At 36.2% G+C, this 72,089-nt stretch overlaps 1 long non-coding RNA gene across 3 annotated transcripts; it reads left to right on the top strand.

Moving 5' to 3' along the window:
* Positions 1-14,742: 14,742 nt before the first annotated feature.
* Positions 14,743-50,857, top strand: LOC120323334. Of its 3 annotated transcripts, none has more exons than XR_005563673.1 (3): positions 14,743-14,946; positions 31,808-35,069; positions 39,715-50,857. It is a non-coding gene; the product is annotated as an uncharacterized LOC120323334 (long non-coding RNA). The 3 variants fall into 3 exon arrangements; XR_005563674.1 differs by lacking the exon at positions 14,743-14,946 and having other exon boundaries at positions 28,807-31,960; positions 34,934-35,069; XR_005563672.1 differs by lacking the exon at positions 14,743-14,946 and having other exon boundaries at positions 28,807-35,069.
* The last annotated feature ends 21,232 nt before the right edge of the window (positions 50,858-72,089 follow it).

Consider the following 72,089-nt stretch of genomic DNA (forward strand, 5'->3'; position numbering starts at 1 on the left):
AAAAAAGGATATAAACTATGCAAGATGACTGTATAATCATATTCAAGGATATTGGTAATATTGTAAATACTTCAGCATGAAAGTCTTAATTAGCTTTCAAACAGGCACACAAGGAGAGGATGATGTTGAAGGCAGCTGTGATCAATTCTCAAAAGAGAGAAAAAGGAAAAAAAAAGAAACAATAGAAAATGGCCCTCTTATTTAGTCTAAAAAGAGAACAGTATTTTCTATTTGTACTATTGTGTCCATAGAGGGCTATTCCACAGCATAGTTACAAAATCACATCCACTCAGACTTATTGCCTGTGTTCCTTCACTCATTTTTGATAACCGGAGTCTGACAGCAATATTCTCCATACTGACAGAGACTCTTGACTCCAGGTTTTCTTAGTCTTCATGTATGATTTTTGATGTAGTCCCAATGCATGTAAAAATGCCATCCACATGTTTTTAAATTTAAATTCTCTTTACAAAATTATTGCTACAAACCCAACCAATTTTATTTAATTGATTCTGAGAAATATAAATACATCCTATCCCATCTTACAGCTTTATTTTTACAAAGGCATCATTATCCTTCAAGTTTGTAAGACCATTTCTCATAGAGAAAGAAAGTGGTAGATGTGGCAGGTACTGCATGGGTGGTGAAGCAAAAATTATAGGCTTTCATGGTGTCTTTCATTTGGTCAATTTTAAAAGGGCAAATACTCTCTAATACATTTTCCATCAAACTTTAGCAGCTGTGCAAGAATGAAAACAGGAAGGCACAATTTGGAAATTATCCTTTTATATTATTTCAAAAGCTTAAATTACATAAATAACACTACAACGTCAGTCCCCCTGAACCAAAGTATTTTTTTACATTTCCTTCAGTGAAGTCAGGATTTATCAGCATTATACTCACAGTAGAATCTATGTCGAAATCAAAAAAAGCCATCTTTCACCTTTGTTTTTTTCCCACAGAGAAGAGGATTCATTGGGTGTTCTTCCTCAAGCTAAGTGTAACCATTGGCTATATACATGGGGAACAAGAAGGGGCAAAACTGAGGTGGGATACATTTTATTTAGCTTCAGAAGTGGCAAGGAATGAAAAGTAATTTTTTTGGTGTTACAGGGGACGCAGAAACAGCTGACTAACAAAGCTAACAGAGAAGGAAATATTTCTTGTCCACTGTTTTTGTGGGGTCAGGATTTGACTGTGCAGTTTCCTAACTTCCAATAGTTTGTATTGGTCTCTGTGCCCTGGAGAGAGGGAAGGGAGGAATCCTAAGGTCCTTTCTTTATGAAACATTCATTCTATAGAAAGTGATCCTTGAGAACTGGGGTTGGTCCCTGCAAGTCCCACTTCCAGAATGTGTACTCTGACTACCAGTCTCATTCCTGCTTCACTCCAGGCTAACTATTAACTTTTACTGTAGAGTGAATTTAGAAACTGAGAACTACTGTATATTTTCCCACTTGTCCAGTGGATTTGATGCTGTCCTGAAAAATGAGTTTCTGGGTCTGTCCTTAGAAGAGATTTATCTTCCAGATGGCATGGAAGTATGGTTTAGGCTTACAGGATAGCACAAAAGCTTTTCTAAAAGAGGCACTATCCTCTCAGGCACTTGTCATTACCTGCAGTGAGTAACAAGTCAGTGAACAAAACCAAGGTCCTAGTTCAGAGGGCTTCCTGTGATCTGAGACAGGTAGAAAGAGCACTGACTTCACCAGCTTTCAGTTGTTTGCATATTCTCCTGTGGAAAGCTCCCTTATGGCTTGCAGCTATCAACAGCAAGTCAGTTAATTCAGTTTTAGTCATCTAAAAGTTAGTGGCCTAGTGTGAAATAATTTTGTCAGCTACTCCTACCTACAGTGGAGAGAGAGGCACTCAATAAAACATAATCTCATACTAAAATAATGATACCAAATAGATAGGATAATCTTCCTGGTTGAAGGCACTTCCTTCTCTTTCTTTCTCTTGAATACAGAGGAAGCAAAGACAAAACGGTTTTCATCTTTCAAGAAGCTAAAGCTCGAAGAGTTAGTTTCCATCACTGATAACTTAAGACTATTTCCCTGGCCCAGATACTCTTGACAAAGTATTAAGTGTACCTGTAGTTTTGTGTTTCCTTTGACTTTATTTCCATCTTATCAGGTGAGTGAGTTACTGTCTCCATTTGGCTGCTCTTTTATTTGGAAGAAGAATGCTTCTCAGCTCACATCCTGGGTACCTGGCTCCATTACTGCTGATCAATAGCCTGGCATCATGGAACACTCTAGCAGCACAAATATATTTTTCTTCTCTGTTTTTTGTTCTTCTATTATGTTTTCTATAATTTAAAAAATGTATTTGTTTATCTCTACTGAGTTTCCATCAGGGGAGATGGTTGCTTGCAATTATATTTACAATGTCCTTGCAGTACCTCCAATTTCTGCAGCACAAAAGCTCTGCCATAAAATCAGTGAAGCTAATTTATTACCCAGGGATTATATTGACAGCTGGTAAACTAACACTTCTTTTACTCTTTTAACAGAGTTTCAAGATTTGCAGTGTGAATGTATATTTTATTGGATCCTGAAAAATACTCTTTTAATATTTCATAATAAAATAAAGAGCAATAAGAGCAATATGCCTGTTTTTCCTTGAATAACCTTAAGAGTTATTTGCAGAGACTCATAAAATGACAAGAAGCATTTGACAACATGTCTGTTCACTGCAGATTCTGTTACCAATGCTGACCTGCAAAGCTCAGTATTCAAAGATGCATATGGCTGGTTCTTTTTTTAGGGAGTTGGTGTTAGATCAAGGAAGTGAAGTCATGAGTTAATGCAAACTAAAAACCAAAGCAAAATAAAACAGAACAAAACCACACCAACAGCAGCAACACAAAAATCAACAGGAAAAAAAACCCAAACAGAACACTGTAACAACTGGTTATTACTCATTTCTGTAAAATAATTTGATCTATTTTATTTTCCCTAGTTGTGTGCTTTTCAGTCAGTTCTTCCAGTTAATATGATGTAACCATAAAATTGCAACTCTTTCTTTCTCCCTCTTATTCCACCTTTCAGAGGTCTGCTAAACAATTCATAGCATCACACACACTTTTCTGCCTTGCTGTCCTTCTAAGAAAATGGAGCCTAACTTCAGCATGCTTAGCATGTTCTGCCTATCAACCCAGGATAATGTATCTTGTGGTATCACTGCCTTCTTTTGTCAACAGCAACATATGTATTTCAATGACTGGAGAATAACAGTCTCAAAAAGAGGTAATTTGACTGTAGTAATAGCACTTCCTCACATGCAGGACATCTCATCTCTAGTTCTGCCACAGATACAGGTTGTGATTGTGGAAATTCACATGTACTTCAGTTCCATGTCTCTAAATGGGATTGGTGACTTTCTCCCCTATATGCTATGGGTTTGGGTTTTTTTTCAGATTTCTCCTATGTATATTGATCGGGATTGTGTCAATTTTTCATAGTAAGGCATCAGCTTAATGTCACACCCAATAACATTATTGTAATTCAAGTCATGGGTAAGACAGATATAGACTTCAAAACAGGAATGCATGGTGACTGCTTTTTATCCAGTGGACACAAAGCCAGAAATTGTATTCTTATGCAACTCTTCACTACCACAGAAGGGCAAAGATTTATTTTTTGTCTGTTAACCAAACTGATTAACTAACTACTCTCTTGACTACCGATTGTGGATTAGGGACAAGATTCCTTCTCTTATCAATTCTGCTCAGCCATGGCCCCACCTGGAAGATCTGAGCTTTCAAAATATTTTATTAGATTTCCAAACCAAAGTTTTTGTCTACTTTTCTGTGTGGCTCTATTTCATGTCTTTTAACTTCAGCTTCCTACAATTGCTTTGCTTCTCTGAGCAGCTCTTGATTCCTGGCTTGAGTTCCCAATGACTGCCGTGTTTTCCATCCCCTGACTTTGGCTCTTGGCTTCCACCTAGAAATCTGGCACAAGCTCTTTACCTTGAAAGCAGGTGATTGTCACTAGCCTTCTGCTAGTGCTGTCCCTATCCACCAGACAAGTCTATCCATGCCTTTGGTGCTATCAAGCTGGTGTCTAAAACCAACGACAGAAAGAAGAGCACAGGTCATTTAACTAATCAGATATAGCTTTCACTTGCATTAAGGTAGAATATTTTCAAAAATTATTTTAGTGTCTACCAGCATATATCTTCTGCTTACCTTTCTCTTTCAACTTCCTCTTCTCAGCATCAGTTTGACTAATGTTTCATAGGTTCCTTCTGTGCCAGAATTACTCAGCTTCTGTTTGCTTTCAGCTGGGCTCCACTCCAGATACATGGAAATATGTTCCTGTGATGCAATAATGATTTGTTTTTCTGGGCATCTTATTTGAACTATTGGCCATTTGTTTTCTTGTGATTTCTGGATAAATCTACCTCATTGCTAAGGTAACCAACCAGAATTTATGAAGCCTAATGGTAAGACAATAAAGCTCAGCATACTAAACCAGAAGCAGATGCTACTTCTGCAGTGCTCATATTTTGCTGGTACCCTGGCTGATTATGATCAGACTCTGCCCTAATGCAACTGCCTGTTGCCAGCACAGAAAGTACCAAGTGTGTTTCACCTCCTTATCAGTTTCAGAATAGACCAAATACAGTCTGTATATCTTTAGTTTTGTGTTCAGATCTATTCCACAGGTTCAGGGTTAAAATTCACAGAAGACCTTTAGAAGTGTTAGGGTAAGTCGTATTGCCATTCAGTGTAAATCCCTCCTTGAGGAAGTCTCCTTACATATGGAAAATTTATACCAGGGTTCATAATTTGCTGTGCAGGAAATGATTAAAAAAATATTGCCACAGTTTTCAAAGTGTTTCAAATAAGCCACAAAGATCCATCTTATCTATTTAACATGGTCATTGGTTTAAAATCTTATTTTCTTTTTTTCTAGATCGTCTCCAGTCTTCATGTTTTTTGAAATCAAATGTCCTTAATCAATTTAAAGCTCATCTTGTTATCTTCCTCTGAAAAATGGTCATAATTATTTTTTATGACTAAGCTTTAATTGTTAGCACAACGCAGTGTACATAGCACTTGCTTTGGGAAAGGTGATGGCAGGAGTCTGTGGATAGGTCTTCAGTAAAATTTTTTTTCAGAATACCAGTATATCTTTCAAATTAGTCCCCAATTCTGTATTTATCTAATTATTACGTGATGCTTTATTTTCCAAGGTGTTTTTAGATAGGAAAACCTAGATTTTTTCTGGAGAAAACTAAGCTAGAATATATTCTCATGCTTTAATTTACTATCTTTCCTTTTTATTTTGCATATTACATTTTAATGATATAAACAACTCAAGAAAATAAACAGAAAGCCCAAAGTGTGATTTATGTTGACAATTTTCTTCTTAAAAAAGACGGAAGAAAGGACTATGCTAAGTTACCAGTTTAATTCTCCTCTTCAATTCTTTTGGCTTTTCACTGTGCCATTCTTTGGCTTTCCCTCAAAAGCTCCAACTCCCAGGTGACTTCTGCAATTGCAAATAGCTCTGATGTTTGTGTAGTTTTTTATTTATGCATGGCAGATAGAGAAACAGAAACAGATCAAATGCAGCAAGGATTAGTCACTTTTTCCTCTGTTTCTGACTTATCTGTACATCCTATCAAAAATCCTAATACTAAAGTGATCAGATCATGGAAAATGACACTGGCTTTGTAAAATCTGAAGTATAATTTCAGATGTATTGTTTCACGTAATTGATTCATGACAGCAAGTGATAGGAAGCAGTCTGACTTTCCCTTCTCAGAATGTTTTTCCTTTTCCATAAAATTTATTGTATCCACCTCTTTGGCATCCTTTACCTGAATTTTAGATCTAGCGATATGAGGGCAGGGCAACATACGGTGAGGCACAGCTGTCTGTGTAAGTGTCGCCACCATCTTTCATTGATCTCATACATTCAACACAGCCTTTGCTTTTGCCCACTATCTGCTCTCCTTACTGTACAGGCACTGTAACTCCTTTCCTGTGAAGCAGAATCCATGAGAATATAGACATGAAAAGATGGTCTTGACATGTCTGCCTTCATGGGTCTAGTAGGAATTTGGCTGATCAATTTGTACCTGGACTAGACCATTCTTGAGTTCAAAGAATTCAGAGATAGAAATATTCTTGAATTTTTCTTTCAACTTAACATTTTTTTTCAAGCTAGGTTTTATTTGATCTTTCACTACAAGATTGATAAAAACTAGAGCGATCCTCCTGCAGTATACATATGCCTGATGGTTCAATTCACACAATGCTTGACTCACAGTTTCTCAATCCATGCAAGAAAAGTTTGTCAATTCAGTAAATTAAGTGCAATAATTTTGAGTCAGATATATTTCATGACACTTTAAAAATTAATATATTGAGAAAGTCTACTGTTGCACCTTTTAATTTTTTTTAGTATGACTTCATGTCCCACAATTCCCTTCTATAAGATGACAATGATTGTGTGTTGCATCACAGTTGTTTTATATAAGCTGTAACATTCATTTAAATAACAGATAAAAAGAAATCCCTAGTAAGTCCTTTGCTGTGATCTGCCATGGTCTTCCTTGGGGTCATGACCCCTGCTGTGCAAAGCACTAATTTAGGAATCTTTTCCTAATACAATGCACCCTATTTTTTTGCCTTAATAAGATTGTTCTTGATACTTAGATAGTGATTAAAATTCCATACCTGAAGAGTGTGCATGACTAGCTATTTATCTTTTTGCTCAATTGCATACTGTAGAGAAATTAAATAAAGAGGTGAAAAAAACCCAGCCAGTTTATTTTTTCATATAGCTGCTGGGAGACGCTGACATCTGAAGGACATGTTCCAGGAGTTGTGCCAAGGAAGCAGCTCGCTGATGTGAGTGCTGATGATGCAAAGACTTGGAAGGAAGAACAGATCATGAAAAAAAAAGAAAAAGAAAAAGAATTGAGGAAAGGAATGAGATTATGGGACTGAATGTGTCTGCTTGTGTGACTTTGCTTCTTAATGTCAGTTTAACAAAAGGAAATAGCTGGTCTAAGAGGAAAAAGTTATGAGCTGAAATAAAATGTGGAGCTGAAGGCCAAAATGCCTAGATTTTTATGTAGTTTTACTATTTAAAAATGTCTGCAGCTGTTCTGACGCAGTGGTATTTGTTGCTACAGAGCAACACTGTAGCTGTTTTATAGTTTCTGGTTCCCTTCAATAAAGACCGTTTTCCTAGCTGTGTAAATATTCATTAGCTAAACTCAGCCCTCTCCATTTTCCTTCTTCTTCTAAATAGACTCAAAAGGAAACCAAAGACTATAACCACTTTAGCCCTTAGGATGCAAATTAGTTTGGTTATCCTTTAATTAACCAGTTTAAATTATAGTTGCTATTAATGGTTGCCTTCTTCAGAAACAAATCACAGCACATAAACAAACAATGTACTTTCTGCAGATGAAAGGTCACAGCACCTTTTAGCACCTGTCCTTAGATTAAATACAAATGTTGAGTCCAAATTATGCAGTAAATCAGCTGGATGATTTTCTCTTAAAGTTGACAACTGTTCATAGTAGAAACTGAGCTGACAGAAGTAATAATGAAATAAAAGTGAAAATAACATTGTGGTTAGATATAGCCTGGATTAAAAAAAAATCTATAAATATTTTTTTTAAAAATATCACTCTTGAAGTATTTAATATCTTCTTATGAAGAAATGTGTGCCTTACAGAATTATGATGCTTCTATAAAAGTTTTCACCAGTAAAGAATCAGTGTTATCCCTCGTTACCATACAGTCAAATCAACTCACAGCATCACTCTACAGTAAGAAAGCACTGTTGTCTTGTTTCATAGGGAAAGAATTCTAAAATATTTAGTCAAGATACTACCACAGTCTGTGGCAGTACCCAGAATTCTTGGATCCTGATGTAATACTTCACTGTTTTTAATTTTATTTTTCCCCTGCTCTGACACTTTGAATGCCTAACGCATAAAAGAAAAAAAAAAACAAAACAAACAAACTTCCAAAATCCCGGACCAAACCCCAAAAAAACCAAACTAACAAACAAAAAGAAACAAACAAAGAAACAAAAAACAAAAACCCAATCAACCAAACAAAAAAACCCCCAAACAAACCAAAAAGACAATACCAAAGAATCCCACAACTTTTGCAGTAATGGTGGGACAACTAGTAGCTAGTTGATTTTTTAATTTCATTTAAATCAAGATTATAAATACATCCAAAAAATTATAATTTATAAATAATTTAAAGGTTAGTTTATCTTTTTTATTTTACCATTCTCTTTTATATCAAGGGATATTACAGTTACACATTGCTTGCAAAATTTTAACTGTATTAAGTCTCATCTGTGCACAATTTAATTCCATATGCAATTTTTAGCGGTAGCAGTCTAAAGACTCATAAAGCGCCTGCCCATATGTTCTCTTGCTCTTCAACATTTAGTACAAAATTCAAAGTATGTATTTTAAAAATATTTTTAGACTCCTAAACAAATGTTGTTGCTAAGCTATGAATAGGCCATGAAAACATTGAAAAGTTTTTTTAAAGCTGTCTAACATCTTCATTGCAATAGAGCAACAGCAGTGAAATACCAAAAGTGAAGAAAAAATAAATGTATTTTCCTTCACTTATGCACCACTTATTTTCCCAGTTTTCACACCATTATGAACTAGAATTATATCATATTTCGTAAATTAAACAGCATCAAACTCAATCAAGTCTTCAAAGGGAATCAGCAAATAAGATCTAAAAGTCATAAGTAGTTCGATAATAATTCGAGATTTCTTGTTTTTCTTCTGTATTGATCTATCCCCTGACACAATGCTCTGTGCTACTGACATGCGTATTTAATAAATTCCATGTCCAAATCACTTAGAGCTATTAAAGTTAATGCAGTTTTTTATATATATCATGAAAGAATTTGTTCAGAACACATTCTAGCTTAAATCATCTGTATTCTGTAAAGATTGCATTTATTTTCTATAGATTTTTTCTCAGAAAAACCCATTTAGTATTGACATATGGTGATAGAAAGATCTAATATATTAAGTTAAAAACTTATATTAAACTAATATTAAAATTAAACATAAAATTAGTACTACTCAAACAAGTGTTTAACCATACCTCAGTTAGAAATGACCCTACCTAAGTTTTAATGGTTCTGTTCACTATCTAGATATTCTAAGGGTTTTTTTTCCTTGATTTCTTTTGTTATTATTGCTCTAGATATAGCCAAATGCTAAAGGGAATTATGATCTGTGGAAGGGTGATAAAACAATTCCTTCATATGTGCTGAGCAAATATAGGCATACTCAAAAAAAAAAAAAAAACTCATGGCTTACTTCAAATCTGAAGACCTAAGAATAAGACATGGAAAGTAGAAAATCAATCTAAATTTTTAGAGAAGAAATGTAAAAACTTGTTTTCACCAGCAGAAACTCTTTTACCAGGTTGCTACACTACATCCATGGGTCCTTTCAGGTTTTAATTCTGCACTCCAGCATCATATTGTGGAAAGAAGAGCAGCAATGTTCAGGAATCATATTATGGGACACAGAGTGCATCTACACTCTGTGCTCTGGAGCAATAAGTGCCCATATTGCCCTAACTATCCCCACCGGATATGCACACCTCACCTAGGAGACATGTGCATGTTTCTAGTAAAACTCATGTGAGACTGGAATCATCATTAGTATCTGGGCTTAATGTAGAGTCGTTTACTGATCTCCCAATTCCTCACGCTTTTGTTCTGTACCTTATGAAAATATTTCCATCTCCCTCTTTCCTAGAAAAGGTTTGACACTTTTTCTTTATTTTCAAAGCAGTTTGATCTAATCTGTTCAAACACTACTAACAGCAGTCTGAAGATGATTGCCTACCAAGAGGCAGATGACCAGAGTGACTCTTACAAAGCAGAAGTAAAATATGCTGAAAAAATCTGTTCATTTTTGATTGTGCAATCAAGAATCAGTTAAAAGTCTACTTCAGAGAATCTGATGCTATCAGGGATGGGCTATCATGTTGTGCAAAGCCAGAACTACCTGTCTGGAGATGACAGTTTGATATCCATTTGTACACACTGTTCGTGTCTATTCTTTGAGCAAAGTGCTTGATACTGTTTGATTTGCAAAGCACCCTATGTCCTCAAATACCTTTCTTCTTTGAAAAGAATTCATAGCATATTAAAAAATGAATGATTTTGGAGAGATACTATAAGATCATGTCACAGTCTTTTGGACCCATTACATTCTAACTAGGAACAGTCTTTTGAAGAAATCTGGTTTTGGTGAAAATATACTGATTTGCACCTTTTATTCTAAAGTTTTCACCAAATTTTTGTCCTATCACTCAGATTTATATTTCTTGCTACTAAAGTTACTCACTGAAACTGAGTAACTTCACTGGAAGAAGGAAGTAAGGAAAAGGAAGTAAGTAAAGGAAGGAAATATTTATGTAAATCTTCATAGGTAAAATAATTAGCAAAAAGACTGTCATACAATTCTTTGCCTTCTTTGACCATTCATTGTAGTAGAAACAGTAGTTGCTTTGGCTGGATAACAGAGGAGGAAACAAAAGCCTAAAGACACTAATCTCTGACTATTTTTTTTAGTGTAGCTCTTGATGGTTGCAGACACTTGGAAATAGGGTGTAATTATGGAAAATATTTATGATGTATATAATATTTTATATTATGTTATTTGCTCAAATATGTATGCTTTTGGATTTGCAGTTCTTGTTAGTCTTGTCAGTTCTTTTGCAGGTCTCATCCTTTTTTTCTGACCCTACTTCTCCACCCCACGGCCTATTGTTTGTTGTTGGGTTTTTTTATGGTGGGTTTCTTTGTGTTTATGTGTGGTTTGTTTTTTTTAAACATAGTTCTCAACACCTCTAGGTGAATTCTGATTCTGATGTGAAATATCCCAGCCTTCTGTTTGCAGAGTTTTCACTAGATGTTCTCAGTAGCCACTGTGAACAGGCTGAGATGAAGATGGAGCCAGAGGAAGGAATTCAACAGTCATAAAACTTCATTGTACATAACTGATTTAAAATAATATAATACCATAACAAACATGAGTAATTTTACCACTGTACCAGTTCAGAATTTAACTACTCAAAAATGAAAAATAGGGACACAATAGAGGAAATGTTTATTTAATGTTGACATTTTATGGAAAATAAAATTTTATGTGTTTCTACCTTGATGTTTTCTTTAAAATAATTTTGACTCTGTCACCTATTTTTGTTTTAGAGTACTTATGAGAAATTGAGGATGTATGTTTTTGGGCAAGAACCTCTATAACCTTAAAAATTTGCTAAATATCTGCAGTAGTACCTTGGGCTTCAATACTTCCAAGAAGATAAATTACTGCAAGCTAACTTTCACATTGAATGCTCTTAGAGAGGAGTGTTGAGATAAAACAGAGGGGGGGAAAAAAGGAAGTCTTTTGAACAAATAAAAATATCTTATTTTCACCAGTGTACAAATCTCAGAGTTACTGTGCTTGGTTTTATTCCAATCCTTTCTCGGAAACCTTAGGTTTCTTTTTATTAGATTTTTATCAGTAGGACTTTTTCTTAAGCTACAATCTGTAGTACTCTCTTAGTACTCTTGACTATTTTCAATGGCTGAGTCTTTTCTAGGAATAATAAGTCCTGGACAGATTCAAACTTGTATTTTTCTTCAAAACACAGGAAAGATGTTCTGTAGAAATAAAAGATCAACTAAGAAAATAGAACCTGCTAACAATGAACTCTCTCCAAGAACACATAAATAAAGAATTCTTAGATAAATCAATTAGAAACTCTTGATATTTAGGTATTCACAAAGTGTGTTTGAAATTAACTAAGGAATGAACAACACGACCAATGATTTCCTTAAACATAAGCACAACTAAAATGGGTTCCAGTATATTTTTTATTACTCTGTGATGTCCCATCAGCTTTACATTTCTGAGTTTAACAGGATAAAATCTGCTCAACTCCACTGAATAGTGTACATTTTACCTTCATTGAAGGTATTTCAAATATGTATTGATGGTGACCAAAAATCACTTAAGCATCCATTGTGTTGAATAATCAGTATGAAATATAGCTGAGGTTCTTGAAATCTCCTAAAGTATTCTCAAGGCCCTTATCCTTCATACATAGCTGCTGGCTGACGGCTTCCCCTACTATCAATCAAAATCTCAGAGAAATGCTTATAGCAAATGTAATCCACAGGCATAATAACATAGATGAACTTTACATTCTTTTTGCTTTTTTGCTGTCTCTTTCCTAATGACTATTGTTACGAGAGTTCATGCCAGACATGGTTTTTTTTTGAGCAGATGATACAAAAATGTGATTTGTTTAGTTTTTTTTTTTGCTCTTCCTTAGCAAAAGAATATCCTTGGGATATTCTTTACAGTTTCCCAGTTACTGTGCCAATGAATAGGAAAATCTCCTACAAGGCTGTGTCAAATACTGACCTCAATCAAAAATGGACTGCAGTATATTTCTGTCATAAAAATTATAAGAGAACAATATACATTTTTCTTCTTTGCGAGCAAAAATCTGTTTGATCCCGACTTTCAGAGACATTTGACCATGGTTGTATAGAGGTTCATAAACCGTGTTGCAATCTCAGACAGTGCTATAGAAACCAAACCTAGTAGCAAAGTCTGAAAAATTAACAAATTTGTTGTGAATATACTTCTTTTATTTAAGAAGCAAGAAGGTATGACTGCATTTGTGCCCCTCCCCCTCAGTTAGCACAGGCTAATTAATGACTAGTAAGAAGAATTTAGTGAAATGTACCCATGCTACTGTTTCTTCTCAAGAATGCATTACATTTTTCTTTTCATACCCACATTCAATTTACTCATGTTCACTACAAACACAGTTCTGTTCCCTTTTTTTATGTTATGACTCTCTTTTGCTCTAGAAAAATTATACCCAAAGCCAAGAGGTTTAAAAATTTTAGACTATTTTAGATTATTTTTCTGCTCTTGAAAGCATACCTGTAGCTGCAGGTAGCAAGGCTATTATTACAGTGGTGCTCAATATTGTTATAATAGAAACATCAAGGACGCTTTGAGCCATTGTTTTAAAATGCTTTCAAATCACATACCACCGTGTAGAGTATGAAACCAACCAAGAAGCAACTTCTCAGCTTCACAATTCTCTTGTACAATTCTTTTGTTGGGTGACAGCATCAAACTATAATATCAGCAGAGGTTTACAAGGACACACAGCTTAAGTTCAGGGTGATGGATAGGTGCAGCTTTGTGGTGCATCTTTGACCCTTGGTTTTGTGCATCTGCTCTTTATTTTCTCTGTTCCCTGAGATGTGAGCTATGTATTTTGTAAAATCTAAGCTCTGCTCATTGTTTTTTATGGGTTACCATCCTCTAGTTTCTTCAGACTACTTTATACTCTGGGCCTAACCTTCCTTACTACTGTTTCATTTTGAGTATTGCCAGCAAATTTGGATTATGGTTGAAATTCTGTCTGTCAGTGAGAGAGATTTGGTCAGCAGACTTCAGGCTGCATAGCCATCCAAATAGCCAAATTTACACCTTATGAATAAGAGAGCTCTCCTTGGAGAGCTGAATATACCAGTGAAAATGCCTAGTGTGGTGACCATATCCTAGTTAATTTGAGAATTCCCAGCTTTTTATGTACTCTGCTCTAAGGACCTCCTGGAAAAGTTTTTTAAACCACAACCTAAACATTGAGAATCTGATTATCACTGCACAAAGAACATCAGTCCTTATATCACCTCTATTCTGCATAATAAAAAAGTTTGGTGCAGGATTGTATGATTTTCTCTCACGGAAGATACTGTGCCTCGCCCTTATGGGGATCTTATTCTTTTAATCATGAAAACTTTTGAGCAGTCTTCATGAGAGTGGTTAGTGTGTTTCCTCCAGGTCTTGTCATGAGATCCAGCAGCTCTGTACTAACCAGAAGGGGAAATGCCAAAAGGATAATTCACACCAACACAAACACTCATGACCACACTGTGCACGGCCTGTCCCACACTGCTCTGTGGCAAGTATGGCTTGGGGAGAGCCAGTGACAGGAGGAAGCTGGATCACCTCCACAAAGAGTCAAGAAGCAAGCTAATAACTGTACAACAGGTACCTAGTTCTTTAAGTGGCTCCTGACCTCTTTGTTCAACAGTGCAGACATGCAGCAGTGCCTGGAACGAGGTGTTCCCAGACCATACTAAGGTCTGGAAATCAGCTGGCAGCATCTGTTCAAACACAGCCCCTCAGTCTACTTTGGTTTTGCGAAGTGTCTTACTTAATTCTCTTTTCCTGAGCCTATTCCAGCTCCTGTACTTTAAAACTGGAAGTGAGTTAATTTATTTCCCTGTCCTTAGAAGAGAAAAACATGAGAACAACTGTGACTCAGATAATACTGCTGGAGAGGCACACATGTTAATTTATATATTTTATTCAAGATTCAATATTACAGTTAAAGGTATAACCTCTTAGTTATCTGGTATTTTGAACTTCTGCAATATATTTGTTTGATTACTTATACACATCCCAGTATCAGTCCTGGAGAAGGACAGATTTTTTTTTTACTTCTCAAAATCTCTATAAAACCAAAGCTTGTGAGAAAACAAGAGGGGAAAAACTTCATCAGCTCTTATCAGATGGTAGACTGTCCATTTGGCATTCTGCCTGGAAACTTGCAAACTCAATTAAATGCACATACGGTCCGTAGCAGGCAGAATCAGTCTTTGCCAACACACATCCCTCTTACAGGCTTTCCAAACTGTACCCACGCTAGATAGCTTTTTCCACATAGATGATTTTTTCCACTTCTCCAGCAGCATCAGCTCAGCATATTGTCTTCTTTACCCTGAAAGAATAGAGGAAGAATGCCAAGATGAACATCAGTTTGAACTCCACAGGGGTGATTTTGCTATCGAGGACTTTTGTTGAGGAAGACAGGTATGGAGATACCTAGATTTAATGAGCAGTGCTGGTAGAATTAATAAATCTTCTCAATACGCCCTGAAGCAGCTGTTCTATTTTGAAATAATGAGCATATGGTTTCATTATATTTCATTGATTTGATTCCCTTCAGCTAAAGAAATATTTCAGGGGAATGCAAACAACTTACAGAATTCCTGCATATTTCTCACTCCTTTTATTTTCCCTGGCTAAACAGAAAGCTGACTGGCATGTAAAAGGAAGAGCCAGAGGCAGCATTCAGACTTCTTAATAGGGGTTGTGTGAGGGGCAGCGGGGCCTCTAACAATAACGAGGACTTGTGTGTGCCTTGAAGTTGCAGTGCTTGGGGGTTCCCTTAGAGATTTTGGTTTTGTGAAAGAAATTGTCTGAAAGAAACAAGCTCAAGCTGAACTAACATGACTTATAATCCAAATTCTTTATTTAAAATTTCTCTCCAGAAGTAGGGGATGGGCAGAGAAGAGGGTAGAAAACATCAAAGTAGCTTGTTACTCTAAAACACTCAAAATTTATAGAAAGAAAGGAAGTTATGAGTTAATTTTCAATTATCTACAAGAACAAACCTTTGAAAGCAAAGCAAAATATTTTACTCTCTCAGTTGCTAGAGCCATTTCACTGTCCAGCTGTTTAGAGGGGAAACTGTATTATATTCAATATTTTATCCACTGTGCATACTACTGGTGACATTAGAAAACCAAATTCGGAAATGAAAGTCACTTACAGTTTCTATTTTCATAAAATCCTTCTGGAAACTAATTTCTGGAAGCTGCAAGCTCACAGGCTATCTTTTTAAAAACAAATAAGAAAAACTTACATATGTTTTCATTAGGTAACTGGATAGTCTTGGCAGCTCTGGCATCTGGAGGGCAGGAGCCATTCCTGGAAAGTCTGGTGACTGACAGGGAGGCACTGTGTTCCCTTCGATCAACTTAGTAAAGACGTACATTCTGCTTCTGGTTATTGACTCCCTTCCCTATTCATTGCCACTACAGTATTTTGCAGCATACATATATTAGTATGATCTACCTGTGTGTGTATATGTATATATATATGTATATATATATATATGTATGTATATATATTTGTGCTATACATATGTATAGATATACAGTATACATTACAGTTTTTGTGAACAGCAAATCATGTACTAACAGTTGATGAGATTCTGTTCCTTTACCTGAAATGTACTACAATATTGCTGAAAGTACTTTAATTTTCCTTTTTTATTTAAATGAAATCTGATTTTAATAGTCCCTTTGAGACTTACAGACTATTTCTAATGGTGGTATTTTAGATGAGAAAAAGTCCATCTGTTTTTAATGCTATAGCAACTTTCTCACCTGCTTCAAATGCCTAGTAATATATCATGCAAATATTGACACTGTGAAACCAAAGCAAAAGGATTCATTTTCAGGTGTTTGCCACATTTGAACCAATGATGTGTAATTGTAGATCCAGGCCTACAACCTACAAGACCAAAAGGAAACCCATGGTGGTATTTTTCATGCACAAGAATTCAGTGCTTCTTAGAATAAGAAGCTATATACTTCAATTTATTTCCAGCAGAAATAAGAGTAGTCTGTGTTTTGATGGATTGCAAACTAATACTAGGATCAGTCAAAGCCATTTTTTTCTCTCTTAGTGCAAGCAAAATAAGCTTGGACATCACAAAAAGTGAAACAACATCATCACAAAATACCAGTCTTTAGAAACCAAATTAATCTCCCCTGCCTTTAAAATGTATCTGAATTATTACATTTGCTATCAAACTCAATTGCAAAATTTATTTCAGCCTTTTTGTCCAGCAGAGATTGTGGCACAGTGATGTTTGCTTTTTATTTCTGGCATGCAAGTGGCAGGGAGACAGATGAAAACACCTCTCTTTTTGTGACATAATCCATACACTATAAAATTTTTTTATTGTTGTGAAACAGGTACCATTCTGAACTGAAAAACACCTTTCTGATATGAGCAGACACACTCTCTGAATTACCCAGTCAATTAATTAATGCTGCATAATTTAATAAAGGATGGTAATTACTCAGTTTTCCCCATCTTTTTCCCCTACCTGCTAATGATAACTTTATCAAGCTTAGACAGGGGATAGTGAGCATGTATGTGTGTGTAGGGAGATAATTTACAATGAAAAAGAATGAGTAAGCAGATGAAACAGCAAATGGTTCAGCCCAGGAACAGGCTTCTAAAATCTTCTGTTTTTTTACATACGGGGAACTGCAGAATGACAAAGTTTTAAGCAGAATAATAGTGACAACAGAGTTGTTAAAAGAGATAGAGAAAAAAGATAATCTCCATGCATTTATTTATCAGATTTCATTTTTATTGAAATCTCTGTTAGGAGAAAAAAATGTATTTGTGGACAGAAAGGTAAAGTTCACTCCACGGGCTTTTTCCTTTCTCCCTTGCTACCTCTAAGAGGGGAATGGATGATGACAATTACAGCAGGATCAGTCTTGGAAGCAGATATATTTCCTTTAGGCATTCTTCAGTAGTCACACCATATGGTGCAAGTTTTTCCTCATTCAAAGGTAGGTGCCAAAGGTTTTGCAAGCATCGATACATTAATCCAAACTTCTGAAATCTCATCCTGGTACATATATACTCTTTTGCATAAAGCACCTCAGAGGAGTCCTAGCATACGTGTATGTCCTCTGTCCAACTACGAGATCATTTAAGTCATTACAATCTGGTGAAATTTTCACTCTTTTCATTTGATCTATGCTCAAAGACTTCTCAAAATAAAACAAAAAAATAGATTTTTTTAAAGTAGAAAGGTGCTAAGCAACGGCAAGTTATATAATAACTGCACTGTTGGTAAAATTTGATAATAATAAGGAGGTTTTTCTGAGTTAATAAATGTCACCTTTTTAAAATAAATATTCATTGAATTATTGTTCTAGAATCTGAATTGTTGTATTATTGTTTATAATGTCTGAGGTTTTAGCTTGATTTGGAGCCTAAATGACTTAAATGAGCATAAGGTTTTAAATAAGGATAATTAATTGAATTTATTTATCACTAATTTGTAGAACATTTCAAACAATACATTCTATTGATAAACATGATAGATTATTGCTTAAGTGGTAAATTTAAATCTAAGAAATCATGTGTGAAACTTAATGTTTTATGACATTTTCCATAGATACAAAAAAAATATTTTCAGACCACAAAATAGACTGAAGCATAGATGAAACTTCTTTGACCTGGGAGCCTGTAAACTCATATTGAGTAACCACTCATATTCAGCCTAATTCTGAAGGCACTTAACTACCTTCTTAAGGAGGAACAAGGACACTATGGACCCTATAAAGGATACTTCAGTGGGCAAAGAAATAGTATCTTCTCTTACCTGCACCACATTTTTGGAGGTTTTGTCCCCTGGGCCTCTTATTTGTATTCCTGTTGAGGCCCCTCTGCCCTTTAAGCACTACACTGTCATAAAAGAACTGCTTTCAGAAACGAAAATTCTTCATTATATCTTCTCTTTTTCTTTTTTTATCCAGCTATTCTCAGCAGGTTGATCTGAGGCAAAGCCTGTAATGCCTCTTTTGTTTGTTTGGGGTTTTTTTATTTTTATTTTTATTAATTCTAAAAATCAAGACAGTGATGGTCATGCTGCAACCAATCCAGATTAACTGCTACGTACCTGACATGGAAGAGAGAGAAGAAATGTTCCCCATCATAGGAGGGACACGGACCTGTGGCAACAAGTCCAGAGGAGGGCCACAAAGATGATCAAAGGGCTACAGTACCTTTCCTACCAGGACAGGTCGAGAGAATTGGGTTGTCCAGACTAGAGAAGAGAAGGCTCTGGGAAGACCTTAGAGCAGCCTTCCAGTAACTAAAGCGTGCTCACGAGAGCTGGAGAGGGATTTTTTACAGGGGCACGTAACTGAAAGAGCGTAAGTTTAGATTAGATACAATAAAGAAATTCTTTACTGTGAGGATGTGAGAGAGGGAAGCTGTAAATGCCCCATCCCTGGAGGATTGAAGGCCAGGTTGGATGGGGTTTGGGGCAGCCTGGTTCAGTGGAAGGTGTTCCTGCCCATGGCAGGAGGGTTGGAACTAGAAGAGAGTCAGTCTTTATCTGACAGTCATTATGGATGTGATGGTAAAATGAATAGCATTAGACTAAACAAAAAGATATTAATGCATTTACAGGTATGAACTTGAGAAATAAAAGTGTAAATCATCTCACACTTCAGCAAGAACCTTGGAAGAGAGCAGGTTAAAGATTCTGATAGCAGAATTAGAACAGTTTAAGCCAAAATGCAAAGTTCTTAAAAGCACTCCAGTTTCAGAGGGAGGTTTAACTTTCCTTGTCACTGGGTGGTCACTAGAAACATGAAGCTGAAATGTGCATATAATAGTGGTCTCAAGCAAAGGGAAGTCTAAAACGAGAAATACAAAGTGAAGTTTGAAACCAGCCAAATAATCCTGGCTGCAGAAAATAAATAGCTCTTTAAAAATGAGTGATGCCAATTTCCAGTGACTTGGCTAATGGGAACTGAGTATACTCACATAGGAAAACGTGAGAATTTCTTTAAATCTTATTAGCAATTAAATTCATGAAGTGTTGAGTTGCTTCTCCTGTCAGCAAAAGGGAAAGCCCATGACTGGGCTTAGACTGTGACTCTTTCATTATGAAAGATACTCTGGCCTGTTTAGCAGCAGGCTGATTCTTACACTGAATTGTGAAGAGACTTGCTCAGTAACACTCAAGTATACTCAAGCAGAGACTCTCAACAGAGAAGCCTTTGTGAGATCCCTTAGAAATAAAACCTAACTGGAAGTACAGTAGTCCCACACCACAATCTCATAATTTTAGAAGGAAAAATTTAAATTTATATACCCCTTTATTTTACTGTAACCTTGTCATGACTATACTAGAGCGCAGTGTGATTCAACTAGCTCCAAGCAGAACAAGCTTGTGGCTTTAATATGCCATCTTGTGACAGAACCATTTTGGCATATATTAAACATTAGGTGTATCTGTCATGTTGTATGTAGATAACACCAAGAACAAAAAATTGCATTTTGAAAAGATTTTTTAGTTTCAAGTCATTCTCATCTTGTATGAAATCTTTTTCTTTTTACAAAATCTAGAATATAAAAATGTCTTTGTAAAAAATTATTTTAAAGATGTTTTGGCTCCACTGAAAACAGTAAAAAAAGAAAAGATGTTTTATCATGAAAATGTGAAAATAGAATGTTTTGAAAGTATCAGTACTTTTGCTCTTCTTCTCCTTCTTTCTTCTTAAGAAGGAATGTATCAGGGAAGTAGACACATTCATCGACAGACCACAATTTACAATCAAGGTGTTTCTGACAAGCTGTGATATGAAGATTTATTTGCTTATTAGTTTGTCTGCCAATACAATAAATAATAGAGAAATGCAACTACATGACTAAACTATATTCATTAACTTAGGCTTTTCAGCTTTAGTCTATAGATGCATCTCTGTGGCAGATTCCATGCTTATATACAGACCTAGAGCTTCCAACTGATTTCCAGGCAAAAAAAAACCAGTTTTCCTCTAAAGGTTCAGCAATGTCATTTGTGGATTTAATGTTTACAGTGTTCCTTCCCTTTGGGCTTGCTGACCTAAACCTTCACTGAAAAAAAAAGGCTATTTTTCACTGCTAATATATGTTAGTAATTAAAGAATATTTCTCAATTTCTTTCTTGGTATTTTTTTGCACTGCGTCTCACTCTCTCATTAAGAAAATTGGTACTTTAAAATAATAAATGCAAATTTTAGACAAGATTGGACAGCAAGAACAGTACAAAATAAATCAATACAAAAGCAGCAATAGTAAGAAAAAGATAATAACATTCACCAAATCAGAATCTTTTACGGTTCAGAATTGTTATAATGACTCAAACCCAGTACCAGAATTTGTTATCCCTTTAAAATAGTGTCTGTTAGGCAAGACATTTATTAATAGAAATAAATAGCAATATCTTGACCCAAGAAGCTCTAAAGGCAGATGAAATGCCTGTAGATTGAAGTAGGGCTTTCATAAACTCTGAATTCTTGAGCCAGAAATCCTCCTCCAGTTTTATTGCAAGTGAATCTGGGATGTTATTCCTTTCTAATAAAGTTGCAGACATAAAATACAAGTTGTTTTGTGGGTGCAAATTAATATGCAGTATGTTGATAGACATTTGATAGCTCTGAATGAGCAACAAGAAATGTTTCAATGAAACAAAGCATTACTATCTCATAATAGGAGTCTGAATAGTGAAAAGCCTAATATAACAAAGCAAAGAACCTATTAAAGTAATAAATAGAGGGTTATCTCTCCAATGTTCGTGAACTAAGTCCCAGGTAGCTTAAATCTATTCAGTCCACAGTAACCAACATTACATAGCTAAATCTTTGAAGGACGTGGAAGATAGCAGACTGTTTGCAGGAGATGTGTGTGCATTTTGTTTGTTGTGGTTTGTAACTCATTTTTAATAGAAAAGTATTACAGAAGGAAATCATTCACTCAAAGAGTAGCTTTGGTAGCACATAATGGTTATGAATGTTATTGCTGACGGATAACACAGCAGGAAAATACATGGAATCTGGTCATAATAGTGGAAGATGACAGATTTCTTCGTTCTGCTGCTTGATTTGCCTCTTCATATCAATGTCCATTATAACTCCTGTCAATATATCCTCTTATGTTCTGATTTACACCCAACTGCTAAATATGTTCTGTACTGTACACTTGAATTACCAGTTGGACTTTTTGGACACAAAGCTACTTATTATCAATATTATGGCAATGTTATAATATGAGAGGTTTTGTTAAAAAAACATACAAATTAAAACTATTGCACCAATGGGAGCCCAGGTGCTGTGTGATTCAGTGAGCAGATGCTTTCAAAAGAGGCACTATGCATTTTTCTACTGTGCTTTTAGAAGAATTTTACTGTGATCTTAGCATTCCATACTGCTTAATTGTGTTTAATTATCTTCTATGTCTTCTGCCCTTAGAGGTAGATGAGTGGCAGTACTTTAGTTCTTAAAATGGAGGATGACACGTGCTATTTCATCTCATTTACTCAAAGCGGAGAAGGGGTTTCTATGGACTTCAAACCCCTGCCAGTGACAAATTACTTCAGAATCCCTTTGGAACTATTAATAGCCCAGTGCTGCAACTTCAGTTCTTCCCAAGTGATGGAAACGTTTTAAATGAACTAGTGCAGTGGGTGTTGAGAAACTCCTTGATGCATCTGATGCATTTTTCATCATTATTTCATGCAATTATTTACCAAGAAAGAGTGTAACAGCAAAGACTCCCTTTCAATTCCTTCAATTCCACCTGACTACACTTTAATTTCCTAATCAGTTCTTCTAAGTTATATATATGTTACTGTTTTTCTGTAGGTCTTGAGCATCTGATCTGGAGATTTGAATTGTAATAACAGTCACAGCACAAAGTCACTCTGGGTTTTCTGGAGTGTGGAAGGGGAAATCTGTGCCCTCCCTCCTCGTTTGACTCAAAATTGCTGTCAGATAGAAGCTGAATCTCGATTGCTGCATGAAAGTTGTTTCACAGAACTCAAGGAGTCCTAGACAGTCTTCCTCACTTTATCTAGCATTTTGCTCTTTTCAAAGTACAGTTTTCACTTGAGGCTACAGAGAAAACTGCAAAAGAAGCCAAAATGATTGCTGGCAAAACAAAAGTGGGATTAGGACTGATTCTCTGTCAGTCAATAGATATTGCTTTAGATTGTCCCTGTAGGTTTACTGCTGCTAGTTTGTTTATTAAAAATAGTAATAATTTTCAGATTGATTATCAGCAGTAAGCACGGTCAAAGTAAAGAATATTGTCAGCAAAATTCATATTAACAGGCATAACTTGTGAAAGCAAAATAGTCATGTCCTTGCTTAAAACCTTGCCAGTTAGTTATATGAAGCAGCTGCCATTACTTGGTATTTCAGAGCTCTTCCCGAGGCAAAAATTGCTGCAAGTGCAGTGGTAATTTTATTTCGTTATGGACAGAATTGGAAAATGTTCAGTTGCAGCCAACAAAAATTTTAGCTAAACGCTGAGAAAGCATCAAGCTGGTTTACTGGCATATTCAGAAAGGTCATGGAAAGTCACTTCCACAGGTGCTGTTTTTGTGAGGAGAACTAACTGCTAGAAAAGAGTGGAAGTGATTATTAGTAGGTGGTGTGTTATACGTGAATGTCTCATTTTTGTAGAATTTGTGTGTCCATTTTGGAGCAGAACCACTGAGACTGATACCACAATGGAAATGAGCCATCTTGAAACACGGTTACACCTTGTAAAACCTTAATGAAACATCATGTCTGTCAGTAAACATCCATGACCAAAACTACCACCCAAATCAGCCGCCCTCCTTACTGCAAGGTGAGCAATATTTGCTAGGCATGTGTAAGAAGAGATTTATTATGTCATCTTATATAACTTGTGGTATCCACGATGCATGCACAAAGGCAAAAAATACAATAAAGGATTATCCACGTTAAGTCTTCTGGAACAGCAGCTGGCATCGCTGAGATGCTTTAGGGAAAATGACAAGAGAGCAAATGACAAGAACAACCTGTGCTTAAGTCAAAGATCCCACCCAATGTGTCTCGCTGTTTGACTGTGAAAGTTTCTTGTCCTCTGAGCAATGATCCTGCTATGTCCAGGATTCCCTAGTGCTTGGTGGCTCAGTTTCTAGTTCTACTTATGCTCGGTCAGAATTCAGAAGAGATGCTTGTCCCAAAAAACCCCATAACTGCACATTCTAACATGATCATATTAATTTTTAGTGGTCTGCAAGTTGAACGCATCTGTGAATGGAAAAAGTAATTTAGTTTTCTCACTTAGCCTGCAAGAACTTGCATCCACTCTTTTTCACCTGCTTGAAAGGACTGAGGATGATAAATCAAGCAGTAAGTTTAGCTTTGCAAGTCCTACCTTAGAAAGTCCACATCTTTCCCCTGCAACAAAGTTTGAGATCCTTCAGTCAGTCAACCCCAGCTACTTACTTTCAACTGCTGTCTATACCCAGCATCTTTTCTGCAGACTTAAAAAATACACTCAGCTTAGTATAATTTATATTTGTACCATTGACGTATTCTTTAAAGTGTATTAAGAAATCTGAGACACACTTAAAAAACATAATCTACTTCAAACATCTTGATGGACTTGCACCTTTTTAGAGGATGGAAAAAGGATGGAAATAAAGGAGGTATAGAAACAAAGGCATTAAAGAGCAAATGAAAAGCAGCACAGCATGAATCCTGGAGCTGCTCAGGGGAAACCTGTAGGCTGTGTCCCTGCAGAAGACACAACCATCTTTTTTTCAGAGTGCATGAAAGAAAATATTGAGGGTTTGGGCTGTGGTAGGGCTTAAAACTTTCTTAGACACTAACCTTTGCATTGAGACTCAGTCAAAATCTTGTCCTACAGTAATAGCATAATTACCTAAGTTGTCCTGCACAAGAAAGAAGTCTGGTGTGTACTTAGTTTCCATTTTTATTTCTGTTCTCTGCCTTCTTTTCAGTTGAATATTTCCTGTTATAATCTAAACAAGAACATTATTGAATGATAAGTGACATAGAAAATATCAACCAGCATCAGAAAACTTTCATTTACCTTGATGAGTATTTACTGTTATAGAGCATAGTCTAAGGAGGAGTTTCAAGAATATAAAGGGGATCTACAACCATGAAATAGAACCATCCATTTTCATTGTACACATAATTATTTTGAAACTGGAGTTTGTACTTGTCTATATAATTGAAATAAGGCAGAAATAGTATGGTGTGGAAAGTCTCTGTTGTATCAAAAGTTTCAAATCCAAACCATAAAAAATAGCAGGGAACAGTGGGGGAATATTTTCTTGGAAATCTGACTGTGAGAATCATGACCTCCTTGGAAAACGCAAAGGTGAGAGTCAGGTAGTAAGCAATGTGTGGAAATTTCTGTGATCCTGGTGTTATATACTAAGTTTCAAGAACAGAAGTGAAAGACCAGAAAAACCTGGAAGGTATGATAGAAGTTATATTAGAACAACAATATCCACTGAGATACACTTGAGGAGTATACCAGACTGCTTCATACATTGATGGAGGTGCAATTTTTGGGATGATGGTAGAGTAAATCTCAGAGCTGGGAACAAAGGAGGTAGAGGAACAAAGACACTGAAGAGCAGAGGTATAAAGGGCATGGTGCCCTCTTGATATCTGCTGAAGAGAGACAGATATACTTCTAAAGAGTGATTCAATCTACCTGTCTTAAATGTTTGTACGAGGGATTTAGTCAACTGTTGCAGCTGTCCATCACCATTGTCCAGAGAAACTGGATGAACGGGTTGAAAAAATACATCAATTTTAGACGGAAAAATGTTAAATAGTAAAAGGAGGAAAAAAAAAAGCAGTCATGCACTATACCCACTGCACATTTAGTCAGTTGGTGGTTTTTGAAGGCAGGTAGTTGTAGTTTTTCATTATGATCAGACCATGCGTTTCTTGGTAGGTTAAATGCAGCCAGACTCCTCATGCACTGCTGGAGAGTATCTACTAGAAGCAGGAAAGTAAGATAAAAGAATTGGGATGAAAGACTATACACGGAGAAAAAAAAATTAAAAATATAAATTAATTTAAAAAAAATGCCTGAGTTACTTTTAAAGCATGATTTATTTTTTTCCCACAAGATATCTATAACATAATACCTCGTGTTTCCTTTAACATTTATTTCCATTCATTCTTTGATTATAAAGATTCACCTGTCAACAGGTGCTCACTTAACAACGCAGAAGATTTTGTAGTGACTGATATATTTTTGATCGATGTATATAAAGTGGGAAAAATAATATCAAAATCTAGTTTAGAATATAAAAAAAATGCTGCATCAGTTGTCTAACCTAAATTAGATTCTTTTTAGTATCTGAATTTCCAGGTGGAATGATGACTATTGAGTCTCAGTAGGATTGTTCCTTTCAGTAAAGGACCTGAAACACAGAAATATATGAAACTAACATTTAACCACTGCACAACAGTGCAGTGTGACAGACGTTTTTTGTTTACTATGCCTTTAATATTGAATAATAAATGTAGGTCTATTCCTGCAAGATGTCTGCAAGAAAAAGAAAAATGGAGATACCAAAAGTCTTGCAAGATTCAGTTTTCTGCATGTCATGCGTAATTTCATGTTGCTTGCAAACCTGAGAAAATACTAGAACACAGGAACTTTGTTAAAGCCATAGAAAATTTGAGGTGAAATACTTCTTCAAAAGGTAAAAGGTTGTTTCAAAAAGAAAATCAATAATCAGAAGTAATTATGGGCTAAATTTGTGTTGGATATTAGGAAAAGAACAGCCTATACTATGATGATAATCAAAAACTGGAATAGAGTGCCCAGGGAGGAGCATAGTAAACACCCATGGGGAGCACAAGGAGTGCCTGTGGAGGGTTTTCTCTTGTCTCGTTTTAAAAAAATAAGTTATGGAAGGTTCTTTCAAGAATGGTTTGAAGACAGTTTGCTCCTTCTTTGGGTAAGCATTGAACTAGATTGACCTCTTAAGGTCTTGCTGAGTTCTATATCCTGCAGTTTTTAGGAAATACAAATTACTTGTTAACACAGAATCAAAAAACTGTGTTAACCTAGGTGGCAGTTAAAACATACATAGTTATTTCCATGCTGAAGGCATAACGTCATTAAATGTGAGCACAGACATATAAATGCATGCTTGCCTATAGAGAAAATTGCAACTCCTGCTATTTGTAAGGAAATGCTACTTTTATCATAAATCATCAAAATACCTCTGTGCATTTTGATTAAAAAAGACACCTTTGGGGTAGTGGACTTTTAGGAGCAGGCCAATAAAGCTTACTTACCTGAATAAATATCCTCATTTGTGCACCAGAGAAATGTATTTGACTCTGATAACTGGCTAAGCAGCAAACTCAGAAGTACAGAGTCTTAGAGCTGACTGCCACCCAGACAAAAAGATGTCATGTGGTATATGAATCTTGGGTTTGATGGAAGTCTTACTTGGCTCTTGTGATATTGCAGATACTCTTGCAAACTATGGCATTGCAGAGCCTGGACAATTAATCTATGTGTTTTCAGCTTATACTGCCCAGCCAGCAAGTAGATTAGGGGCACAAGAAGCCGGAAAGGGCCATCACCAGGACAGCTGACACCAAACGACCAAAGGGATATTCCAGACCACATGGAATCATGCTGAACAATAAAACTGGATGGAGCTGTCTGGTGGAAGTGGAGGGATGTGCCAGAGGGTGTGGGATGGGCATCCCACTGCTTTGAGACTGACTGTTTCATCTCAACCCACAAGTTTTTTCTTTATTCTGAATCTCTTCCCCATCACAGTGAGGGTGTTAGTGAGTGGTCAGGGGTGTTTAGCTGCCTGCCAGGTCAAATCATGACACAGGAAAACCAAGCAAAAGTCATAGTTGTTTGGAGATGGATTTGCTTTCCACCTTGCCAAGATTTTACCCCATAGTTGTCCAGCTTATTCCTGAATTTTGTCATCATCTCATTTCATGTAGTGCATGAAATCTAACATGTGAAATTGTAATAACATGTTTTTAATTTGCAGAGAAATATAAGAGATAAAAGGGACTTTATATGAAGTTAGTTTGGAATTAACTATGGCAACTTTTCCTCTCTAAATGGTGTTTTTATCAGACTTTTTTATAATTTAAAGAAAATGAAATTGTATTTATTAACATTGCTGTATTTTTTATATTATGTCAGTTAATAATAACTTTGTTTCCTTATGTCTGTCAAAAATTCCATGTAGCACTGAAAGCAAATGCCTTCTAATCTGTGACACAATCTCATTTATTTTAATTACACAAAGTTCTCTGTATCACTTGCCAGTGAGTCCATAACTTTATTAGGCTTTTTCTTCAGTAAGACCCAGTAAGAACTCATAGCATGGTTATGAATGGATATGTTCTCGAGATTTGGCTTCAGTTCAGAAAGCATTAAGACAGCACTGGGAAAGAGAGTTCTGAAAGTCTTCCCAAAATGGATATAGCTAATAATTTCTCAGTGTAACAAATTGTACTTCATCAGCTATTACCTTGTTTCACACACCGAAATGCCAAGGCTTTCAGTTCTGTCCCTTTCACTAAGAGTCAACAGCAAGTGGAGTGTCAAGCAGAGAAAATAGGGTGTCAGCAAGGGGACGCTGGCAACACAAAGAGATGCTATTAGCAAATGTGCAGTTGTTAATGTTAGAGATGCAATGAAGCCCGAAGACTGGATTGCTGTGCTATGCACCAAAGAAATGAAGAGGTAAGGCATCGGGCATCAGCAGCCCTATCTTCACATCTTCAGATAACATCTGTTTTCTAAAAGAGCAAGAATGTGTCACTGGGGGGAATTTTCATTTCATCTTTCAAATCCTCATTTAATATACACTATAACTTGAAGATAGACCAAAGAAGTTCTGTGATGAATTGTAAGCACAGATACAGAGATTTCAAGAAATTTTCTCAGATTCAGTCCAGACTGGAAATCTGCTGTTCTCTCCTTTCACTTTCTTATAAATAAAGATTATAATAAGTTCTTCATGAGATGGTGACCTACTGTATCCTTTGTGAGACCACTTTGTAACTTGATGATATGGTTCAACCACATGAATATCTCAGAAAGTTTTCAGATATCATTCTGTGTAGTTCTGCCTGATTTTTAATACCTTGCAGGACTTATTGGACTGTGAGAAAGCACAGAAATAACCACTCTTGTGGAATAGTTCTCCTTCTCATGTACTAAAGAGACCAAGTACAGCAAACTGAGCACATTAATCATCTGGAAAGGTAGGAAAAAGAGCTTAACCCAGCACTAGAAATTATGAGATCTGGGTCATATAACCCTTGACAAATTGTGTTCCTGTTGACAAAATGGAGACTTAACTGTTGTTTTCAGGGTGCTAAAACAGAAACAAGGGCATACAGCTGATCTATTGTGCTTTCCAACCCTTATTTTTACAAATGATAATCAGCTGAAAAGATTTGAATGTATTTTCTAAAACAGAAAACTTCAGGCCCTTTCCCTTAGGATAATACATAAAATATTAAGGTATTTGTTTGGGGAAAGCATGCTGTAAGTGAACAGAGCAGGCTGTGGAAGGATTAGCAATAGAGGTTAATTTGCATTTCTGAGCATTTCCCCTCCTCAGAAGTCACAGTTTACCCAGGAATCCCTGCAGACACCCTGCCTTGCCATGATGGGTCTGAGCAGGAAAGGGCTGGGCTGAAGCATTGGGACCAGATGTGGGGCATGGCCATGGCACAGAGGTGTTGTCTGTGTGTAAATGAAACCAAAGAAATGAAATGGAGGTGTTATGAGAGACGTGTATCTCTTAGCGTTATCCTAAGAGTGGCTGAATGAAGCATTGTACTTCAAACTACGCAAGTTTAGGTATGATTTTGCTTTTGTAATTTGGTTGATTTTTTTTTTAATACTCCATAGTAAGTTATAATGACAACTCAAAATTGGAAGCCTTCATACAAATCCAAACTAATAACCTGCTCATTCAAAAAATGAAAATTATTATGATACCATACAACCTCAGCAGTAGTTTGGTTTTGTTTAGAGGTACAGACTTGGGGAACAGCACTAACTTAGCAAAATAATTCCCATATCCCTTTCAGAATATAAACAAAGCATGTTTCTATACTGATAATGGAGTAGGCAGATGATCAACAAGGTTGGCACCTTTTAAATAGAACCACTAATGCTTTTTGTGTTGCAGCCTTATTGGAATTGCAAAGGAGATGAAGAAGGGCAGGAGAGGTGAAAAAAGTGATAAAGGATTTAAAACGATCCCTTTGTGCAACATGCAAACTCCTCTTTAGTGCATTTGTTAGGTCTGGCTGAATTATTTGGAGTGAATAATTTACATCACTACTTTTGGACTTTTTTCCATCAAAGAGATTATTTCAAGGTCTATGTGAAATTGAATCATACATGATAAATACTTTGGTAATCTTATTTTGTATTTACAAATTATGTTAAGTAACAACAAATTGTTTGCAACCAGATGTTCATGTGAATTTCACCAATCACAACAGTAGAGAAAAAAGTGCCTACTAAAATAATATAAACTCAAAATATATAAATAAAAAAACCAACCCTTTTAAAAACATACTTTTAATTTTAGAAAGCATCTATAAATGAATCAGCAAAAAGAATTTTTTTAAGGGCCTTTCAGGGAATGTAGGAGACAAGGTAAACATGGTGAAGATTTCTTTGGAACTCCCTCTCTTCATAGTTAATTTGGGATTCAAAAATAAAATTTTCTTTTGATTGTATGGATTGCATAGCAAAGAATTTAGAGCTGAATTTCAAATGGTCTACAGGAGAGACAGTTTCTAGAGCTTTGAAACTGGTATGATTACACAAAAGTCATAGCTAGAGGAGCAAGGATTATTCTTCCATGGATGATTTGAATCCAGAAGGTCAGATAGAAACAAAGTACTTGTACCTAGATGTCCCTTATTTCTTTTCTTCAAACATGTGAACTGCATGCATTACAGTCCTGCCACAATTTGTCTTCTGCAGGAACCATAGAGAACTAATATTCTGTTTAACATTAATTTCTCTGAGGTACTGTGAAAGAGGAGAATGGGAATCCACAAAGGTCCACAATTTGGAGACCTTTCAACTTGCAGGTGCAATTATTTGCAGGCAAAACCCCTCTCAGCCTACACAAGCTGAAATAAATTAAAGTGTACTAGCTCTAATTACTTGCTCAATCTTCAACTTTGATTCTGTGGGTGAGTATGAATTCAGAATCCTCGATGATACTATATGGATAACTAAACATCTATATTTGCTCTTATTTCATGGGAATATCGGTATCTTAAGAAGGAATTTACTGATAACAAAGGAACTGAAAAATTTTACACTTCAGCAATAATGTTGACTCTGCAGTGACATGAATTGTAAAAGTGGGTACCCTAAAAGTACAAAAAGAGGTCCTTGGCTAAATCCAGAACACTGATTTGTTAACTGGAATGACAGCATTTTATAAAATTAATCTTCATTACTATGATTCCTCTTTGAAATAGATAGAACTGTTGAGTTGTTTTAATTCTTTTACTGAAAGATGATCAGAATTTGACAGAACAATCCTAATAATTCAGAACTGTCAGAATTTGTAATTATTACTTGTTGTGAGAGACTGAAATTGGTTAATGGTTTAAACATTGTTAAAATCATTGGAAGACTTTTGTCCACTGTAGCAAACTGTGCAAAGAACCAACTGCTCACCAAGTCCACCCCTCCCTGAATATGCCTACTCATTTGGACTATGATGGTAACTTGAGATGAGATAACGGCATCCAATTATCCCAGGAGAAGAATGTATCCACAAGTGTGAAAGAGTGGAACGCTGATGGCTCAGCCAATCAAGATGTGCAAAGTAACCACCCAGGTGCTGAGGGGATGCACACCATCACCTCAGGCTACAAACTGGGTGTTGAACAGGATAAGGAAAGAGGCAAATCCTGTGCGGTGGGGCAGTGTTTCTTTGTCTTAACACAAATTAGTCAGCTGTGATAACTCCCCTCTGGGGAACTACCAGAACAATTCCCAGGTAGCCTGAAGGTATTCATCTCTGCTGATGGGCCATAATGGTCTATAATGGACTCACTTTCACTGACTTAATAGGCAACTGTAACATTTAGAAGGTGACAAAGACTCCTGAAATGTTCCCTGATCCAATATTACATCATCCAGTGTAAAACTCCTTGCCCCGGAGGAGGTACAAGGGGCCTTTCTACCTAATCTAAGCGTAATAAACATATCCTGCTTCTTTGCTCACCCGCAGACTTCCCTCACCACACAGGCTTCTTCCCTCACCACCCTGGACTTCCCTCAACGGATCCAGACTGCAACCATCACTTCAACAAGACTGGGACTCTCACCACTGAGAAGGTCACACAAAGAGGATCAATGGGACACCGTGGGAATCGACAGAGTGGTGATACTTTTTCTTCTTACTCTATCTCTCTGTCACTCTCTCTCCTCTGCTCCCTCTTTTCATTATTTCTTTCTATCTCTCTCTATCTCACATTTACTGTTAAATAAAAATCCATACTATTGACTTTGGCATATGGTCTCATTTACACCTTAATTTAGGCAGAGGCATCTCTCTAATAACGTTAAAGAACCTGATCATAACACTCGTATTTTTAAATTTTTGTTCAGTTATTTTTACCTATGTGAATTGTACCTAGCAGATGATAAATACATTTTAACATAGGTTTTAAGAGAAAGATAATAAAAACTACCTAGAGATAAGGGTGTTAAAATGCCTTATAATTCAGCGCATCCTTTATTGAAGAGATTTGACCCCTATCTCCTATTTCAAACAATGATCTACAGCAGACGTAGAGTTTAAAAAAATAAATATAAATAAAAAAATATGTATCAACTGTGTTGTTTTTGAGGAAAAGTAATTTTGAATAGGATCATATTTCACAATTAACTTAATTAACTTCAGAGAACAGTACATTCTGCTTTACTCTTCATCTAGATAGTTCACTAGATAAGAATGTACTGCATGCACAGGGTAACAGGAAATATAATCTTTAAATTATTTCAATAAATTATGTCCTGTCTTGCTAGGTATTGTTTTACTGGAAAGAAACCCAAACTATAAGTCTAAAATAAATCAGTGTTTATCATAATGCTTTAAATGCTGATAGACTTCTATTGTTATAGCAAAAACAAACTACAATATTTGGTAGTTTTATCATTAAAGAGAGCACCAACAGAACTGAGAATACAATACCCCTATTTCATTGTTCTCTTTAGGGCAAACAAGCCTTTCTGCAGCTAGATGTGCTGTGTGATGGAGAAGATAACACGTTAAGTCTTGATTCTGTAAATAAGTGGAGTTAGTTTGGCCGCACAGGGACAGTCAGTCTGTGTGTGACCAGTTCTAAAACTGGATCTTATTTTTAATGACTTATGACAAGAGGTTTTATATCTCTTCTGTGCATAGTATTTGCCTGCCTTTCTTGTTTTTATGCTCACAGAATCACGAAATCACAGAATCATCCAGGTGGGAAGAGATTTTCAAGATCATCTAGTCCAATCGTCAACATAGCACCGCCATAATCACCCCTAAACCATATCCCCCTGTGCCACATCCAGCCTCTTGAACACTTCCAGAGGTGTTGACTTCACCACCTCTCTGGTCAACTTATTCTAATGCCTGACCTCTCTTTCAGTGAGAAAATTTTTTTCTAATATCCAATCTGAACCTCCCCTGGTGCAACTTGAGGCCCTTTCCTCTTGTCCCTTCAGCTTGACACAACAGAAGAGATTGACCCTCACTTCACTACAATGTTCTCTCTGTGTCTTTCTGCTACAAATATTATTTCTCAGGGAAAACAAATGAGACCAGAGTTTTGAGATGTAACAGGACTAGTACTGGTTTCAATGGAATGTACCATGGAAAATTGTGTATAGCTGAGCCAAGTGATTTAAAGGAACTAGCCAAGCAAAGTAAAGAAACAATGAGGAAGGGAACTGGAGCAGCCAAGCAGGCAACACCAGGTTACTCTATAACCAGGTGTATTGTCATGAAGTCCATAAAGTACTTCATTGGGGGCTCCAGGCAGAAACAACCACCAGAGACACTTGGTGAAGCCCCTCAGAGATGTTATAAGGATGTGTATATGTGCTGCTAATAAGTGTTGGGAAATGTCATGAATATGTAACAGGAATGCAGGGAATGAAAATGAATAATCATATAATATAAATATATAAACTGTAACGAAGGTACCTCTGTGTGCACTTTTGGTAAAATGATTGCTAGGGCATCCAGTGCACTGAAATCATCCGGTGCACCATAATAAAAGAATTCTTGCCTGCTAAAACTCACAAATTGAGTCTTAGAGTTTTCTTTTAAGTGCTAATTTTAGGCAACCCAAAGATAGGACCATGGTCAATTGTTTATGGCCAGCTACCTTACTCTCAACTACAGATGACAAAAATCTCATTTGGTTTTCTAGCCTTTCTCTTTGGTTACTGTTGCTTACTCTTACAGGCTCACTGGCATTTATGTTTGTTTACATTTATTTTAATTTTTTAAAATTCTACCTTGCACTTCTTTGCTCAAATGTCTGGGTTTTGAGGATGCTTTGGACAGGCCACCAGTTTTAACACCTCAGAGTTTTGCTGAGTGATTTTTAAAAAGTCTTCCTCTCAAGAACAAGGGTAAGTTTATTTTGCTTTTAAGATTTGGATGTACTCAGAGGAATGAAAAAGTTGAGGTCCTGTAACTCTTGTGTTGCTTACTGGCTTTAAATCATGATATGTAATCACCTACTACGTGTGGCTTTCTGACTGCAAGACTTTTTACTCTCCAGCCTCTTCTTCAGTCAGATTGCAACTCTTGGATACCACACAAGACCCAGCAGTGGGTGTTTGGGAATAGAGCAAGAGTAAAAAAAGTACACTCCTCCCTGTGCCTTCAGTGATAATTTGAGTGTTAGGTAATGATAGGGGTTATAGTCATCCTCAGGAGTACTGCACTTGCTGTCTAATAATTTTTAATTTATTTCACTGTTAAAGAGCCTTTTACAATTTGGGCTTCACCATATCCTGGGGAAAGAACTTCACAGACTCATTTATATATATTTCCTTTTTATTTAAGTTCTCAGTTCTTCCTCTCTTGGAAAGACACTAGTGATTTTTTTATATCTTTTTCATAACACCCCTGTCTTAACTGTTCTCCAGCTCATAAGTCCTAATCTATTTAGTTCTTTTACAGAAGCAGTTTCATAGCTCCAATTATCCTTTTCTTGCTTCTCTGTGTTGTTTTGGTTCTGCTACATTTTTTTGGCACAGAAGTGATCAATATAATCCACACATCATTCAAGATTTTCTCAGAGATATATTGTTATTCTTGTCTCATTTTCTATATCTCTCACCACCATTTCAGAACCAGATGTGTTTGTAACTCTGTTGAACAATGAGAAGATGAACCGTCCACAGTGGTTCCAAAATCTCTTTTCCAAGCAACAGGAACCAGCTTGGTGTCCATCAGGCTACAGGAGCAGGCATGATGATTTTCCTACGTAAGTTTTTCGTATTTCTTCACGTTTCTGTCAGGTAAATGAGCAGGTATCTATCTGCAGGGTAAGCTCTTCTGTTAATGCCTTTACTTTATTCATTGTATACCTCCCTTGTTTATTTTCCTGGCTGTACCTGACCTGCAGATATAGTGACGCTAGTTGCAACTCTGTCTTAAACTGTGATCAAGGTACTTGTCTCAGAACACTCATTCCCAAATCTACTAGTCTTGGTTTTTGTTTGTTCCCCATCACAGACAAAGGTTATCCCTCTTTTTTTAGCATTGTATATCCCCTGCAGCGCTTTTCTCTTTCTGAGCTGAACTGTTTTATTGCTTGTAACTTCACATCTTGTTTGCTATTTTGCCTAGGGCTTCTCAAACTTGTTTTAGCATGTTAATAAATGCCATCTGCTTTAGTGTATTATATGATGAAGGATACAGGTCTTCACAGTGTATCTGCCATCTGACTTTCAAAGACGATATTTTCTCTTAAGAAAGTAAAATTATATTTTCACTCGTATTTTTTGCAGTAACTTGAATCTAGATTTGTCTCATTTAACTTCAGGGACCTACTTGAGGTACCTATAATAAGTACACAGTTGTCTTTGTTTTATTGTGGAATCAATGCTGTATGTATATGATGATTCATCCCATGTAAGGGTTGGCTCATCTTCTCAGAAATACCTGTCTTTCCCTAGCTGACACTCCATACGCAGAGCATCAAATTGTTGTACTGATAATTGAGATACTGTGATTGCATGCTGATGTTAGATGAATTAATTCCAGGTGGGGATATTCTAAAAATGTGAATTCTTCAGAGACACAAATTATTGAAAATCTTAGTCTTCAATAAAGAAATTAAAACAAAATAAAGGGAAAAAAATTAAAAAAAAAATAAAGGGGGGAAAAAAGGTTAATAAGTTTCCTGTTTTGTCAAATCAGAAAAGGTATAAAATATTCTTAGAATGATCTTGACAAAGATCAGTCATTTTTGTGAGCAGCTTCTATGACAGTAGTTATTGCTGGTACCTCCAGACAAGATAAATACATCTGAGTATAATTATGGTTAGTGCGGATAAAAGAGTACAAACAGAGCTCAAGTGCCACTTAAAAGACTTTTGATAAAGAAGAGGAATAATTATTTTACCATATTCTTCCTCTACTAAAAGTCATCACTCCCACCTGGTCTTGATGCTTGAAGAGAAAGAAAAAGGGAGAGAACAGGTTTTCTGGAACACTTCCTTCAACAAACTGAGAAAATTAGGTAATTCTGCTGGATAGAATAATAGGGATTTTTCTATTTCAAGTACAGATGAATGGCCAGTAAGGTGCTTGTTTATGTATAACTATACATATGAAATTATTCAATAGACTGCCATTAACTGTCAAAAGGGTTGTATACGTTACCTGATGGTACAGAACTGAGAACATTCCCAGCCACATACTATCTAGGTCAGAAAGGTCTGAGCCTGTGTTAGTATAACCTTTTTACCTTCACCTTAGTAGAGGGAAGCCTTGAGGAATATGGTCCTTAAAGGATGATTGTTGTAGCCTGGAATAAAAATGTCTGGGAATATCATAAGGGGCCTTAGTTTTCTGTAGAAATTATTTTATTTTCTCTGTTTTGAATTCTCTGTGCACACTTGAGACTGAAAAAGATAATAAATAGGTTGCTCTCTGTATTAAAGCAAAAGGGGATTTCATTAAATAACTAATTAAAGTTTTCCCACCTATTATGCAAAACACCTCTGCTGACCTACTGCAGAATTTAACAATTACTGACAAAAAGGAGCCTAGCCCTGCATTACAGAACATAACCTGATATCTCTGCTATTGTTCTAATTCTCTGATGAGGGCAAGCATTACACAGAGCCCCTGAAACCATCTCTTCCTCAATTTTGAAACATGGCACACCTAACCTAGAAGAGCAGGTCCTCTAGACCTTCAGCAGAGAGGTAGAGATGCAATTAAAAAGAGCAATTCAAACCACCTAAAACCTTTCATGAGTTGTTTTCTGGAGGTACCAGCTTCATTTCTTCTTCTGGTTAGCAGCTTAAGGTGGTTATACTCAGGAAAGTACTTAGATTAAATGTGTCGGAGCTAAAATGCTCTTGATCTTTCATTTTGAAATGAAATGTTTCTGGGACTGCTTTTCTTCTGTCACATGTGTGCAATCACAAGGTATGAGGTAGGTGTCTGTCCTACCTGACCCATATCTGCTTGCACAAAGGGACAGAAGGCCATCAATGCTGGTAAGTTTTCTAAGTTTGTTCTTCGTGATGGTTAATGTAACAAGGATACAAATGTGAAGACAGAAAACTGTATTAAACCACTGAAAATGTACAGGATCTTTTATTAGTTTTAGATTAGAGAAGTCAGAAGATGCAGAAACATACAGAAACTCAAGAAATTGCTGTCCACCCATCCCAGCATTAAAAGTGTGGAGGAACAGGAGCATTTCAGTAGACTTCTGAAAAGACAAAAGAGAATAAAGGGTAGACTGAGAGCTTACTGTTGAATATGATTTAGTGTCTAAAGTTCTGAAAAGAGCTATTCTCTTTTAAATAATCCCTTCTGAATGTAGTAAAAATAAGCTAGCCAGATGCTGGCTTCAGTATACAACAGCCTTTTTATACTGGCAACACTAGAAATAATTGGTATCTCTATAACATCAGGCAAATGGGCTCTATTGAATAGTCAGATACAAAAATGTGTGGGAATCTGTTGTCAGGGAGAATCTTCAACCATTGTGTTTTCTAATGGCAATGAACTGAGTAGTGCAAAATGATTCTTGCCAGATATATTATAAGAGATTTGGCATGCATGAGGCTAGGCAGAGGGAAGGAGGTAAAATTCTTTCTCATTGTTCAGAGCATCTCTTAGATACTAAAGAGGGAGGCTAAATCCTCAAGCTCCAGAGACTTTATGACTATACTGAAGTATATGCAACAGAGGATTCAGAGGCCATTTCATCAGTACATGCACACATAAACTGTCAAAGTTGTGAGGGAACTGGGCTCAGGTGAGACAATACACTTAGAAACATATGTTTGGTTTTAAACACTGCTGGCACATTTTGTAGCTGGGAACAGCTGTTGTTATGACTGTTTTAAATATCTGAGCACAGAAAAGGACCAGAGACCTCTATAAAATGTGTGACAACAATAAAAATAGAGGTTTAATGGAATTTTCTTCATTTTAATTTATTTAATTAAGGGTATGGGATTAAGAACCAAAGCCATTTTAATATTTATTGCCTAGAATATGTTTTATATGTTTTCTCCTTGCTCATGAAGAAACTTTAATATAGATGTTTAACTTTACAAAGCCTTAGATTTCAATCCTAATCCTGTCAGCAAATTTATTTAAAGGACTTAATAGGTCTTCCCATCCTTATTTTTTTAATGTGGGAATTATGTGTGACAATGGATGAAATCATGAGCTGCAAAACGTTTAGTTCTCTTCTGAGTGGAGTATGAAAACATGTAATTTTGGTTCACTAAGTGTCCAATGAATTTTGTACTTAGTTTTCTTTGTTTCATGAATTGTATTAGCTGAAAGAACCCTAAAGGGATAAAATAAGAGTACTGAGGTTTAGGAGACAAGAGGGTGAAAGAAATTCTTACTATGCCTTACCAGAACTGGAAACTGAATCCAAGATAGTAAAATGTTTCAGCACTCACCAGTATCTAGTACACAGAGCAATAACAATCTATGATTAATTAGTAGCAATATAAACCGGGGACCATTTGGAGGCCCACTCAAATGGTGTGACTCTCATCATAGGCTTTAACTTCCTCACATTCCTTCTCCAAGACCAGATTGATTGTGTTAAAATTGCTTAGTGGTACTCTTTTGTGCTTTTTCCCTAACTGTATGTGCTTTTTCCTGGCTGAGTGTGGGGATTGTCTAAGAAACTGCTAATTGCCCCGGGGCAAAAACTGTGGAGAAAACATTAATTAAACAGTATGGATACCAGTGACCTGGCCTTAACGTGTTCACTAATACATATTAAGCCAAAGCTTCTTAGTACTGACAAGAAAAGGAAATTGGCAGTGTATCTTTATATAAGGGGGCTTTATTTGTTCAGTTTTCATTTTGATATTTATAGGAAATTATACAGAAAAAGAACTGTTACAGGTTATGTAAAATCTAGGAAGTACAAGCTAGGGTTTGAGCTGTGAAGGTAGCACAATTTACAGAAATTTAGGCATTTTTAAATCTAAGGTGTGATATGAAGCAAAGATCCTTGACAAAAAATCCTAATGGTGAATTTAAATGACTGCTGTAGTGCAAACATCCAGATATGTGAATTACAATTGCACAGGTAGTCCTACTGGTAGTATCTTACTTTAGGTATTATACTTTTATGTATAAATGAAGCATTTCTAACTCAATCTGACCCAAAAATACTGCCCAGTCTCCGTGTGAACACAAGGTAAGACATGTAGGATTTTGAAGTTAATTTCATTAATTTCTATCATTCTATCATTCTATTCTCTAGAGTAATTTTTTTGGCAAAAGAATATTTTTTTTCTCATGCTTTCTGATAATTCAACCAATCTTAGGCTGTTAAGTGGTAAGTTTCATGGAAAAAGACTGTGTTTTTTGATTCATGGGTTTCCATCTGTGTTTAACTTTCATTGCAGAGCTTACTAGAAATCCAGTTAATAAAGCCACTGGAATCTGGAGAGCTGTTCTGCTGACCAAGCTGTGCAGAGGACTCAATTTCACCAGTGTTCAATAACTTTTCTGACATCTTGGACTGTCCAAAACATCTCATGGGAGTAGACTTCTTATTATGATAGGATTTTTAAGGCACACCCACTTGTCTCTAGAGCTAGGCCAGGCTAAATACTCTTAGAAAAATGGCACTGGAAAACAGGAAACTAAACCTAAGCATTGCCTTATGGGTCACACAGTCCTGTCCAGGAGTCACAGGACCTGTAGCCACATATCGGGTAAGTTTCTGCTGCCTAGGGAGAGCCAAAAGAAGCTTAACCACATGTACATGTAGATGCCACAAATATTTAATATAGAGATAAATCCTAGCCCCTCAGCCTGCTTCAGTTGCCAGTACAGACCCCCAGTATCATATGAAATGTCTTGGGGTATCCTGTCTAGTAGGTCCTGTGTCATAACTGCCAGTTGTATGTGAACACGTCTGATAGTTTACATCTTGATGACTCTAGATGCTTATATTTCAAAAATCACTGTATCTGAATCAAGCATAATTACCTTTCCAGTGTTTCCAGAGTCCTTCAGAATTGAGCAGTTAACAGTAACTAGAGATAGCTATGTCCAGTTGCCTTTAATACATGAGAGATTTGGGGAAAAAATTGTTGACTTTGCTGTTAAGCTGCTGTTCTAGTGTGTTAAGAAAGGTGTAAACCTTTTAAATCATTGCTAAAAACTCAGGACACTTCTCAATTTATCCAAACCCAGAAAATAAGGAAAGACTCATGCACTTCATGAATCATCAGTATTTTGTACTCCCAAGCATTAATAGCAACACCAGCTGATATTTCATTGTTGACTTCTCATGGGGAAGGCTGCAGAGGAATTATAACAAGAAATTTTGATAAACATACTTTTTTTTTAAAAAAAGCAAGTCAACACATACCAAAATTTTTTTTAATTCATATCTATTTTAAAAAATATAAAATAATAGCTTGTTTTGATCCAGTTCTTACAGTCCTGCAGGTGCTGCTTCCTTAGACAGTCCGACTGTTAGAGCAGGGAGCCGTCTGGACAATTGGTCTGGGTCTGCCATGATGATGACTTGCTCAGAGGCTGTTAGACAAAAAAGCTAATTAAAATTAATAAATCAAAAAATAGCGCAATGATATCCCATTGGAAAATGCAGCTTCATCACACTTGGAATAACCTGTGGGAGTGTGGTAATATGATAGCATTTCTCTAGGGCAAAAGAAATTACCTGATTACCTTGATTTTCCTACAATAATAATGCTAAAACATTACATTCAGGCAATTCTGAATTGTATTTGATATTTAAATTATTTTCTTCTCATATTATAAAAAATAAATATTTCATTTACATGACATTTAACATTAGAAAAATTTGCTGTTGTCAACATGCAGGGTTCCAAGAAGTCCAAGCTTATTCTTTTGAGGGAGTGAGGGAAGTGTTCTTTTCAATGATAATTACAGAAATTATGCTTTTGTGCTAATTTGGAAAGAAAAACAGTCTGAAAAGCTGATTTTCCCCTTCAGACTACGAGATTTGGTTGAAATGTGAAAATACTGTTTCCAGCAAGCTATATAAGCATTAGCACTGTGCCTGAAAGCAATGAGCAAGAGAAGGGAACCTTGTCACTGTTGTGTTCTCTACTGTCCTCTCTTCCAGCTCTCGGTCCAAAACAAATTCTCTGCCACTGTGTTGGAGAGAGAAGGGGAAGGCTGAACAGCTTGAAGTTTTGTTAAAAAGAAAAAAGATCAAAAGCAATATATTTCCATCTTCCCTCATATAACTGTATTGTTCATTCTACTCATACCTTCTTATTAAAAACATGTAAACCAGAAAGGGATCTCATTTTTCATTCCTTTTTTTTTTCTAAAAGGGATATTCAGAAGTGTAGACCATTTTAATTAGCAACTTCTAATAAGTCTAAGGTCTATTATGTCAGACTTGGAAGAAATCGATCCTTTCACAGTGAGAGCATTACAAAGAATTCCAAAATCCTTTTTCAGTCCATGTGATCTGTGCTGAGATATATTCACTGGGGAATATCTTTCATCACACTACACGAAATTTCATGCTAGTACATTAACATTAAGAATACTTTTTTTTTCCCCACAAAGCTTTTGGTAAGAATTTATATGCACTGTCACATACTAGGGTGTCTCTGTGTATGTTTCATGGCATGTAGAATAATGATAGCATAAACCTGAGATACAGCATAAATGTCAGCACACTCCCTCAGCTGTTTCATGTAACCAGTTCAGCTTCTTAATGTGTCATCCTAAAAGTAGCTATCTTATATCTGCTGTGTTCACCTACAATAGAGAGATATCTACCTCTCTATTGCTGCTATTTTAGAAAATAGCTTACACTGACAGCAATTCTGTTTTCCTTTAGAAAATCCTTGAAACAAAATGGTTGTAACTGTTGCTTTCTTGTCTAAAGTAAGTATCTGTCATTTATACTGTGCCAGACCCCTTGAAAGGGCTTTTCAAAAGTTAATAACTATTTTTTGCAACACTCAGTGCATTAGGATTTGCTCATTTGTCAGCTAGGTAATTGAAGATGTAAGGAGGAAAAGTGACTTAGTCAAGGTTGCACACGAAGCTGGCAATAGCAATAGGTGTAGAGTTCAAATCTTTTCTTTCCACTGCTCTATTGAATGCTTTTCCACTTTGTGAATAAAGACCATTTCATTCTGTTTTTCTCAGGACCGTGGAACTAATTCATCAGTGAGGAGAAATAAGTTGGTCTTTTTTTTTTCTGGTCTTTTTTTTTTAATGTAAAGAAATTTTCTCAAATTTTGAAAGCTCTTGTCCAGCTGAACAGCAATCAAAGCTGTTTGCTTTGGAGATGACCATTCACCTACTCCAGATTAGGTGACAGCCTCCAGTACTTTGTCCAAAGACAGAGTTCCTGAAGTTTAGGATGGGAGACCAGACTTTCCAAAGATAACAACTCTCTTTGCCAATACACTGTTGCTTGCATCAATTGGGAAATATCACCTTTCTTTTTTTTATACAATCCATAAAAGTGGAGTGGGATTTTATTATATTCATTTTATACTCCCTCTGTAAAGTAGAACTAAGCACTATATTTTTAACAAAGATACATAACTGCATGAACAATGATTCATCTGGTCAAATGTAGTCATCTGACTAATAGTTCACAATACTCATATACTAGAACTAACCTGTTCAGATGTGGCAATCCAGACTGAGATATCTAAGTTTACTGATGAGTGTTGTCAATGCTGCATTCTGTTACATACAGAAATTCAGGACCTATTTTTATTTCCCAGACTAGCCAAAACATAGTAGATTTTCATAGATTTTTTTCATGGGTATAGAGTAGAATATATTGAATTCCAATGGCAGACAGCTTAAGAGGAAAATTGAAAAAGGTATAGACTTTTTTCTTCAGTTCTGTGATCTAACACAGGCTAAAAAGCAGACTAAACCCTGGCATATTTTCCCACAACTATGTTGAGTATTGTCTGGAAAAATATGAGAAAGCAAAGATAAAACCATGCCTATGAGCTTGCTTACAATTAATACCACAGATGGTTTCCTATCACTGAACCCAATTGTGCCTTAGTCTTATTTTGTTTAATAGGGTAGACTTAACCTAAAAACCTAAGTTCAGCTTTGTCAAGTGGAGTGTCCAAAGAAGCCAATCCCCAGGGTTTTGGCCCAACATTATTTGCATGTTGTTTTTGTTTGCATTATTTAGTTATTGCAATCTTTCTACTTTTCACTTCTATGCAATATGCATAGCAGAAAAAAATTCTATACAATAGTACTGACAAAAGTTGAACCTTGTCTTTAGATTATGATTGCATTAATTCGGAAAGACAGCACCATTTGATCTTATTTTTCTACCCTATATGAAATTTCTTTCTTTCTTCTCACCTCTGTTAACATATCCTTTTATATCTAATTGATTTCTCATTCCATCCACATCTGCATAAATTTACGGTTCCATAAATCAGTATGCAAATGCAGGCTGAACAGCCCTACTGTGTAGGTGTGAATAGGTCACCGTTGCCATAATTAGCAGCACACCTGCTGATGTTGATGGTTATTTATTGTTTCTTTGTTATATTGTGTCAGAAGAAATTAAAGATCATTTTGTTACCTAGAATTCCTGACTAAATTTGATAGACAGCAGTGGAAAGGACAAACTCATATGAATTTTATCTCACTCACAAATTACCATTTTTTTAAAGGGCAGGTTCAATTCACTGAGAAAATTCTTAAGATAAATTATACATTTGTGTTCATTACTTAAAAGGGTTATTTGATGGAAGAATTCTTTTACATTATTTCATCGAGTAAAAGGTTTCCCTTGCCAAGTGCTAGTCCTTGTACACAATTACATTTATGTAAAAAAAAAAAATTACATTTTTTCCAGAACAATTCTTGTATGTGCATTTTCTAGTGTAAATTTTTCTAAGTTGTAAGTCTGGGTGTTACTGGCAGTAAACATTGCAAATTTTCTATACTGATATTCCTAAACTGAAATTGCAATACATCTTAAACTTAAAATCTTAAAATACTTTTAGTAATGCAGTCTGCTATGCAGATGAAAGCTATCTGTATACTGAACTGCATTAGTCACAGCCTGGCAGCATGTCAGTGGAAATGATTATTCCCCTCTGTTCAGCACTTGTGACATCACGTCTATTCTGCATTCAGTTTTAGAATCACTTGTGCAAGGAAGACTTTAAAAACTAAGTCCAGCAAAAGGCCATTCTTAAGTACAATTTAGAGGACTGAAGAACTGGAAAACCAAAGAGACACTGAAAAAAATGGGTTTATTCAGTCAGAAAAGAAGAAAGTTGATAGAACTGAAAGACTGTTTTCACCTATCTGATGCAGGATTGTGGAGGAGTCAGACTCTTGGAAGTGCACAGCAAATGCATAAAAGCAGAGATGCAAGTTGCAGAAAAGGAAATTCAGGCTGGCTATAAGGAAAAAAAAATTGCAATGATGGTGGTAAGAACATGGATGCAGGGCCCAAAGGCCCTCAGGGGTCCCCATCCCATAGATATTGAAAATTTGATTGATCTGGAAGTCATATCCTCTGAGAAGTGTAAGAGTTCTGAGGAATGATCTGCTTTGTATTGTATACAAACGGCTTCCAATTATTTGAAGCAAACACGTAACTGATCAGCATTGCTACAATCTCTTGCATTCTGTATTACAATGCTTTTCTTGCTGCCAAAGACAACTTTTATATTTTCCTGACATAAAACAGACATGTCAGTACTTTGCAACCTAAATTTCTAATGGAGGCTGCTATTAGAACTGATGCAGTCTCAGTGACAAGTTTGCTTTACCCTGCAAAGGAAATGGTATGTGTATTGACACAGAGGATGTCCTTTGACACGTCAAAGGTGTTTTCTTTTTCACGCAAAAGAGAGGACAGCAAGTGGCAGTGTATGAGGATTAATGTATACTTCAGTAGGGTATGTTTCCTCTTTCCTGTGTTTTGACCAAATATTGCCTTTAAGCATCCTAAAATGGAATACCTGGAGATAAAATGTAAGAAACAAAGGAGTATATAAAAGTATTCAGAAGTTTGAATAGTGCTGCAGGTATCTGAACCTTTGTTAGTGCTACTAATGTTTTTGTATCCTCCTCATGTCTGTATCTTATGGACTGTTACTCATATGAGTTCTAGAATCCAATTTTCACCTAAGAAGCTCATGCAATACTTGTATCAAATCCATACTGCTGGTCATGGATAAGTCTGAAGAAAGGTCACAGTGAAGACAGGAAGTCATATTTTATTTGGGAATGTTTGGGGTTTTTTGTAGTTCCCAAGGCCATTCTCTAATTGCTAGACTCAGGATGTTAAGACATCACACCAACCCGATTGAGTCAGGATGCCTCATCAGCACTCTTATGAATAAGAGGAAAAAAGGAGTCAGGATTAATGAAAGGAAACAGAAACTATAAAGACAGTACAAAGAAAAAAAAGTGGAAGATGGATATAAGGAGATTTTCTAGAAGAAAATCTAGATAATAAAAGGGGTAGAAAAACAGGCTGAGAAGAAAACTAGTGAAGAAATTATGTTCTGCACTTGGGAATCAATACATTGCAGTTTAAGAAGCCTGGGAGGAAAAGAGTCTTCTGAGACTTACATGCTAAACTGAAGATATATTATTCTATTCTACCATGCAATGTCAAATGTCTCTTGAAAACCTAAATAGATTATGTCTACCACTTCAGTCCTATCTGCTCCCTGCATTCTCCTTATGATAAGACAGAGATTTATATTCTTATTCTTCTCTGATAGGTGCATCAATTTCTGCTGTCAGGTTGCCTGTCCGAATAACAAACCTGCATATCACAGAACTGTTTTAAATGTAATGTTGATAGATGTTGTTTGTGTGCACTTGGCATCAACTTACAGTCACTTCCCTAAAAATCGCAACCTTCTCAAGAAACACTTATTTTCTATCTTTCCCATATTCTCATCATCAAGAATTAATTGTGGTCAGAGAGCCATTATTTGGGATATTTCTAGGAATTTTGTGCTTCCCTGTCACTAAAATGATTCACTAAGCTGTTTGGAGTACCCCACTTTTTCTGGCTCCAAAAACCCTGGTTTGCATTTTGGGGACGGAAGAGTTGCCAACACTGAACAAAGATGACTATTTTCAGTGAGATCTCTGGTCTCATAAAGCATTGAAAAATGTTCTCCTGCCTCCATAGCTGCTGCTGCTGCCTGCCAGCACTCACCTGTGCTCTCTCCAGGACCTTGCACTGTCTCAGCTCCAGGCAGCAGCCCCCCACCCCTCTCTCCTGCCTACTGCACACACCTACTTCTGCCTTTCCTCTACTCCCAGCTAGATTATTTGTCCAAATACAATTTCTTTCTCCAGATTCATACTCTCTTCTGCTTGTTACTTTTCCCTCACAGAAGCAGTGCATGGCAACTAAACCTTGACCAAGTAGCTGGTCTTGGCCAGTACAGTCAATGACAAAAACCTGGGTTCTTTCAAGATGTTGCTTCAGCTCCTTCTCTCCTGGACCTACAGCAAGGAAATGTAAACATCTCCCAGAATGAAAAAAACCAAGTTTTAATCTCTCTTGAGTATTGTTGCGCTGATTTCTTAAGTAAACAGGATACAGAAGTAAAGTCAGAACATTTTTTTATGCAAATAATGAACTACGTACTGGCTAATACCACACCATTATTAAAACTCTTCTTGTTTGGGCTTTTTTTATTTTGAAAATTCCATTTTGACAATATTATTCTCCTATATATTTTGCATTCCTAATTCACCTCCCTCATAACTCACAGAGAAGTGATTTCACATACTGCTCTGCACACTGCATAGGAACTGTTAATTTCTTGAATAAGCTGTAGACACCTTCATCAGTTTTTCAGTTTCAGACTTCTTGAAATATTCAGTTTGCAAAACTGGTATTTTACTTGTAATCTATCTTTATAAACTCACAGAAAGTCTGTTGTAATGCACTGTGTTTGCTCTTTTCCTCCCTGTCTTCATATATCCATGCAACATTCACAGACATTCAGTGTGTATCACATGCAACAGTATATTCTAAATGTTATTCCTTACATTTTAAAGTCATTTTGCCTCAAGTATTTCAGCATTATCAGATTAAAGCTCACAGTCATGTGGGATCAATATTTTTATATGATTACATATAACTTGTTTAAAAACTATTTGAACAATGCTTATGAATGTACCTTATTGATTTCTACTAAATATGATAAATTTTTCCTTGTTGTTCCTACCAAAAGGAAGTCAGTAGGAAACTTATCACAGGTCACAGTGGATCTTTGGACCAAACTTATAAAACTATGGCATTATCATTAAAGTTAATGCTTAGCAATGACCATGACAGAATGAAGATGGCCTCAATTCTTATGTAATTCTACCATAGTAAGTAGAATTAAGCAACAGAAGTGCTATGCATGTTACCTGCAAGAAATCTTGCTTATTTTTTCATGAGTGCCTGCATACCAATTTCTACCAGAATGCAGTTAAATTTCTGCTAAAAGACATCTAATGGAAGAGTTCTGCCTATTGCAATGATACAAGCATTGAAAGAATTTCTTATCAGTCTGAAAAACGAACTCACATTTCAATAGTCAACATGACCGGAAAATTTCCAATTCAAAATATTAGTTATTGAGTTTATTCAAAACAATTGGTAAGACCATCAAGAGAATTGTTTCAAACTTAGCTAGGTGATGGCATTTTATTTTTTCAGTTTTGGGTGAAAAATCAAAATACTAAATCATTCATGCAAAATGGAATTTTGGAAAACATCCATTTTAAATTAAAAATTTAGATTTGAAACTTAATTTCTCAATTTCATTCCATCTCATTTCATTAATTTAAATACCAAATTAACTGACTCAAGTGTTATACACTATGAAAAAATCCAGTTGATCAAAACTAGCCCTTTCCTGAATACAGTTTCAATTCATGTTCTTTACAGCTATACATTTCCAGTGAAGCAATCAGATATTTCCTACTACATCCTGAATATATCATTTTTCGAGGACACGAATCTTACAATAAATATGTCACTTTTTCTGATGATTGAAGAAATCAGCAGTCCTGTTAACTATTTTGCCTAGAGAGTTAAATGTGACCAATTTTTGAAAGAAATATCCTTAATTCCTGAAATAAAGGGTTTTTTTAACAGATTTTAAAACATATATAAATGTAAATGCCCAATCACAATGACATTCAGAATACTCTTCAATTTTTTTTCTAAGTTAGATGAGAATTAAGTAACATAACAGTAGTATATTGGATAGCATAGAATTGTATTTTGCTACAGTGTTACAGATTGTTATATTGTATTATTGTATTTCTGAAAGAACGTCTAGTTTCTTTACAATGTTTTGGCCAATAATGTACATTCAGCTTTTTATTCCTCTTCCTTGATGCATTTACAATTACAAAATTTATTCAGAGACCAAAGGGTTGATTCTAAAGTTTAAATACGCTATAGTTTAAACAATGATTACAGGGTCTAATAAAAAGAAGCAGATCGTTCCAGCAAATAATTTTGCAATATGACAAACAATCTCAATCCACGAAAAACAAAACAAAACAAGAAATTACCCAAAACCAGCAAAGCAAACAAACAGAAGCAGCGTACAAGTCTAAATGTTACTGTGAGATTAACCAATGTCTGGAAAGAATAATGGAAGGAAACAGCTGTTTCGTTAAAAACTTGAGTCAAATAACTCGAGAAAAATTCTTACATCAGATCCTCCGTGTAAATTGTTGTGGTTGTGTTACCTTCTTGAACATTTAGAAAGGACTGTTCATGTAGGTATCATAGCAAGTTTCACTAAGTGAGGATATGTCTACTGAGTAGACAGATTTTGAACAAATGTATTTTGAACAAATTCATTGAGTCAGTGACTTGATCAATCTTATTCCAGGACTTCTACTTTTGTATCTCTTTGTTTCAGCTGTAAAGTGAAGGCTTATGCGAAGTGAACTACATCTTATTAATCGAGGAGTTCACATCTTCCATGACTGCAATTCTTTGAAGTGTTGGGAGAAACAGAAATATTTATCATGTTCTCAAGGTGGTTTCTGAAGCTTTCAACCTTGTATCTAGGTTACAGCCAATGCCTCTTTCGTCAGCCCTTTCGTAGACTGTGAAATCAGCAGTTTAAAAAGACATTCTCAGCACAGGAAGCACAGGGGAACTAATACACATAATTGATCTTCAGACTCCCAAGAAACCTGCTAACAGGGTTTTATTTCTGTAGTCATCCAAAGGATTAGACTGCTTGGTAAAACACTTTCACTCTGTTTCTGCCTCTTACTCTCTGTGTACCTTAACCTTTTTTCCTCTCTGTGATAAAACTACGTGTTGTCTATATTTTCTTTTTAATTATTTTTATAAAATATCCATTGCTACTTTTTCACTCAGCCAAGCACATTCTGCAGTGAGATCACAGCTTCTTATAACACTTGAAAGACACTCAGCACAGTATCTTCAATAAAAAAGAAACCCAAACCCTACTACAGGGTTTATTTTTGCTGTTTTGGAAGTTCATCCAGAAAGAAAACAGTAACAGCACAGCTTTTATATCTGTCATTAAGTGTACGTGAAATGCTATCATAGAACTAAATAAGTTAATATTATCTTCTCAAGCTAGTGGTGTCTTGATCATTGATAAGTAGAAGCTTATATTTACTGTGCAGTGTTTTAATTCCCCCTGGCACGTTATTCACTCCTGAATGCACAATTTGGTTTATAGGTATTGTTCCACTTTCCTACATGCCCACTGTGCTCTCTCATTGTTTTCTGTTCCTTTCAGCCATTTCCCTGAGATACTGTAATAATCTTGATATCTCCCAGTCACTTCATTAGTCTCCTCTGTTAGCCATCCTCATAGTGAGTTCTTGACAACACTCATCAATTCTGGATGCTTCAATTAATTGAACCAGCACCTATCTTCTCTCTACTTCTGTTAGCTCCTTCCACCAGTACTTTAAAATACCCAGTAAAACAATACTGTGGGATGGTAACAGCTCAGTGACTTCAACACAGCGAGAATGAGCTGATAATTTCATCAGAAATTTTAGTCAGAAATATCCTGCCATCTCCCCCTGCTCCAAATTCAATTTTCAGCTCTGTTTCTAGGGACTCGTAATAACATAGAAATCAAGAAAGATAGATGAACTATACTTCTTTTGATTTTTTTTTTCCCCTGCATCTTAGTAGGGGTATGTTATTTCCTGGATTGATGAGCTCATGAGAGAGTAAATTCAGAGGCCTTAAAGAAAATGTGCAGTCCTTTCCAGTTGTCCTCTATTCATGCATTTGGGATCAACATGTAAGTGAATGTGTGTGTTTGTGTGTCTATGCATGTTTGGTGTGACCTGAAACTTCTAAGCACTAAGTAAATTGTTCCACCCAATTATTTAATTTTGAATTTATTATCTATGTAACAATCAAAAATAATATTTGCATGTTTTTATGGAAATTCAAGTGAACTAAGAAGGAAGAAACAGTCTTTGCTGTAATCCTCCACTGGAGTATATACTTGCTAGTAAATGCTTTCAAATTAATACTTGTGTATTTCAAATTAATTTATTGTTTTTTTACTTTTAACCATAACAAATGATTTGAGATCTGGCCCAATGCAAACACAAATTAAATCTACTCTTCTCCTGGAGCTGTTCAGTAGGATGTCACCAAGTTTTAATATAAGGAAGTCACCTCTAATTAGAAAAAAAAACCACTTTAAAATGATTAAACATTGAACTCAGTTATTGGGAGGCTAAATGTACGGTCCACAAAGCTAGTTCTACTAAAGCTAATTCTAGCAGAGAAAGATATTAAGATATTGAAGTGAATATATGTAAATACTTTCTTAGAGAAAGGAAGAGTAGTCTTATCTAGACTAAACTATTACAGTCTTTGGTGTTATCTCAGACTTGGCTTACCTTGAACCCACACACACATGTATAGTTACATGAAGTATTATAACCAAACCTTTCTTTCTACATAGCTTGTAAAACTGAATGTGGTGGAAATATTCATCCTCAAATTCAAAGCTCATCTATGCAAGATCTAATCTCATCTCTGTTGCATGTTAACAAGGCTTTTTTTATAGATGTCATTATTAGTATACTGAGAATTGAGTAATTTGTATGTTTGGGCTAAATAGTATTCATCTAGGACATTTCACTTTCAATAGAGCAAGTGAAAGCTGTGTAAGTTAGTCCAGAAGGAGAATTAGAGTTTTAATCAATATACTTGCTCAGAAATGTTTCTATTTCTTTTATTTACTGGTTTTTTTCTTCCTTTTTGCTAGCAAGCAGAAGTATTATGAAGGTACTATGGTGCAATTGAGTGCATTTTGCATTTGAATAGAGAACAACATATTTGCTGCAGTTGTGATGATTGTCTTCCTGTAAAGTATGCTTGCTTCTCTTGAGGAACTTGGATTTCATAAACAATAGAGTTGAGTGCCTCTTATGCAGCTTGTTAGTTATTGACAGTGAAGGAATGATCCAATTAGTAAGTGATTAATCACACGTTTCTTTAGGTCTCAAACTGTATTGAAAATTTATGGAATAAAAGAGTATTTCATGCACGTCTTCACCTAATGGGTAATCACCACCTGAGAATGAGAACTACATTTAGAACAAGAACATGGACAGTAGCACAAAGTACTAATTATTTGATTAATTCTCCTTGTCACTGAGAAACATACCTTTGCCAGGCAATCATAATTATAATGACATTAAAATTAACTAATATTTTATTGTCCACAAACAGCAATGAAAATATTCAACATTTCCAGTTTAACTAATTCTTTGGCATTTCAACAACATATGAAAGTAAAATTTTCTATACAGAATTTAATTGTGAGATTATGAGACATGAGAAAATGTGCATAATTTCAAAGATTGAAAATGTTTAAATGCTATTTTAGAGAAACTTACTTAACATGCAAAGTGAAATGTTTGATTTTGTAAAATACTGCAGTTAAATAGTAAAGGAAACACACAATCCTTTAAATAAAATACAAAATATACACATTTTTATTTTGCGGGTGTACAAATGCTTGTAGCATGTACATTTCAGCATGATTTATCAAGCATCTTATATGGTCCCATTATTATATGATTTCCAGTTTTCAGTTGTTCAGTTACTAAAAGTATCTGCTAATTTTTCTTTATTCCAGGCTAAACAATCATGACTAAATTTCAGATAAATACTAACCTTATTATGCTTAAATCTGACAGCTATGTGGAATATAATAATAGTATTTTGATAAAGTAGATGATGAAATATGATAGAAAAATATAGACTTGTCAGTGCTGAACCATAGCCTCCAAACCTTTTAAATTTTGCAATAAAATAGTTTAACTCATATTCAATATAGAAAGAATGGAAGACTTCTTAAATCATATTTCATATGTTGCTTGTTTAAACCAACGTATCATTGATTTTGGTGTACTGTCTTGTATTTCAGCTGCAAGACTGACCTAGGCACACTGGGTTCCCTTTGTAGGCAACCTGGGACTTCATCAACATAATTCTTTTCATCCCAAAGTAGATGGTTAAAACATGTGGGCTAAAAGCACTAATTTCTCAGAACTGGCTGCAAGAGTACTTTAAAGTCATGTAGATTTCAACCTTATTCCTTTTGTCTTTCCCACTCAGTATAACATTGTAGATTCATCAAAGAAATTAGCTTAATTGAGCATGATCTGCTTTCAGTAAACCAGTGAAAACAAAGGAAAGAAAGGATTCCTTTGGAAAACTACCTTTGTGGTCCTGTCTATAGTTATCTTTCACGGGTGCAATATGGCAGAATAGATGGTGAGCTAGTGGACTTGAAGATTTCTCAAATCATGAAATTACTGAAGAGCTGGTTGCTCAGTTTTTATTTATGTTTCTTCTCTAGCTGATTTTCAAAAAATAAAAATCACTTGACTGATTTATCTGTGCTTTGCTTCACATTTAAACAATACAGACTGAGTTACTTCACAGAAAAAACTCTACAGATAGCCTTACTGGCCTTTATGATAGCAAACTTTTGTTGTGCTTGACTGTCCTAGTTAGAGCAGCCAGGACCAGTTCATCACTGTGTGGGTGTAATCCAAACTGTGTATTCTACATCCTCCATGTCATTTCCCAGGAACTGTTAACAATAGACCATTTACAGCAGCTGCCCAGAGCACACCTGACTCCTCAGGCTATAGTTATGGGTGATGTTAACTCTCCTCCAGGGAGTCATGAGCACCTCCACACCCAGCCTGAGGGGTCATGTCTGCTAATGGGCCAACCAAGGATTCCAAAAATATCTCACGACTCACATCACCCATTGTGGAACTCCCCACCCTGGGGGAGGTACTGGGCGTTCCCACTTGAACCTGAGTGTGTATAATCTTGGGGTCTTGGGACTTCTGGCCCACTGGTCGGATCCAGAGGAGGACCAGAATCTCGACCAGACTGCGACCACCACTTTCAACCAGACTGTGATCACCACCCTCAACCAGACTGTGACCAGCACTCTCACCAAGAGATTTTCCCTCTCCTTTTACTTTGGACTCAGGGGGACCACGTGGGGCTCAGCATGGGGGGCCAACGAACACCACTCTGTTCGTGCCCCAGGGTGCTGGGTTATACATCTGGGTTTTGTGGGTTAAAACCAATTGTTTGTCCATATAATTGTTTTATTGTATTATTTTTATTAAATTGTACCTCTGACTTATAATCTCTTTTGAGTTGGGTTCATTTTTCCTGCCAGTTTACCTTTAAACCAGCACATTGACCTTTAGCTGGTAACCGCCAGCAGATTTCTAACAGGTTTTTTTCTAAAAGAATTAAATGATGAATAAAGACAGCTCTGGACTTATTTGCTGAATAACAGCAAAAGTAATAGTTTTGCTGAATTTATTCAGACAGCCTGGATAATGATATCATAAACAGAGAATCTATCCAGACAGCTTAGGAAAATCTGACTTTTCACATTGATGGTATATTGACCTTCTTCCATTTTTCATCCTTCCCTTATTTTTAGAGGGACGGTAGATAAGTGTGTCAAGGCAATTCTTCTAGAATTCTTAGAATTTATTGCATTTAGTCAAATTATTTCTTATTACTGTGACCAGTTTGGAAACTATGCTATAGATATTTATGTCTGCTTTTAACCATCATCAGAATAGAACAATTAAGTTTTGATTCTGGCTTTTCCTATTTTTTAATAGTGATTCTGAAACACATTGAATAGTTAGTAGTGATGGCAGAAACACAAGCCATTCCTAAACGTAGATCTGTGAGGTTATCTTCTTTCCAGGGCTCAGACAATTTTTTATTGTGGTACAGGGAGGTTTCGTTACTTTTATTGAGTTTTATTTCAGTTACTGTTAAAAAAATTTTTTTTTACTTGTTTGTCAGTCCTGATTTGTTCCAATTTGATTCACTCCCACCTCTAACTTAAATGAAACTCAGAAGGTGAATCAAGAGAAAGCAAAAGTGCTATTGGACTTATATAGCATTTGAATGACTTCTGTGAAAGTCATGTTAAAAAAGACAGAGGTAACACATTTTAGCTCATGACCAAGCAGGATTTATTTCTTCTGTTGTTCCTGAGGAACCTGCATAAATTTTTCATGACTGTATTAATGGGTATGTAGATGAAGTAAAAATCATGCTGATATTCCTGTTGCATGGGCTGATTTGAATTAACCAGAACATAGAGGATAAGCATATCTCTCTTTCATTGTGAACTGTAATACTGAATCTTTTGAATATCAGATTTAGTTTATTGAAATATGATTTTTATTGACCAATGCATGAAAATCAGTAAGAAAACACAGTTAGTCCAAAATGTAGATTGTGCTTTATTTACAGTATGCTCTAGACCCATATTCCACAGACTAGACTGGTTTTCAGTTGGTCTCTGGAAACACATATATTTTTCCAGAGTGTTTTCTTCCACAGTGTGACAGAACTTGAACTTGTGGACATTTGGGGCTTGTTGCAAAACTCTGTTTCTTGCTTAAGCTTTTTAAAAAAAAATTGTCTGTGAAAGGTTAAAAGCCTTCAGAAGATAAAGTTTTCATTGGGTCAGTGACATGGTCTTGATCATACTGGGACTTTTAAAGAGGAGAATAATTGGGAGAAATCATTAAATACAAATATTGGCTAAGTTTTTATTTTTTGTAAGGTGTTTAGAACTTGGTAAGAATTTAATGTCTTGGATTGGAGTGCAGGAATTTTTTCTTAATATAATGAATTCAGTAGATTTAATAGACCTTTCTTCTGCCTTCAAGCAGATTAGGTATCTTTTACAAAATTTTAATGTGAAACTATCATATGATCTGATTCTGGTGTGAGTCTTATGCAGTACAGGTAACTCAGACAGCAGATAGACTCAGGGTTTGTATTTCTCAGACAGTTTCCCATTGTTTTGTGTCCATGGTTGTTCAGGTAGAATAGATTTCAACCTAATTGATTTACTTACACAGCCACATAGATCATGTTATGTAATTTATCTGTCACGTTTTTCATGGATAAACATATGAAACTATACAAGCAGGCCCTACACCCACTTCAAGGGTTCTTGAAAATTATCAGAAAGAAAGAAGATAATATGGCTGAAACAATTGAAACAGTTTTACAAAATTTTGTTGTCCTAAATTTTAGAAAGAAAGCAAGACAGAAAATGGAAGAACCTTGACTTGAGCCTCAAAGGTCTGTCAGTTAAAAGCTTCCATTTTCATGAGCTATGTGAAATGAAAAAGCATTCCAGAATGTGGACAGTGGCCCAAAAAGTTTTTTGAAGTTCTCTTGGCTTTCAGAGAGAAAATAAGCAGAAAGACACAGAGTATCATTTTAGTCCCAAAGAAAATATTTAATTCTCCATTTGTTATTGAATATTAGAATTCCATGGGTTTATTCAGATAACTTTAATTAAGTTCCCCCCAGGCAGACTTTTAGGTGTGGACTCCAAACTTACCTGATATTAAAAGAGAAATTTGCCAGTGAAATTAAGTCAAAGTGTGTAAGTTACAGCAGCCTCAAGACAGTAGCAAATTCCACACCCTGGTAATTAAGGTTCATTTATAAATCTGTTTATTCTGGTTTAGTGGAAAAGTATTATTATTTCCCTTGATAAATATTTGAGGTACTGTTCATCTTTTAAAAGCATCTAATGTAAAAGCAGAAAAAGTAAAATAATATAATTTGTACACTACTCACTTTGTTTCTCTTCTGCATTTTTGAGAGGGGTGATATTTTTAGGTAGCAGAAGGTTGCATCACCTAGGGTGCCAAACTCTGTGAGTGTCTAAAGTAGACTGAAGATCTGCAGAACAGACTGCAACATAAACTTCTGCAATCAGCACTGGAAGGCAGTCCATATAGAGCCACAATGCTACGTCTCCTTTTTTCTCTTCATATCTTTTAAAGTATTATTTAAAAAAAAATTCACATTATATGTATCCTGGATAATTTTCTTTGTCTTTAACTTACTAAGATAAGTTATGTTAAAATGTGTCTTTTATTTGGATTTTTTTTCCCAATTATTCCTCATATGATGATGTGGTTAATGAAAGAAAATGCCTCTGTGCAGAAATAGGTTGATGTATTTTCATCTCTAGACTAGGAGACAGTTTGTGCTGAAATGTAGGAGGAAATCTGAGATATTGCTGCTAAAAGATTACAGAACAGAGTTTCATTCAGGCTCATGTAACATAGTGCTACAATTAATAAATGTGCAAATTGAGTTCTTCCATACATTTAGTGTGCATATGCCTGTGCTAACAACAGAAGATAATGTGCTCTTTAAAATATATTCAAATATGGCTCTTCCAACCTAGATAATAGATAGTGGGAAAGGTCATCTGCATTCTCCACTCAAACTTCACAGAAAAGGTATTCAGAACTACTAACAGCAATAAAGAATAAAACAGTAGCATATGCTCCCCCAAAAATGTACAGGTACTTTTTTTAGAAGTTAAAAGGAAAGCAGTACTACTATAACAAAAATGACAACAGTAAGGATAACAATCCTACCTAAACCTGGGCAAAATACACAGTGAAAATCCAGCAATGAAACTAGCAACCTTTTACACGATGGTAAACAAACACAGGCGTGATACTGGATCTGAATCTCGCTGAATTATTAATACAGGTCAGAACCAACTCACTCTGTGTGTGTGTGTGTGTGGGGAAGGACTGGGCCTGGACCTGCAGGTCCATGGTAAGGGCTGCTGAGAGCACAGGGCTGAGAGCACAGGGCCTGCAGCCAACAGGGCCTGCAGCCAACAGGGCCTGCAGCCAACAGGGCCGAGCCCTGAGAGCACAGGGCAGAGCCAGGGGGCCTGCGGCCAACACAGCTGTGCCCATGCAAAGCACGTGGTATCACTGAAGGCCTGAAGCCAGGCTGTCAGTCAAGGAAGGCCTGCCTGGGAGACCATCCACACTGCATCCCTGCAGCCTGTGACTGGCTACAGCACATCTCACTCTGACCTGGAAGGCACTAACCAGATATCCTGCTTGGGACAGAAAACTAAACTGTATAAATACACGAGACTCTATGTGAGCTCTTTTCTCTCCTTCCTCCTACTGCCTGAACGATGTGAATCATTGAATCTTGTCGGTAACCATTTTTCCTTTCCTTTCTCGCCTTCCCTTTTTTTTTTTTTTTTGCTTTATTCTCTCTTTCTTTAGCCTTTTAATCTGTTTTCTTCTTTTACTCTTTTCCGTCTCTTGTGGATAACTTAAAACCAATTAATTGTTTATTAAGCTGGTATATTGATTGCAACAGGTGTTTTCTGTGAACTGAGTTTTTGTGATGGGTGTTTTAGTAAAATGCTTTTCTTGGTTGTACTTTACTCTTGTAAAACCTTTTGCCAAAATATCTTATTTTTCTCACTAAATTAAAAGAATTTATCTTAGAGAAGAGTGTGTGACTCTCTGGACACGAATTCGAGGTTATAACGAACAAAAAAGCTTTTAAAAAGTCTTAAATAAAATGTAACCACTTCTGGGTAGTTTATGGCTTAAAATCTGGAGTGTAACAAGAAGTTAATTCTTTCTTTGTGAAGGTGTAATATTGTCAGTTGTACTAAAGTACATACACTATTGCACATATAAAAATCTGCTTCTGTTTTACCAGTCTGGCATAATTTTTTTTTTTTTTTTTTCATAAAATAGGCATCAATCAGTCAACATCCTCTCTTAAAAGCAAAATCCTGGAAAAATAAAATATTTTTGCATGTAACCAAGATCAAACATTGTCAAACTAAGAGGAAAAGTGAGCTCAGACTGAAAATTTTACCTTGGGTCTGTCTCCTTCATGTAATCCAGACCTTTTCTGGCAAGTAGGGCTCTTCTGTGAGCACAGGTAGAGAAATTAGTCCCAACTAAGCAGTATTCAAACTGTTTTGGAAAAGGTCAAAGACAAATCTATAAATCTACATTGGAAACTGACTGCTAAAAGTTGTGGATTAAATAACAGGGCTAGAAAGCACATATTCTAGAAGAAAGAACCACTAGGTAAAAATTTTGAAAGGTTTTAAGGCACACAACCTGATGAGGGGTCAGAAGTGTGAATGATGGAGCCAAGAATGAGAGGTTGAAACCTTGGCAAGCTGAGAGGTAAATATTGTAAGAATTTGAGCCAGATTTCTGGGCAACAAATAACTGGACTATCCATCATCAGCTAGTCTGGAAAAGTCCGAAGATCACCTTAGACAAAAGAAGCTGTAATAGCTTCTGTTGTTTTTACTTTTTGCTTCCCTTATTTTCGTAAATCATCTTTCAAATGTACCGAATCTTCGTTGCCTATCTTTATCTTTATATATGAAACATGTCTAGGAGTATTCTGGGCACAAAGATCAGCTGGCATAAGACAACCTATGTTTATACATGTCTTAGAATTTCCAAAGTGGGGATGGCAAAGCTGCATTTTGAGAATATTTCTTGGGACCTCACAAGTGCTGAATCATGCCCAGTTTTGTCTGGGAGAGGGCCAGTTGTCCTGAGCCCAAGGCATGTCAGAGACCAATCTCCCAGTTCAGTTGAATAGACTCAGATTGTGGCAGCTGATAAAGTCCCTGAATGCTCTTCAATTTGCTTGGCTGTCACACACGGGGCTTCATCCAGTGTACTGAGGGCAATTGTCCTCCCTAAACTAATGCTGGAAAAAACCCACAACAATTTGTGCACACAAATTGTGCACACAGGCACTTGCTGCTTGCTATGATGGATTAAGATTTTGGAGTTCCTACATGCCAACATTTTCTCTGTTAAATGCTTCAATCTGATCCTGAGTATGACGGACCATATTTTGTGTCTGCAGTGCAATATTACTTAGTTGAATAAAAGTTTCAAGTGACAATGTTTTCAGTTGTTTGATTTTGAGATGTAGTAATCTGACTAAATGTTTACCCTTAGCTATTATGCTACTGTTGAATAAAGGTACTTATATGCAGTTATTTGCAGGTGTAGGTAGGTTTGCACATGCAAAAATAAAGGTGCCAAATTACACAATTAATTTTCTCTTTGTCACACCACAAGCTCATGTGAACCTGAGATATTGCCTCTGCTTATATATGACACATTCAAGCCTGTCCCTTTTCATCTAAATTTGTAGTCATCTGGTGTCCATTCAAGCAGCCTAATTTTGTTTCACTGCTTCTGTCCTAACTGCACGAATTCACAACAAAGCAAGGATTAACACTGCAAAATTGTTCTACATAACATATACCATGGAAGTGGTTCACAGGCCCAAGTAGCAAAGAGGCAAGAAACTAACATTGATAACTCTGACTTTTAAAAACAACTGTAGCACATTTATTAGTAAGATCTCTTGGCCAGCATGCCAAACAACTTCAACTTTTAGACCTAATTGGAATAAGCAACAAAACATAGAATATCTAATTATTCATCCAATAAATATCTTATTTTACTGATTATACTAGTAGATATGAAGAAAGAAAAATCCAAATAAACTTATTTTCATTATGAACAGAATTGTTTTCAAGAGAATGATTTCCATGAATCATCAGCAGAACTTTAGCTTTTATGCCAGAATTATTCAGCCCAAGACTGTCTACATGAGAAGTTATTTTTTTCCATTAATGGGCTGATGCAAAATGTTTTAAAACTATCAGTTTGGAATAATTAAATGGAATATTGGACTCACTTCATAATGTTGCTCTGCAAGATTTCTTTAACAGAACTTCCTCTCCTGTTCCAAAATGGGCAATTATGTAAGAGTGACAGCTGTTGAGGTGGCAGATGCCAATGTCAAACTGATGACAAAAATACTGATTTTTCTTTATGAAAAAAGAAATCTTTTCAAACAGTGTGGTGGAAAAGATGCAACAAATCATCTTGAAGCTGGTATTTCTTAGCCTCTCAGTTCTAAACACTTGCTTTAGTTTTGTGATTGTATCTAGGGACCCAGAAAAGCTAGACTCAGAAAAATTGACACACCTGCCAGTACTCAATCTAATATGCAACATTTTCCTAGAATAGCAGATATGTTTGCAAAAACACTTATTGAAGAGTTGGCATAAACTGGAAGAGAAGGAACATTGTGGAGAGAAGGTACAAGACTGGGTACATCTAGGAAGATGGAAGTGGCATCCACTACTGTCCTCAATATATTAAAACTATTCTTCAAATGTTTTTTCTGTCAAATCTCCCTGAAGAAAAAGTAATAAATTTTCTTAGTTTAGATTTTATGTGAGCGTGTTGTAAAAGGGGAGGGTAGGGAAGGGGAGGGGAGAGACATCTCCCTCTCAAATTCCCCTCCTCAGGAAGATGTAGAGAGAAGTGAGCCTTCCTGTCTCCAAATTAGACAAGCCCAAAGTCCTCAGCCACTACTCATTGGACTACTTTCTCACCCTTTCATCAGCTTTTTTGCTCTCCCCTGGATGTATTCAAGGACCTTCACATTCTTCCCAAATGTCGAAGCCCAGAACTGCACATAGTACTCAAGGTGAGGCCATGACAATGCTAAATACAGGGGGATCACCAGTTTTGACCAGCTGGTGATGCTATGTTTGATGCACTTCAGGAAGTGGTTTGCCTTCTTGGTTGGCAGAGCACATTGCTGGCTCACACTGAGCCTGCTGCCAACCAGCACCTCCAGATCCCTTTGTGCAGGGCTGAGAAAGAAGGACTGAAAAGACAGTGGAAAAAAGGGATGTTTTAGTCTTGACATACACAAAAGATAGTCAGATATATTTCAGCATTTAGTAAACCCATGCAGTGGTTTCAAAGCAAGCTGTGTGTTTTACCATGTTGTTCAGTCTCCTTGTAGGGGGTAAGTGGCAGGGACCATGCCTATACTTCTCTCATGATGCAGTCCCACTGCTCAGCCTACTGAGTCTCAGTTCATAACTTTCTGGTTCCTCTGCCAAGTCTTTGGCAGGCAGAGCTGGGTTTTCACCCTACTAGAGACTTTCCTGACTGTGCCCAGTTGGCTATGTCTTAAAATGCATCAGTAAATGAAATGACCAAAGAACTGTTTTCTGCCTGTGGGAGCAAGTGCTACAACCCATCGCACACATATGGTTGAATTCTCATCTTCCAAAATGGGCTGTCCGCATCTCTTCTGTCTACTGGGAGCAGCGCCCTCTATTCCCTGGTCCATGGCTGGGAAACATGACGTATCAGGTTACCAACTGCCACAGGCTACCAGAATGCCAGGAAGGGAATCAATGCTATCTCCATGATCAGCTAAAATTCTGTCTTACATTGATGCCTACCACAAGCATAACTTCTGTAAATTTATTGAAAACTTTATGAAAGAGAACAGTTAGATCAGAAGTAGGACTGAGGAAATTTTTACTTCCTGAAACTTAAGGGGGACTTGTATGTGATCACTTGAACAATTCATTTTTATTCAGAAATAATATGAGGAAAAAATATCCTGGCTATGAAGCATATGATATGAAATTGGAGTCTGTGGTCCTGCACAGTGTTCTTTATTTTTCCACAGAAGAACAAAACTTAGCAAATTAATAAAATAAACAATTCTCAATATTGGGATTAAGGCGGACTTTTTTGTCTGAGGCACTCTTAATACATGGGCCAGGTTCCCTCCAGGTTCTACTTTACCTTATAAGACTTCATTCCAGAAGTCACAATCAGACTTTAATTTTTTTAAACCCTTCCCATTGTCCATTTGCTTTGCTTACAGGCAAAAGAGGCAAATGAATCCAATAGGTAGGAAGTAGATACTGCTTTTGTGTATTTTCCATCTGAGTTTCTCAACTGGTGTTACAGCAAAGTAGAGTTAAATAAATTTAATTAACAACTTCTTACCCTTTAAGCCCTATAACATCTAGCTCACAGAAGGAAAACATTCATAAAATAAAGATAACGATATCTGTGATAGCTTCTTAATGTGCCAATAAAATGTGATTGAGAACATACAGTGTATCTCCTGGGATTTTAGGATTAAGTAGTCACATTGCTAAGCATTGCAAATAGCTTTGTAGATGAGGCTATTTATATGACCACGGGAATGTAAGAAGTGTAAGAAGGGATCAGATCAAAGATTAATTTCAATAATTATAATTTCCAATAATAATCATATATAAGAATGGCCATTACTAAATGCCTAAAGAAAATTGGAGAAGAAAACATTGATATTTACCTGAAATAATCATATTGTTACAGACCTGTGGGTTAGAGAGTTTCTGAGTTACAAATGGTTTATTATACACAAATAACCATTTTTAGTAGCATTATTATTTGTTCATTACTTAGAAGACAACACGAACACAGAAAAAGTCTGGATCTACTAGCTAGATTATGTATGGTTTGTGTATAGGCCATCTGGTCAGACCAGTTGAGGTGACGTACCAGCTTGTACTTTTTTTCAATCATTGCTAGCTGATGTTGGTGCAAGAACAATATCTTCAGCAGGTGAACCTTTGGCTTAGTCGTGGTTCTGAGACCCAGTCTCAGAAATGATGTGCTTTTTGTGTAAGGATAGCAGCAATAGGATGTTTTTTGTACATTGCATATCCTATTGGGGGGAGGGGGAAAAAGAAGGGGACAGGATGTGTTTAGTGTCTTGTAGGTTTTTTCAGTATTACAAGAAATGAAAACATTTCAGAAATACCCAGTTTGAAGTTTCTTTACATTTCAAGAAAAATTTTTGACACAGTTTAACATTTTTGTTTCATCCAAAAAATAACTATTGTTTGCCTTGAAGTTGCATTTTTCAATTAATAAATAACTTCTTTGCAACTGTAGCCATTATTTGACCTTCCCCCCCCCCCCCATGTATTAGTACTATTTTGAAGGACTGCATAACGAAATTGTGATGTGTGACTGAAACAGAGAGACTGCTGTTACAAGTAAAAATAATTAAAAAAATAATAAAAAAAGTTCATTACTTCCTAAGGCTTTATATTTTAGCAAAACCTTCATTTTAACTTAGTCTCCTTCTTCATTATCATAGGACTACAGTGGTCTTCCAGCAGATAAAAGAAATCATGAGGTGATATCTTCATCGTCTGTCATTTTAACATATACACATGTATCACTTAACATACACATATATCTATGTAAAGTAAACAATGGTACAAGAAACAGCAAATGAAGACACTAATCTCACAGGTGACTGTCCACACAGACAGCATGCTGAACAGCTCACACTCAGTGAAATACATTTATTTGGAATTAACAGGTATGATTTGAAGAAACAAACACCCACATGATCAAAGGAATAATTTTGGCAAGTATGTGGATTGCCTTTCAATTTATTTATAAATGTTGGCCTACTGAAGAAGTTAATTAATAAAGTATAAAGCAGGCTCTGTCATGATAGTTTAAAGAACATATTCAGTTCTGTTAGATTTTCATAATATGCTAATGCATGGTTTTTTCATTGTTTTAGGGATTCAAGGTAACAGATAATGCCATGGGCAAATTAACTCAGTCACAGAATATTCTGAGTTGGAAGGGACCCACAAGGATCATAGAGTCCAACTATTAAATGAATGCCCTGTACAGGCATCACACCTGTGACCTTGGTGTTATTAACACTATCCTCTAATCAACTAAGCTAATCTGCATTCTAAGGACTGATCCCTCTTTTTTTTCATGCAAATAGTTCTTTTGTAATTATGGTCTTTTAGCCTTTCTGACCTTCATCATATTTTAACTTCTATGACTCCTTTGCTTTAGAAAGCAACTCAATTTTACATTTGGGAATTGAACAAAGGAGAAATTATCTAGCTGCTCCTTTGACAAGATTACACTTTAATTTTTTTCAGCTTTAAAATTCATTTTATGTTTATATCTATGAGGAATGAGTCCTAATATTATTTTGACAAGCTTATTTTTACATTTTTAATAGTCTGAGGGAGTCTAGTAGAGAAGATCACCATGGCAGGTCTACTGTGTTTTTAACAAAGACACCCTATAAAAAGGGAGAACTCGCATCTGTCCGAAATTTCTGTTACTGTCACCTTGTTCTACTTTTTGAAGAAGGAAACATTCAAAGATCTTTTTATTGCTTCAAATTAATGGCTGCTTATACTCGAATTAAATTTTCACAGCATCAATGTCTGTTAGCTAAATGCATCTTCTTTAGTCAGAAGACATTTCTTCCCTGTTTCAGATCAACAGGGAAATTTCAGTTTCCAATCAGCCTATTAGACATCGTGAAACATTTATGCCTTCATGTGCCTTTCTCGAAGAATTTTAATATATGTTGTTCGGAGTAAGAACTGTGGCAACAGATCAGTTATATAAAACAGTCACAAGACTAGGTAAAATTCTGCTGAATTTACTGATAAGAGAAATGTCTTGTGCATGAATAAAGTCTAGCATTGAAGTCAGGTGTTTGGACAAACACTTCTCATGCCGCTGATATCTAAGAAAGGTGAAAGAAAAATTGGGGTTTCAAAAATTCATTGTTGACTGCTTATCCATTCTTTCAGCATTTTAAAAAAGCCTTAGATAACCCTAAATACATTTGGCAATGTTTTAGAAATCGTTGGGTTTGGAAATTGTTGTTGGGTTTCTAAAAGCACAGTCAAACTGTTTATATCCTTTGGCCCCAAGAGAGATGCTTACATCATTACCGTGTGCGGCAACAATCAGTGAACGTGATGGTTTTTACCTTCATATTGTATACTTCACATAATTGGGGCATTCTTAATCAGAAAGTTCCCAAGGGAACTGTAATGGTACTTAATTAGGACAGTTGCATCATCAGGTAAAGGTTGTTTGTAATTAAAGCAGAGACCTATGCAAATCACTTAATCTCTCCCTCTCTTTTTAAGGAGGGAAAAGAATCTTTTATTGGGCAGATAGTGACAGGAAAAAGGACAATGGTTTTAAATCGAAAGAGGGTATGTTTAGGTTAGATATTGGAAGGAATTCTTTACTCAGAGAGTGATGAAGCACTGGAACAGTTGCCCAGAGAAGTTGTGGATGCCCTAATCCTAGTAGTCTTGAAGGCCAGGTTGGATGGGGCTCTGAGCAACCTGATCTAGTGAATGGCATCTTTGTCCATGGCAGGGGGGTTGGAACTAGGTGAACTTTAAGGTTCATTCCAACCCAAACCATTCCTTGATTCTATGATTATAAGAACAAGCTACTGGAAAGGATAAGTCATCCATTCCTGTCTTTGGCTTCATGAGTAACTTCTCATGTTAGTAAAAGATGCTTAAGGAAGGAAAGATGAACAGTTTTAACTGTTGATTGAGACTGCTTGCTAAGGGGAGTTCTGCTGGAGAAGATTATGCAGGTCAACATTTTGCCTGGAGCCGTAGACTGAAAATTAAGAAAACTAATTTCAAGACAGCCAGACTTACATTTTCTCTATCATTCAATATAGACCAATGCTATTATATAATATTATATACAAACTGGGTTTTTTAAGAACATTAGAAAATAAGTTGTTTGTACTACTTTGGGGAGAGATATTTGGAGAAAGGAAAAAAGTCACATTGCAGCTAAGGACAAGTCCTGTTTCTATTCCTAGTAACTACGTTATTTCTGAGATGTAGGGATAGGACTCGCAGATATATACTATTCAGGCAATAATATGTATTTTTAGTCGATAATGTAAAACACAACTTTCTCCTCTGGTAAACATATAAGTCTCTTCAGCTTACTGTTTCTGTCATGATATCAAAGTGAAATAGCATCAGGCTCTGTATTGGGTTTCTGTGGCCAGGTTTTGGTAGCAGGAGGGCTACTGGGGTGACTTCTATTAGAAGCTGCTAGAAGCTTCTAATGTCCAGAAAAGCCAATGCCAGCTGGCTCCAGGATGCACTCACTGCTGGCCAAGGCTGAGCCAATCAGGAATGGCAGTAACACCTCTGAGAAAACATATTTAAGAAGGGGAAAAAAGTTATTGTGCAGCCAGAGAAGAGCAGAGTGAGAGAATATGTGAACATCAATGCAGACACCAAGGTCAGTGGAGAAGGAGGGGGAGGAGGTGCTCTAGGCCCTGGAGCTGAGGTTCCCCTGCAGCCTGTGGTGAAGACCATGGTGAGGTAGCTGTGTCCCTGCAGTCCATGGAGGCCCACAGGCATGCAGAGACCCACATGCAGCCTGTGAAGGAGCCCATGCCATAGCAGGTGGATGCCCAAAGGAGGATGTGACCCCCTGGGAGGCCCATGATGGAGCACGGTCCTGGCACGGATCTGCTGACCTGAGGGAAGAGGAGCCCGTGCTGGAACAGGTCTTCCTGGTAGATCTTGTGGCCCTGTGGGGGACCCACACTGGAGCAACCTGTTCCTGAAGGATTACACCCCTTGGAAAAGTGACCCACGTTGCAGCAGTTTGTGAAGAACTGTTGTCCATGGGATGGGCTCACACTGGAGGACTGTCTCCCATGGGAGGGACCCCATTGGGAGCAGGGGAAGGACTCCTCTCCCTGAGCAGCGCCAGAAACGACAACTGACTGCAACCCCCATTCCCCGTCTCCCTGCACCGCTGGGGGGGAGGAAGTAATACTTGGAAGGAGAGGTGGGTGGGGGAAGGTGTTTTTAAGATTTATTTTCCTACTCATTCTCCTGCTCTGATTCTATTAGTAATAAATTTAATTAATGACCCCACTTTGAGTCTGTTTTGCCCAAGACAGCGATTGGTAAGTGTTCTGTCTGAGTCCTTATCTCAGCTTATGAACCCTTCATTATATTTTCTCTCCTCTGTCCAGTTGCAGAGAGGAATGAGACAGCAGCTTTAGTGGATACCTGGCATCCAGCCAGAGTCAACCCACTACAGGGTGAAAGCTAAGATAAAAATCCATCTGGATACACCATTTATAAATCCAGTAAGCAGGAACAGCTTTGATAAAAAGAGCCAGGTTCCTACTGTCAACATTTTGTATTCTTCTACCATGAACAAAGCTGAAGTTTATGAAATCTATTGCTATTTGTAATGCAGTCTGTTTTTCTAAAGAGAAAAAAAAAAAAAAAGAGTTCACAAATTATTTTGTTTGATGTTTTCGTCCAAGAATGCTTTTTCTGCTCCAAGACAGATTGGCAAGGGATGATATAAGACAAGGATTGTTTGCATTTCTTTGCTTTAATATTGTACTCGGTCTCCAGAAACAGTGGAGCATGTGGCCATAGTTGAATATATACATGCATCACCAAAGACTAACCTCACTCCCTCTCAGGTCACACAACACATCTTCAAAGCCATCAACAGGAAATGAATCAGTTGCCATGTGCACTGCAATGAAAGACAAGTAAAAAGCACCATTAAAAAAACTGTCTCTTGAATTTATATTACCTGCTTGGTACCATCTCACTTGGAGAAAAAAAAAAGGCAGGAACAAAATAAAAAAAACCCAAACATTTAATGCGAGATTAATCTGTGCACAGAATACAGAATAAAAGAAAATACTGATTGTATTAATAACATTAATAATCTCTAAGTAGGCTGAAGGGAATTGTAGGGCATCAAGTTATAGCACATATAGACAGAAGGCTTCTCATATAGATGCTGATATGGCTTAGATGAATGAACAGTGAGGTGGAATGGAAATGTCTGAACAGCCAGTCCCAAATGGTACTGATCACTAACACAAAGTCCAGCTCCAGATGAGGTACTTACTGATGTGCCCTAGGGGTTGCTACTGAGGCCAATACTACAACCTGTTCATTAATTATGTGTATGATGGGACAGTGTGGAACCTCGGGTAGTTTGCAGATGATACAAAACTGGAAGGAGAGGTGGCTTCACCAGATGGATGTGCTGTCATTCAGGGGGACCTGGACAAGCAGGAATTTTATGAGGTTCAACAAAAGACAAGCTAAGTCCTGAACCTGAGAGGAATAACCCTGGGTGCAGTACAGGCCCAGGAACAATCAGCTGGAAAGCAGCCCGGCAGAGAACTAAAACTGAAATGTTACTCTTGCCTTGCTCCCAACTCATTGGGAAACAGAACTCATTGTTCTGTCTTCTTTTAGCCAGCTTATATCTCTGAACACTGAGATGAGGTACTGATCCATCTGAAAAGAAAGTGAATTTTTTATAGGTAATTTTCATCTAGATCCGACTCCTTGTTTAGACACACAAAAGTGTAGTACAAGGGAAATCACACCAACAGGCAAAAGGAATTAAGAGGGAACTGGTGGGATCAGAAACTTGTGTTGCATCTAAGTGACCATGCAATTATATACTGAATGTGCATGCCATCTGTCAGAGAAAAATTCTGCACATCATCTGCAAAAAAGTGTTATTCTTTCCCACAAATTATAATATCATGAAATTGTCTTTTGTATAGAATTCTTGACAGTGCTTCTTAGTCAGATAGTTCTTCAATGATAGGTTTTTCACTAAAAGGTGATTTAAAATGCTTATAGGTTTTCTAAGACAGAATGTCCTGTGTCCTGAGTTTATTTCCAGGCACATAAGTTGATATTTGCAACATTTCAGAATAAAATGGGACCATAAAATATACACATTTTCAGCTTGTCTTGTTTCCAGAGCCATGAAGTCAAAGTCCTAATCAGAGTATGTAGCTATGCTGGGTTTTCACTGAAGGTAAATATTATCTGGATTTGTGCAAACAGACCCAAAAATAAAAGATATTCCAAGAGATTTGAGCATTCCAGTAAGGATGAAAAGAAGATACAGTGTGCATATACTAAAAAGAAAGAGACTGCTGTGAGTGTTTAGAAGATCTAAAATATAAGAATATGTTGGATCAAACAGTGTAATATACCTACCCTAATTTAAGTATCCAAAAGTTAGATATCTAAGTTTTATTTAGTCATTCTGCTTTCCCTTCTCATTCCATGAAGAAAAGTAAGACTCTCTAGAGGGCAATTAATCTCATTCCATGATGTTTGTCTAAAGAGTCAGAGTATTTATGCTCTCGAAGTACCTATTTCCCTCCATGCCATGTAATAATTTTACAACATCTCATTCACTGATTCCAAACCTCTTTTCACAAAAGATAGCCAATCCAGTCCTACTGCATCTCTGCACATACAAGGCAGCAGGAGGGAAACAGAAAACAAAAAGCAGATTTAGACAGTAGATATCTCTTTCATTGCAGCTCCTGGGATATGGAGTTGTTTTGTATTGCAATGTTGCAGTTAATTTCAATAGTAAAAAACCAAACCAAAACAAAAACCAAAACAAACAAACAAACAAAAACAAACAAAAAAACCCAACAAACCAGCAGAGTCTATTGTTACTAACAGGCAGCAGATCTGAAGGCAGTGATCAGTTTCCACTTAAATACATTTGCCTTCAATAAAGTCTTTTGTTTGTTTATGCATTTCCAAAGAGGAAAACATACCTATGCCAAAAGATTTTCCTGAAATATTGAAGAATTCTAGACAGCAACCTACACAAGACAATAAAATGGCACTCTGTGTCCTCAAACATGCATTGAAAATTTTATTACAATATTGAGTTCAGCAAGTAAACCAAGACTTACCCAGTGCAATCCATAAAATTAATCAGGCATGACCTACCCCATACAGCTTAGTACTTTCTTCATTGTGAAGGTTTTAAAAATAAACACTTCTTAGCTATATAAATATGTAACTATATGCTTGTATCAGTTTAACAGTGTAATCAATACAGCTTATACATTTTACAATATTTTTCCTCAAAATAAGAATATATTAATATATATTTTATTATTTTGAATTAAATGAGTAATAATCAAGAACACATAAGACATGCTTTATTTCTTTCGCTGTTCTTTGACTGATGCTTACAAATTTTTGTACTGTGTTGCACTATATAATATGGTTTGGAATGTCAGCATGGAAATCTGTCATTGCGCATTCCATTTGCAAAAACTTGTCTGACCCAGAAGTTGTTAAAGATGTGAAGTGAGTTCAGTAGGTCCAGATCACCAGTACAGTACCTGAAACTTTAATTTATAAATGCTTTGCTAAAGTGTCCTATCTCCTTTAATCTGATTAAATCTTCCCTCCACCTCCCATTGTTTTTCATCGTCTGAAAAAGTAATTTTAATATCTACTATGGACCTTTTTTCTGCCAGTCAATGCTCATTCAGACTGGCATCACAGGATAGAATAATAGGGATGGAATAATTTCAAGAGCATGGTATATACTATTCTCATGACGCATTCTGCAATATTTTCTGAACGCCTAACAGCCAGGCTTCAGAAGCAACACTCTGTCTTCCACACTATCAGCAAATAAGTAAAATAAGGACTAAATGTGGGAGAATGAACCTTCCCTACTCCCCAGCCTCCTCAGCACAAAGCTGAGCAGACTTTCAGAGCCTGTTAGAGTAGTTTTATATTTTATGTTGTCGAGGCAAACAAATCCGAAGAAGCTATCAAACATCACTTAAAGTACTATGGAATTTTTCAGAGCAGGATAAGTAAGTCTAAACTTTATTAAAGTGTTTACTGTAAGTTACTGAAAAATCTTATTCTTTTTTATTCTCAATACCTTAACCTTATATCCAAGATCTAATAAAATTCCAACAGAATTAAAATAATTACTCTTACCAAGCATATTCTTATTATAAATTATTCATCACATTGTAATGAAACTACAGTGATCTTCTGTCTAAATAGAAAGTATTTTCATTTGAGACTTTCCAAGGGGAAATTATGTTTAAAAAAATATCTGACCTTTTTCACTTGCAGGGAAAAAATGGCCACAAATTTTGTTGTTCTGTTGAGCAACCAAACAACACTTCACTTTAATATGACTGACTACAGTTCAGTTTTAAAAAAGCTCTTATACTTAATCAATAGCTATAAAAATCTGTTTTTCTGATATTCTGTTAAAATAACATCAGTTGTTCAGAAATATGTTGATATCTGAGGGGAAAAAAAAAAACAAACAGAAAGAACTAAAAGGCATCCTACAGAGGTTTGAACCCAGGTCACAGCATCCTATCCATCAACAAAACCAAAGAGAGTCAGTAGACACAGACATGTGCTCCTTCGTTCAATGATAAGAAATCACCAGCCACAGCAGCCTGTACATCCCATTTTCTTCCCTATCCAGACTAATAAATACCAATAAATGTATCAACACTGTGAGTTGCCTGACCAACTTGTGAAAGAGGAGAAATAAGAAATAATGCAATAAAAAAATTACATTGTTTATGTCAACTACCAAGTTTTTAACCAAATACCATGCAAGTCCAAGACATTCAGAAACTACTTCAGAAGCAATGAAATACAGAAATATTCATCAGCCAAAGATTGTGCCAGTACTTCTGCAACAGTATTTTACTCTACTAATTTCTTTAGACCTTTTCAATAAGCTGGGCTTTAGTTACTATGAGCAAAGCTTGAGGAACTATGCTGACCTTCCTAGAATGAGAATGATC

This window comes from Pipra filicauda, unplaced genomic scaffold, assembly GCF_003945595.2.
Source record: "Pipra filicauda isolate LSUMZ 115617 unplaced genomic scaffold, ASM394559v2 scaffold237_size1200389_pilon, whole genome shotgun sequence".
In the NCBI taxonomy this organism is placed as follows: Eukaryota; Metazoa; Chordata; class Aves; order Passeriformes; family Pipridae; genus Pipra; species Pipra filicauda.